Raw genomic sequence first — 69,773 nt, 5'->3', positions numbered from 1 at the left:
CCCCTGGGGCAATCTGTCTGTGGTCCCTGCAAAGATGATAAACCCACATCAAAGACACTTACTCTTGTGCATGTCAGTGGACTCTACTGCCATCTCTTCCTCCACAATGACGTCACTATCACCATCTTCAAGATTCATTTCTGTCTCATCTAGAACACTGTCTTCTTCCTCTTCCTCCTCCTCATCTTCCTTGGAGACATCCTTTAATGTGGCAAGTAGTCTGTTGTAACCAGAAACTTGTTCTGGTTCACTCTATGCTTCACTTTCAGAACTTGAAGTATCTATAAACTCTCTGACTAAAAGGAAAATGGGGATTTTAAAAACAAAACTTATACTGTTCTTGTTGCTACCCCACGACTATCATCAGGCCCACAGTGGAACCAAGTTCAGACTTTTCTAAATAAAAACTAGCTTTTCTGCAAATATGCAACCCTATCTATTCAACCAGACCTAGCACCAAATTTGTTTAAAACAGCTAATCTAGCTATGATTCTAGAAGCGCTTCCTCTTCTTTGAACTGCTCATGTTCCACATGGGAAGACAGCAAACTAAACACATGGAGCTTTAGGTTATAAGGCGATCTAACCTATGTCTCAGACATTTGGCACCTTTAAAGGAGCAACAGGAAAACTTACAACAAAAAAGTGTACTTTATTTCTGAGTCTGTGGTAATGAAATAAGACCTTTGATGATTTTGCACTCTATTTTATGTTAAGCAAACATGACATTCCCTCTGAGGATTCACCAAGAGCCCTCTGGTAAGCCTCCTTAACAGGTTCTAACAGGCTAATCTCTCAGGACAGTTTCATACTTTATACGATATTAGTTATCACAATGGCATTTTAACAGACATCTGCACTTAAAACTAAGCAATATTACTAAAATATAGCTTACATCTAAAATCAAAGAGAGTGGAAATGTAGCCAAACTTTAGTACCATATATAATCTTAAAAGTAACAGTCCAGAATCTACTATCATAAAGAAGGTATAAAGCATTACCAGTTGACAAGTCTGTGGTTTTGCTTCCTTTCTGGAAACCCTGAGAAGAAACAGGCAATGTTAAACTTTAACTACTAGTATGTAGCAATTAGGAAAAGTCTAACGATACAACTTTAAATGAACGTGGCAGACTATACCGTTATAAATACATTATATCTATTGTCAAGTAAAAACTCCATATGCATTTGGACAGGTTTTGGAAGGATATGCCAAATAGATAATAAGAGACGAATGAAAAAGTCTAACAAGACCACATGACAAATACTACAGTCACACAGTAACAGGCTCTCATCCAAAAGATGGGAAATTTTGGCAAATAAAAGCCCTCGGGGTTCACCTTTTCTAGCAAGTTTCTTAAGTAGACTATCCCTCTAACTGTTGATAAAGCAGCCCAAAGGGGTGGGTTGAGCACTAAGATCATAACTGAGAGTCTGGACACTTAGAGAGGAACCCACAACTACCCAAACATTAGTTTCCTCATGGTCATTGAATAGATAGGTGATGTCGAGGGTCCCAAGCAATTTTTTTTTCATTTTTTTTAACTTATTTAATTTATTTATTTTTGCCTGCTATGGGTCTTCGTTGCTGCGCCCGGGCTTTCTCTAGTTGCGGCGAGAGGTGGCTTCTCTTGTTGCGGAGCAGGGGCTCTAGGCTCGCGGGCATCAGTAGTTGCACCACCCTGGCTCAGTAGTTGTGGCTCGCGGGCTCTGGAGTGCAGGCTCAATAGTTGTGGCGCACGGGCTTACTTGCACCGCGGCATGTGGGATCTTCCCGGACCAGGGCTCGAACCCCTGTCCCCTCCGTTGGCAGGCGGATTCTTAACCACTGCGCCACCAGGGAAGCCCCCAAGCAATTCTTTAAAAACATATAAAACGGGGCTCCCCTGGTGGCGCAGTGGTTGAGAGTCTGCCTGCCAATGCAGGGCACACGGGTTCGAGCCCTGGTCTGGGAGGATCCCACATGCCGCGGAGCAACTGGCCCCGTGAGCCACAATTACTGAGCCTGTGCGTCTGGAGCCTGTGCTCCGCAACAAGAGAGGCCGCGATAGTGAGAGGCCCGCGCACCGCGATGAGGAGTGGCCCCCACTTGCCGCAACTAGAGAAAGCCCTCGCACAGAAACGAAGACCCAACATAGCCATGAATAAATAAATAAAAATTAAAAAAAAAACATATAAAACGAACACAAGCTTATAAAATCTCTGCCCAGTCGCCACACAGGAGGCGTGCCGTCTAGCATCAAACTACAGGCTCAACAAAGGGTAGGAAGACCGGCGAAGAACCCCATCTCAGGCGGGAAGCCGCCAGGATCCCCGGGCGAGCTAGGCCGGCGCCGGGGCAGCGTGGCACGCGGCGGGAACTGCCCTGTCACTACCCCCGGGGCACCGGCGGACCAAACGCGGGGACACGCGGACTCCCACCGGGAAAGGACGCCGGCAGGGCCGGTCCCAGCCTTGCCTCTCCATACCTGTCATAGAAGGGATGCTCCTCGCCGAAATCCCTTAGATGCTTCTTCTGCTTTTTAGTTAGGGAGTCGAGCAGCTGGCTCTGGCTCCGGCTCCGGCGCCGGCTCCCGCGTTTGCCCATGGGGAAGACGTCAAGTCAGCCAACCTCCAAGAATCGCGTTTTTCACCTGGAAGTCGTCTCCTCAACCCACTCACGCGGGATTGCCAACGGCGCTTTACGGCGGAAGCAGGGTGCCGTAAAGCAGACCCGCTTTACGCCGCGCTTGTACGACAGGCGTTAGAACTTCCTGTTTCCCATTCCGCCCCCGAGCGAGGCTCTTTGGAAGCACGCGCACACATGCGCAGCTTTTCTCTGAGCCCCGTAAGGCAGGCAGGCAGGGAGGCTTCGAGCTTCCCCAGGTGGGTAAATGGGTGGGTGTACTTTGTGCGTCTGTTTTGGCTGTGAGAATCAGCCTGCATAAACGTGTAGTAACTGAGATGGTTGAATGCAGTGCCTTTCTATTATGCCATAATACAAATACCAACTAACATTTAAGGCTGCCGGTGCATCTCAATTCATCCTCACAACAGTAAACAACTAGGCCTTGTTAATAAGCCTGATACTGGAGATGAGAAAGCTGATGCTTACAAAAGGTTACACACACACTAGCAAGAGAGGAGATGGAAACCTAATTCTCTCTGATGCGACCACAGGCTTTTCCCACTAGGATCTGCCACATGCGTGTGCTGTGTGAAGAATGAGGACGCAAGGCTGAGATTCCCGCCCTTACCCTACCCCCTCATTTTCTGAAAGTATTGCAAGGGCCCTTGGTAACACATCTGTTCTGGCATTTTTCATGTTATAAAAGCAAAAACACATCCAGAGAGGTAAAGTGACTTTCCTAAATCACCCGGAGAGTCGATGTTAGAGAAAGCAGTCAAACTCAATAAAGTGTCTCAAAACTGAATTGGGGCAAATTGGGATGGAAAACTTTTAAAGGGTAAGTAACTTTTCTATATCTGGGTCGTGGTGGTGGTTACACCTGGTATACAATTACCAAAATTAATCAGACTGTACCTTTGAAATTGGTACATTTTAATGCAAGTAAATAATAATCTCAATAAACAAAGAGGTCAAAACAGCGCAACTGGACTTAATACTCTAGAGACAGGCAGAGTGTGCAGGGATACTTAAAAACCACAGGATAGGGCTTCCCTGGTGGCGCAGTGGTTGAGAGTCCGCCTGCCGATGCAGGGGACGCGGGTTCGTGCCCCGGTCCGGGAAGATCCCACGTGCCGCGAAGCGGCTGGGCCCGTGAGCCATGGCCGCTGAGCCTGCGCGTCCGCAGCCTGTGCTCCGCAACGGGAGAGGCCACAACAGTGAGAGGCCCGCGTACCGAAAACAAACAAACAAAACAAAAACCACAGGATAAACACAGAGACACTTTTTTTCTAATAGTAACTTACAATGTCAATCATAAACCACAGAATTCACGTGAATATTTAAGGTAAAATAGGAGCCATCAAAGATAGTGTTCACTGCCTCTGCTCTTAGAGGAGCGTCTGTGAGAGAATTGGAGCTTTGTCCAATACCATGTCACACCTATAGAAGTCGCACTACAACTCTTAAAATCCTAGTTTTGTCGTTCTGGGGACCATCTACTCCTAATTAGATTCTGGGAGCTTAGGGTGGCGTACGGAGGGCAAGGGGAGGGAGTATCAAGAAAATATGCAAACAGCAGGTAGTGCCAGCAGATGGCCCAGCCAAGGAACCCAGAAACAAACAGACATGTGTCTTCTGTCTCATTTCAAGATAAAAAGTACAGTCACTTACGTAAACAAAAGCCTGTTTGCAAATGTCATCATACATTCTAAGGCACCATCCACAGTATAACCTGGCTATGACAATAAAGTCATACAATGTTTTTTCTCCTCCCACCCTATTCCAAGTGCCCCAGCTTCCCTCCCCAGAGGCAACCAGTTTCTTGGTGTTCTTCCAGAGATCTGCTATAAAAAGCTATACTCTTGAGCACTTGATGTGACTCTTTACTCTCTCCTGCTTTCCATGTCATTGTAGTCCTATGGACAGGTCTAGACTGTTCCCAGGTTCAGACACAACTGTGCCCTAGCTCCACCCAAGTGCTCTCATCATTGGCTCACTGAGCCCGCTTCTGAAAATATTTATATTAGCCTTTGACAACATAAAAGGGGATGCTTTGTGAAATTTTAACCTGAGAGTTCGGAATTGAAACATATTTTTCATGCCTCCAGTGAAAGTTCTCTTAGTAAAACTCACACAAAGAAGATGCATGTGCCAACTAGTGAAGGCCCTGGGAAAATTGTAATAAAGGCAAAATTTGTTCTTCCCTTTCTTCTTCTCACGCTCAGCCCTTCCCTTTCCCTCCTGCAGGGTTGTCTTTGCCCTTTGCCCTCAGGGACTCAGTATTTTCAGGGGTAAAAACAATCCAGGAAATAATATTTTATACTAGTTTGTAAAGAGAGGCTGATGAATTAATGTTACTTGGGTATTTTCAATTCGGGGAGACTCCCTAGGATAACGATCTCAAGGGGTGGGAGGGGGGTGGCTGTCCCTTAAGACAAGATGGTCAGAATATTCAAAAAAGTGTTAGTTTTTCTTTATTAAAAACTTTTTCTTTGGAAAATTTCAAGTATATACAAAAGTAGACAAAACAGTATAATACACTCCCATGTTCCCATCCCTCGGCTTCAATGCAAGGTATGCCCACCCACTACCCCTAACTCCCGCCCCTGTATTATTTTTGAAGCAAATCCCAGACATTGTATTATTTTATCTGTAAATATTTATTTCTAAATATCTAAAAGATAAGGGTTCTTTCTTTAACATAGCTACAATGGCACTATTTCACCTAAAAAAAAGATGATAACAATTATTTAATATCATCATGTAACCAGTCAGTATTCAGATTTCTGATTGTCTCATAAATGTCGTCTTTTATTTTTTTTTTTACACTGTTAGTTGAACATGTTCTGCTGTTCTCTGTGTCTCTCGCGAATACATTGTGGGATTTAGAACTTTGATCAGATTTCATTATAGCTGATATTTTAGACTTCCATCAGGAGGCGTATACCGTCTGGTTGTCTTTCATTTTGTGATGTTACCAGTCATTGGTAGTCAATGTCTAAATTCGTTAATTCATTAGAGGTCACATTCTAATTCTCTCATGAGGTGATATTCTAATTCTATCATTTCTTCTTCACTTACTTGCTGGACTATTTCTATGAAAGCAAGCTTTCCTTCCCCTAAATTTTGCTTACCCAGTGGTACTGTTTGTATAGGAAAAGCAGAAGAAATGCTTGATTCTCTCCCTTCATTTACTAATTTTCAACACAAGGAGTCAATTCACTGGATCTTCTCAGGTTGACCAATCAAGTTTTTTTTTTAATTTTTAGTATCATTATGAACTCATGGAATTATACAAATTGATGTGTTTTAATCCCTTGCAAGTATTATGGTGTACATGATTTGAAAGAGCTTATTTGACATATAGTGATGTATTTGAAAAGACAAACTATGTCCTAATACAAACCACAGGAAGTAAACAGGAGTCTATCTGAGATTCTCAACAGAGCAGGAATGGGAAGGTGGGGAAGGAGCACAATTTGAGGATACAGATCAGATGCTGGGGAAGTTTGAGTTTTGAAATTTATGTGATAATATAAGTGGTAACAAGGGCACATGTGTTCAAGATATGTTGACAGGGAGCCATAAATAATCCAAAGGTATGACTCTCTAATTATGAAAGCTCCGACACCTCAGCTACTGATTTGGGAAGATTCTGGGGAAGGTGTGTGTGCACCCACACATCTGTCTCCTCCTAGATGCCTCAAATCAGTCTCCTCCACCACATGTATGCATACATGTCTGTATACACCCCAAAGCCATCCAGCCTCTTCCTGAGAGTGCTGGCAGAAATCAGTCTCTCGCTACCTGTATAATGAAATGAGCTTGTTTATTCATTAAAAAAAAATGTACTAAACACCACGTGCCAGGTGCTGTGCTAGTAGCTGAGGCTGGGGGAAAGAATAAGATCCATTCCAGCCTCTTCAAGGAGCTCTCAGCCTCATCCAGGTATGGATAAGTACGCAGACTCTTACGATACACTGTGATAAATGCTAAACTGATAGATGCAGGGTGCTAAGGAAGCAGCTCAGTCAGAGTTTTGGTGCTGCTGGGGGTTGGGGGCCGGGGGGAGGGTCATCTGCTGCCTTTGAGCGTTTGTCAGCCTGTCACGCTCATTGAACATCGGTATTGAACTTGAGATTAATCTAGATTCTAGATTTTAGGCTGTATGAGTTGTTTCAGCTGACTTCATGAACAGCATATGTGTGTGTTCAAGACAGGGTATGAGGGATATAGGGCAACAGGAAATTAGAGAGCTGGGTAGTCATCGGATTCCACAGCGTTTATTGTGTAAGGAGCAATGAGCTTTCTAAGTGGAGCATGTTTTAGATAACAAGATTATGTCTGAAAAGAGAAAAGCTTTGTAATGCGTTTCAATGCACTCTACATAACTTGAAAATGTAAAACACTATTATATATAGTGCCTACACTTTCTATTCATCTGTACCCAGAAGAACTATCCATTGTCAAACCCAGAGCCTGGCATAGAGTGACCTGTAATAATTATGTTTCCTCAAGCTTATCAGAGGTTGTTTTATATTAGGCCTAGCCTAAAACTGAAATATTTTATCAGATTATATTCACCTGACTGAGAACAAGGCTAAAATGCTACACTAGAGGGGATAAAGTTTTACCTCCCTCTCTCTAGTGGAATGTTGGTGTAACTACATTCTGTTTTTCACATTTTTCTGGCAGAGGCTTAGCAGGCAAACCTTCATTCATTTATCAAACATTTTCTAAACAGTTACCATGTTCCTGTCATAATGTTAGGGATTAATGATTTAAAAACCTCACACCTCAGGCTTTCCCCTTGAAAGACCTCATAGTCTAGTTGGGGGAGACAAAGCAATTAACAAATAATTATGTTGTCATGGGCTAGATTAGAAGGGTGTCTACAAAGGGTTTTGGGAACCCAGAAGATAAAGAAGCTCCTCTTGCTGTGGAGGAGAGAGGAAAGGTCATGGGGAGTTGCAGAGAGGATGCACTGAGTCAGGGTTTCCTGGGAAAGAAGGTTCCAGGGAGAGGGAATAGCATGAGCAAGGTGGAAAGATGTGTTTGGAGAACTGTCTGTGGACCCTGTTGCTGAGGTGGGTGGGTGGGAGTAGAGAGGTTGGAGAGACGGACAGGTGAGGATTCAGCCCACTAAAGGCCTTGCATGCCTTGCTGGGGCATTGAGGCCCAATCCCATGTAAGGTGAGGAACCCTTAAAGGATTTCAAGCAAGGGGGTTATGTGAACCGATTTGGACTTCAGCGAAATCACGGTGATGTCTGTATGGGTGACAAGGACATTAAATCTTCCTTTCCGACGCCTTCCTGGAGCAGCCGATTCGCTACTGATGCTGCCCACCTCCAAAAGACTTTGGAGACATTTTCATGTTTTGTTTGTTTGTTTTCGGTACGCGGGCCTCTCACTGTTGTGGCCTCTCCCGTTGCGGAGCACAGGCTGCGGACGCGCAGGCTCAGCGGCCATGGCTCACGGGCCCAGCCGCTTCGCGGCACGTGGGATCTTCCCGGACCGGGGCACGAACCCGCGTCCCCTGCATCGGCAGGCGGACTCTCAACCACTGCGCCACCAGGGAAGCCCTATCCTGTGGTTTTTAAGTATCCCTGCACACTCTGCCTGTCTCTAGAGTATTAAGTCCAGTTGCGCTGTTTTGACCTCTTTGTTTATTGAGATTATTATTTACTTGCATTAAAATGTACCAATTTCAAAGGTACAGTCTGATTAATTTTGGTAATTGTATACCAGGTGTAACCACCACCACGACCCAGATATAGAAAAGTTACTTACCCTTTAAAAGTTTTCCATCCCAATTTGCCCCAATTCAGTTTTGAGACACTTTATTGAGTTTGACTGCTTTCTCTAACATCGACTCTCCGGGTGATTTAGGAAAGTCACTTTACCTCTCTGGATGTGTTTTTGCTTTTATAACATGAAAAATGCCAGAACAGATGTGTTACCAAGGGCCCTTGCAATACTTTCAGAAAATGAGGGGGTAGGGTAAGGGCGGGAATCTCAGCCTTGCGTCCTCATTCTTCACACAGCACACGCATGTGGCAGATCCTAGTGGGAAAAGCCTGTGGTCGCATCAGAGAGAATTAGGTTTCCATCTCCTCTCTTGCTAGTGTGTGTGTAACCTTTTGTAAGCATCAGCTTTCTCATCTCCAGTATCAGGCTTATTAACAAGGCCTAGTTGTTTACTGTTGTGAGGATGAATTGAGATGCACCGGCAGCCTTAAATGTTAGTTGGTATTTGTATTATGGCATAATAGAAAGGCACTGCATTCAACCATCTCAGTTACTACACGTTTATGCAGGCTGATTCTCACAGCCAAAACAGACGCACAAAGTACACCCACCCATTTACCCACCTGGGGAAGCTCGAAGCCTCCCTGCCTGCCTGCCTTACGGGGCTCAGAGAAAAGCTGCGCATGTGTGCGCGTGCTTCCAAAGAGCCTCGCTCGGGGGCGGAATGGGAAACAGGAAGTTCTAACGCCTGTCGTACAAGCGCGGCGTAAAGCGGGTCTGCTTTACGGCACCCTGCTTCCGCCGTAAAGCGCCGTTGGCAATCCCGCGTGAGTGGGTTGAGGAGACGACTTCCAGGTGAAAAACGCGATTCTTGGAGGTTGGCTGACTTGACGTCTTCCCCATGGGCAAACGCGGGAGCCGGCGCCGGAGCCGGAGCCAGAGCCAGCTGCTCGACTCCCTAACTAAAAAGCAGAAGAAGCATCTAAGGGATTTCGGCGAGGAGCATCCCTTCTATGACAGGTATGGAGAGGCAAGGCTGGGACCGGCCCTGCCGGCGTCCTTTCCCGGTGGGAGCCCGCGTGTCCCCGCGTTTGGTCCGCCGGTGCCCCGGGGGTAGTGACAGGGCAGTTCCCGCCGCGTGCCACGCTGCCCCGGCGCCGGCCTAGCTCGCCCGGGGATCCTGGCGGCTTCCCGCCTGAGATGGGGTTCTTCGCCGGTCTTCCTACCCTTTGTTGAGCCTGTAGTTTGATGCTAGACGGCACGCCTCCTGTGTGGCGACTGGGCAGAGATTTTATAAGCTTGTGTTCGTTTTATATGTTTTTTTTTTAATTTTTATTTATTTATTCATGGCTATGTTGGGTCTTCGTTTCTGTGCGAGGGCTTTCTCTAGTTGCGGCAAGTGGGGGCCACTCCTCATCGCGGTGCGCGGGCCTCTCACTATCGCGGCCTCTCTTGTTGCGGAGCACAGGCTCCAGACGCACAGGCTCAGTAATTGTGGCTCACGGGGCCAGTTGCTCCGCGGCATGTGGGATCCTCCCAGACCAGGGCTCGAACCCGTGTGCCCTGCATTGGCAGGCAGACTCTCAACCACTGCGCCACCAGGGGAGCCCCGTTTTATATGTTTTTAAAGAATTGCTTGGGGGCTTCCCTGGTGGCGCAGTGGTTAAGAATCCGCCTGCCAACGGAGGGGACAGGGGTTCGAGCCCTGGTCCGGGAAGATCCCACATGCCGCGGTGCAAGTAAGCCCGTGCGCCACAACTATTGAGCCTGCACTCCAGAGCCCGCGAGCCACAACTACTGAGCCAGGGTGGTGCAACTACTGATGCCCGCGAGCCTAGAGCCCCTGCTCCGCAACAAGAGAAGCCACCTCTCGCCGCAACTAGAGAAAGCCCGGGCGCAGCAACGAAGACCCATAGCAGGCAAAAATAAATAAATTAAATAAGTTAAAAAAAATGAAAAAAAAATTGCTTGGGACCCTCGACATCACCTATCTATTCAATGACCATGAGGAAACTAATGTTTGGGTAGTTGTGGGTTCCTCTCTAAGTGTCCAGACTCTCAGTTATGATCTTAGTGCTCAACCCACCCCTTTGGGCTGCTTTATCAACAGTTAGAGGGATAGTCTACTTAAGAAACTTGCTAGAAAAGGTGAACCCCGAGGGCTTTTATTTGCCAAAATTTCCCATCTTTTGGATGAGAGCCTGTTACTGTGTGACTGTAGTATTTGTCATGTGGTCTTGTTAGACTTTTTCATTCGTCTCTTATTATCTATTTGGCATATCCTTCCAAAACCTGTCCAAATGCATATGGAGTTTTTACTTGACAATAGATATAATGTATTTATAACGGTATAGTCTGCCACGTTCATTTAAAGTTGTATCGTTAGACTTTTCCTAATTGCTACATACTAGTAGTTAAAGTTTAACATTGCCTGTTTCTTCTCAGGGTTTCCAGAAAGGAAGCAAAACCACAGACTTGTCAACTGGTAATGCTTTATACCTTCTTTATGATAGTAGATTCTGGACTGTTACTTTTAAGATTATATATGGTACTAAAGTTTGGCTACATTTCCACTCTCTTTGATTTTAGATGTAAGCTATATTTTAGTAATATTGCTTAGTTTTAAGTGCAGATGTCTGTTAAAATGCCATTGTGATAACTAATATCGTATAAAGTATGAAACTGTCCTGAGAGATTAGCCTGTTAGAACCTGTTAAGGAGGCTTACCAGAGGGCTCTTGGTGAATCCTCAGAGGGAATGTCATGTTTGCTTAACATAAAATAGAGTGCAAAATCATCAAAGGTCTTATTTCATTACCACAGACTCAGAAATAAAGTACACTTTTTTGTTGTAAGTTTTCCTGTTGCTCCTTTAAAGGTGCCAAATGTCTGAGACATAGGTTAGATCGCCTTATAACCTAAAGCTCCATGTGTTTAGTTTGCTGTCTTCCCATGTGGAACATGAGCAGTTCAAAGAAGAGGAAGCGCTTCTAGAATCATAGCTAGATTAGCTGTTTTAAACAAATTTGGTGCTAGGTCTGGTTGAATAGATAGGGTTGCATATTTGCAGAAAAGCTAGTTTTTATTTAGAAAAGTCTGAACTTGGTTCCACTGTGGGCCTGATGATAGTCGTTGGGTAGCAACAAGAACAGTATAAGTTTTGTTTTTAAAATCCCCATTTTCCTTTTAGTCAGAGAGTTTATAGATACTTCAAGTTCTGAAAGTGAAGCATAGAGTGAACCAGAACAAGTTTCTGGTTACAACAGACTACTTGCCACATTAAAGGATGTCTCCAAGGAAGATGAGGAGGAGGAAGAGGAAGAAGACAGTGTTCTAGATGAGACAGAAATGAATCTTGAAGATGGCGATAGTGACGTCATTGTGGAGGAAGAGATGGCAGTAGAGTCCACTGACATGCACAAGAGTAAGTGTCTTTGATGTGGGTTTATCATCTTTGCAGGGACCACAGACAGATTGCCCCAGGGGCAGGGTGCCTTGTACCACAGAGCTGGGTGAAAGCACATGGATTCAAAGCAGAGGTTCTTAACATTGTTGGGCTCTGTGATATCTTCAAAAATCTGATGAAAACACAGGACCCTGTGGCCATAAAAATGCAGAAATGACATTTTTGCTTATGATTTCCAGGATTTCATCAATCCTACTTCAAATTCCCCTGATTGGGAGGAAAGGGAACATAATTCTGTTTTTGTAATGGTCTCAATTTATGAAAGAGATTATTGTTCCTGCCTTAGAGGAACCAAGTTGAATGGAAGATAGACATAAAATATACAAAACTTTTCAAGCATCAAATCTGAATGGAACCGATAAATATAAGGTGTTAAAGAGATGCACAGTGGTCACATGCTGCCAGGGTGAATGAGGGGAGGCTTCAGAGAAGAGCTGGGACTGAAAGCTTAAAGGAACTCTGTCTCACTCAGACGTCTAGGGGACTATTTTTTTAAAAATTATTATTAATTTATTTATTTTTGGCTGCATTGTGTCTTTGTTGCAGTGCGCCGGCTTCTCACTGTGGTGGCTTCTCTTGTTGTGGAGCATGGGCTCTAGGCACGTGGGCTTCGGTAGTTGTGGCACACGGGCTCAGTAGTTGTGGCTCACGGGCTGTAGAGCACAGGCTCTGTAGTTGTGGCGCACGGGCTTAGTTGCTCGGCGGCATGTGGGATCTCCCCAGACTAGGGCTTGAAACCACGTCCCCTGCATTAGCAGGCGAATTCTTAACCACTGTGACACCAGGGAAGTCCCCATAGGTGACTTTTAATTTAACTTTAAAATCAACTTTATTGAAGTATGAATTACATTCAACAAGGTGTACCCATTTTAAGCATGTAATTTGATAAGTTTTGACAAATGTGTATATCTATATTGTCATCGCCAAAGTCAAGATACAGAACACTTCCAATACCTGCAAAAAGTTCCTTCTTGTCCTTTTACAGTCAGTTTCCCAGGCCTGGCATCAGGCAACCACTGACATGCTTTCTTTCACTATGTATTAGTGTTTCCTATTCTAGAAATTCATATGAATGGAAGCATACAATAAGTACCCTGTTGCACGTGGCTTCTTTGGCTCCTCATGTTGTTGTGACTCATCCGTGTAGCTCATATTAGTAATTCATTTCTTTTTATTACTGGAATAGTAGTCCATTGTCTGAATATATCTGGGTAACTTTTTATATTCTATTATCTTAATGCCTACTTGCCTTACTGTATTTTTTTCTATACTTTAAGGTGTCACACACCATTCTTAGTATTTTCATTCATCACTTGTACTCGGATACAAAAATCATTGCCTCAGACTTAGGGATTGTTTTAATTTTGTTGGTTTTCCAGTTTTCTTTCATGTTTTAGGTTTTTAAAAATGAAAAGTTTGGCTTTTTAAATTATAAAAGTAATATATATTTACTGTAAAAATTTAAGAGGGTAATATAGTTAACGTATATCTCCTCCACCCTGGGATGAACACCTTTAACATTTTATAGAACCTTCCAGACTACTTTTTTATGGATATATGAGTGAATATATATTTGTGTGTACGTGCATAATGGCCTCATACATTTCTGTAAGTTACTTTTTTCTTTAATAATATAACGTGTGTAACTGTGGGTTACTGCCGCTAGAACCCTGGTGTCCAAACTCCCAGGCCAAATCTCCTTCTACTACATTACACTACCATGGGGAGGTTTAAAAAAGAAAGGGAAAGTATGAAGGGTGATTTTTCCATAAATTAAATCCACTTGAAAAGGCGCATTTGGAGAGTCAGAGAGTACTGATATTGTTAGAAAGAAGAAAGGTTTAAAAGCTGGTTAAATCTCATTTTTAAAAAATCCATATGTACCACATTGTAAAAAAGAGAAGGAAGACGGCATTCATGATTACTGGGCTGGCAGGGTAGGGGACAGTTGCATGCTGGGGGTGGCTCTCGTACTGGCTCTTCCACTCTTCACACTTGTGCTCGGCCAGGGCCAGGGACCGCTGAGGGAGATCAGAGGAGAGGGTGGTGCCTTGGGGGTTCCAGGGGGTTGTGCAGCTGGCTCCCTTGCCACCCAGACTGCCCCAGGGTTCCCAGCCCCAAGGATTATGGAGCATCCCCACACCTGTTTGCTCTGCAGTTGCTGTCCTGCACGCATTTTCTCCTCCAGCACTTTCTGCAGTGTCTCCTTGGCCTTCTGCTCATAGCTGTTTTTCTGGTCTTCCATCTGTAAAAGCAACTTATTCATTCCCCAAGAAGTGTATTTCTGTAAATTTGAGGCAATTCAACAAATACACATTGACCTACTGTGTGCTAAAGCCTGAGCAGGGATACAGAAATGAAAAGAAATTGGTCCTTGCCCACAGGGCAGAGATGTCAGTAATCTGGTGGACCTTCTTCCAGGCTGGAGGCAGGCAGGGAGAGTCCCTCAGGTGATGTGAGAGGTGAGTGGGGATAAAAAACTGCCCTGGGCATGCTGGGCATTCTCCCCTAGGCCTTCCACAGGCATTTGAAATCCGACATTTCCAAAGGGAAATCATCTTTCTAAACCTGCTCCTAGCTCAGTGGTCAGCATCACCCCCCACCCAGTCTCCCAAACCCTAAACCAGGGAATCATCCTTGATTTCTCTCTCACCTTCTTCAAGGAATCAGTTCCTCATCAAGCTTTGTCACGTCAGCGTCTTTAACGGCTCGTTCATTACCTGTATCCTCTATCCCTACCGCCACCTCCTTAGTTCAGACCCTAGTGACACTATTATATGGATTATATAGAGACTATGTGTTATCTTCATGCCTTGCCTCCCTTCAAACCCTTTTCAGTCCTGCAGCTAGAGGGTTCTTTCTAAAACTTACATCTGATCCCATCACAACCTGCTTACATCTCTCAGTGGTTCTCAGTGTTCTAAGAATCAGGTCCAAACTCCTTGGCATGGTTCCTACTTACAAGCCCAGACTTTCATCTCATGCTGCCTCCACGCAAGCTGAACTGCTTGTAGGTCCCCTAAGCACTGTGCTTTTCAGCCTCTGCCTTTGCCCATAAAGCTTCTTCTGCTTAGAGTATCGTGACCCACGCTTCTCACCTGGTTAACTTCTACCCATGTTCAAGATTCAGCCCTAGAATCATAAATTCTGATAAACTTGGCCAACCATACCTACCCCCCGACTCTTTATGGATTAGGCAGTTTTACTGGTGTTCACATAGTATCTGTATTTCTGATCTATTGACTCATCTGTCTCCTTTAAGGGATTGTAAACTCCTTTGAGGCAGGGAGCATTTTTATTTTTGTATTTTTTGTGTTTTATTTATTTATTTATTTATTTATTTATTTTTTATTAGCTTCTGCTTTATAACAAAGTGAATCAGTTATACATATACGTCTGTTCCCACATCCCTTCCCTCATGCATCTCCCTCCCTCCCACCCTCCCCATCCCACCCCTCCAGGCGGTCACAAAGCACCGAGCTGATCTCCCTGTGCTCTGCGGCTGCTTCCCACTATCTATCTACCTTACATTTGGTAGTGTATATATGTCCATGCCTCTCTTTCGCTTTGTCACAGCTTACCCTTCCCCCTCCCCACATCCTCAAGTCCATTCTCAAGTAGGTCTGTGTCTTTTTTTTTTTTAATTTTTTTTTTATTAGTTTCTGCTTTATAACAAAGTGAATCAGTCATACATATACATCCGTTCCCAAATCCCTTCCCTCATGCATCTCCCTCCCTCCCACCCTCCCCATCCCACCCCTCCAGGCAGTCACAAAGCACCGAGCTGATCTCCCCGTGCTCTGCGGCTGCTTCCCACTATCTTATCTACCTCACGTTTGGTAGTGTATACATGTCCATGCCTCTCTTTCGCTTTGTCACAGCTTACACTTCCCCCTCCCCATATCCTCAAGTCCATTCTCAAGTAGGTCTGTGTCTTTATTCCCGTTTTACCCCTAGGTTCTTCATGACATTTTTTTTTTTAATTCCATATATATGTGTTAGCATACGGTATTTGTCTTTCTCTTTCTGACTTACTTCACACCGTATGACAGACTCTAGGTCTCTCCACCTCATTACAAATAGCTCAGTTTCGTTTCTTTTTATGGCTGAGTAATATTCCATTGTATATATGTGCCACATCTTCTTTATCCATTCATCCGATGATGGACACTTAGGTTCTTTCCATCTCCGGGCTATTGTGAATAGAGCTGCAATGAACATTTTGGTACATGTCTCTTTTTGAATTATGGTTTTCTCAGGGTATATGCCTAGTAGTGGGATTGCTGGGTCATATGGTAGTTCTATTTGTAGTTTTTTAAGGAACCTCCATACTGTTCTCCATAGTGGCTGTACCAATTCACATTCCCACCAGCAGTGCAAGAGGGTTCCCTTTTCTCCACACCCTCTCCAGCATTTATTGTTTCTAGATTTCTTGATGATGGCCATTCTGATTGGTGTGAGATGATATCTCATTGTAGTTTTGATTTGCATTTCTCTAATGATTAATGATGTTGAGCATTCTTTCATGTGTTTGTTGGCAGTCTGTATATCTTCTGTGGAGAAATGCCTATTTAAGTCTTCTGCCCATTTTTGGATTGGGTTGTTTGTTTTTTTGCTATTGAGCTGCATGAGCTGTTTATAAATTTTGGAGATTAATCCTTTGTCAGTTGCTTCATTTGCAAATATTTTCTCCCATTCTGAGGGTTGCCTTTTGGTCTTGTTTATGGTTTCCTTTGCTGTGCAAAAGCTTTGAAGTTTCATTAGGTCCCATTTGTTTATCTTTGTTTTTATTTCCATTTCTCTAGGAGGTGGGTCCAAAAGGATCTTGCTGTGATTTATGTCATAGAGTGTTCTGCCTATGTTTTCCTCTAAGAGTTTGATAGTTTCTGGCCTTACATTTAGGTCTTTAATCCATTTTGAGCTTATTTTTGTGTATGGTGTTAGGGAATGATCTAATCTCATACTTCTACATGTCCTGGTCCAGTTTTCCCAGCACCACTTATTGAAGAGGCTTTCCTTTCTCCACTGTACATTCCTGCCTCCTTTATCAAAGATAAGTTGACCATATGTGCGTGGGTTTATCTCTGGGCTGTCTATCCTGTTCCATTGATCTATCTTTCTGTTTTTGTGCCAGTACCACACTGTCTTGATTACTGTAGCTTTGTAGTATAGTCTGAAGAGGGAGCATTTTTTAAAAAATAAAATTATTTTTGTAGGCTTGGGGATCTGAACAATATTCAGTAAAGTCAAGTTTTAAAAATTAATACATTTGTATTTTTAGAATTTCTCCTGGCTTCAAGGTCAAAAAGAAAAAGACACAAAAGCAGCTTTGCAAATTCACTGGGGGTCTTGCCTTTCCAGTGCTTTTCATTTTTATGCCCTGTGATTTTTGGGAAAGCAGGAGCCTTTTACTGTCGATTCTGGGTTACCCAACTGGGTAAGAGATAGTCTAGATAATGCAAATTTAGAGTTCAATATCAAATCATTTCCATTTAGCTTTGGAGTCATCTGAAAATTTGGATTTAAATGTTGAGTGGGTCTTATGTTCTTGGAATTGTCATTAGAAACCAGATACAGGAGTTACTGGTTGAGATCATACATGGTTATGTCCAGGTTATTGGACTTAACCATGCTGGTCACTGACCAGCTTTATCCCCCATTGAAAACGAGTAGACTGGCATTCTGGATTATATGTCAGTCTCTTATGAGGTTGGTTGGCATTACTGAAAAAATAAAAGTTGTGGATCCGCAAACCCATAGACTATATAGGCTATGTTCCCCTGCAGAATTCTAACTACATGGCCACCTTATCTTCCTAACATCAAGTGGGAGCAGTCTGGCCGGTCCATCTTGTTCTCTTGATCTTGAGTCCTCTGCCAAAGACCTCCCCCTTTTCTGCACCAGCACATACGTCACAGCCCTGAAGAAAGTGTAGACATCTGAGATACGTTAACAGTGGGGGAGGGCTGATATCCCGTGAACAGACACATAAATGCCTGTTAGACCTGGAAATTGAAAACCAGAGAGGCGGGGCCCCACTGGTTTTGGCCCAGGCCACCAGCCCCTGGTGTTCCCAGCAAAATGTTCCCAATGTGGGAGTTTGAGGAAGCAGGGAAAGGCAGGTGGTGTGAGTTTATTAGGACTTGAGGCCCTCAGCCTCACACTGAGGCCAGCTGAACCCCCAGAGCGTGCTTCCTGCCCTCCTGTGGGCTGCTACTCCTAAAGGTACTTGGTTTCAACAGTTATTTGTGCATCAGATTAAAGACTGAAGGGAGAGGGAACTGCAAGCCTAAATTCTTCATATCATACGCCACCTCCCTTTCTCTTCTTATTATATAAGCAATTCATGTGAAAAACAAATAAGGCAAACAAAACAAAACAAAATTACCTGAAATCTTGCTATCCAAAAGTTACCATTAGTATTTTGGTGTATACTTGTTCCAGATTTTTCTTTATTTTCAACCCTTCATTAAGGCCATTGTAGTGTTGACAGATGATGCTGGCACAAGCACTTGAGATGAGGCTCCTCTTTTTAAGATACTGTATTTGCATTTGGTTTAATTTCTCTTGGGCCCTGCCTTGCCTGGTCCCCAGCGTGGTGTTTTCTGCTGCAGTCTCTGTAAATTGGAGTTGGGGTGATGGGGCGGTCAGGCAGGGCTGTGTGTATCTGTGTCTGTACGAGGGAGGGCGGGCACACTTTCCAGTGTTTCTGGGCAACAAGCAGGCACTCACTGCAGTTTCCTATGCCTCAGGCCTGGGCTGTGGAGACAGGGGAAGTACCAGGAAGGGGTGGACGACCCCGACCCAGCTAAATGGAAGGCCCAGCTCCGCTGTGCGTCAACAAGAGCAGGGAATTCAACCTGATGTACGACGGCACCAAGGAGGTGCCCATGAACCCAGTGAAGATATATCAAGTGTGTGACATCCCCCAGCCCCAGGGCTCTATCATTAACCCAGGTGAGGCCCCAGCTGCTGGGGAGAAGGTGGACAGTGTGCCAGGTTCTGGGCTGGACCCTTAAAGCGATAGTCGAGTTGAAAGTCGCCTCGCTTACAAAGTTGAAGACTGGTAAATAAAGCAAGAAATGCTGTCCCTAGAAAGAACCCAGAGAACAAAAGATATAAACTCAGCACAGTCTTCCTGCCCACCCAGTGGAACAGTAAAGCATTAGAAAGAAGAGGGGGTATTGAGTTCTATAAAAAATAACTTCTCTTGGGACTCAACACTGAGAAGAGAGGCCAGGTAGTTTAGAAGAAGGAGGGCTTAAAACTTAGAAGGTCTGAGTTATAAACCTCGGTCTTTCCATTTCACTACTTGTGGGACATTGAAACAAGTCATTCAACGTTTTGAGCCTCAGCTTTTTCCACTATAAAATCTGGGTTCTCATCTTTCCTGCGTATTTCAAAGGCTGTTCTAAGAATCAATTGCCATGACATCATGAAGGCTATTAAGTTCTCTTTATAAATGATGGGTAAGTGATCATTTAATTTGTATGGTATTTTTTCCTAGGAGAATACCACCTGATCCCTATATTTACTCAATGTTTAGCCAGTTCCGACTAAGAGCCAGATAATTTAGACTTGACCTCCAGTGAATCTAGTGAGGCTCTGCCATGAGGGAAGGGTCTGTCTTCACAGTAAGCTTATAAAGGAGAGAAGCTGTGCTCCTTGGGTCCTTAGAAGGGATGCGAATGTGTAGAAAGGGGTTTAGAGTAGGAATTAAAAGATTTCTAGGAGAAGGGAGCAGGGTCTGCAGCTCCTGGATAGGGGAGGGGATGAGAGCTTGCACTGGGGCTCCGTAGGAGGAGCTGGGAGTGGGGTGAACACCCTTGGTTCCCACTCTTTGGCACTGAGGGTGCACACTGAACCCAAGGAACCTCTGTGCTGGCAGTGCCTAGCTTGAACAGTGGGTCAGCTGCAGGGATGACAGTGCAACGTGAGCACCTCACTTTTGACCTTTGTGTGTGCGTGTGTGTGTTTCTCGGGTAGGATCCACTGGATCTGCTCCTTGGGATGAGAAAGATAATGATGTGGATGAAGAAGATGAGGAAGATGAGCTGGACCAGTCACAGCACCACGTTCCCATCCAGGACACCTTCCCCTTCCTGAACATCAATGGTGAGTGGGGTGGGGGGTGGGACCGAGGCATGGAGAGGATGTAAGGGGCTTTGATTTTGCAACCGTTGACACCATATCCACCATTGCACTGGGAGCAGCGACCAGGCCCTGGGGCCAGGCTGCCAGTCTGTTAGCAAGTCGGAGTCATAGGCAAAGGAACTCCGTAGGCATAGTTATCCCAGTGGGGTGGCTTCTAGGCAGAGAGAGCATCTTCTGAATCTTATGTGATAATTCAGAGAAATTAAAAAATGAAATTCATTCTCAATCCCGCATACAGATACACAAGCTGTTACAAATTTTGCTGATTTCCTTCAGGCCAAGTGCAGGGATCCTTTTCGTGAATTGTAGGCAAACTCTTCTGCTATTTCCCTCGGTACAAATTTTCTGTCACTGCCTTAACAGCCTCTGCTAAGGCTGTATCGTGGGAAACTTGTGGCTCTACAGCTGTTAATACTAGGCTCTGATAAAATTTCTCTATTAGAGACTTTTATCTTTTTTAAATTAATTAATTAATTAATTAATTTTTTGTGGTACGCGGGCCTCTCACTGTTGTGGCCTCTCCCATTGCGGAGCACAGGCTCCGGACACGCAGGCTCGGCGGCCGTGGCTCACGGGCCCAGCCGCTCCGCGGCATGTGGGATCTTCCCGGACCGGGGCACGAACCCGTGTCCCCTGCATCGGCAGGTGGACTCTCAACCACTGCGCCACCAGGGAAGCCCTATCTTCTTTTTAAATTGACTCTATGAATTCGGCTTCCCAGGAAAGATGCGTTTAGAGGTTGGAGGGTCCCTGTGAGACAGAGCAGGTGCTGCACCTCCCATTGCACGTTCTGAGGACACTCAACCACAAGGTGAACTACTCTTCCACAGCATCTTCCCTTGAACTTTTCACTGACATGCTCCTAGTCATATGACTTGCATTCAATTGAGTAGCTTTTCACTACTTTTCTAAGTTCCATCTGGCTGCTAGGGTCAAATGAGATACTTTTTGCCACCTAGAAAATTTAGTATATCCAGAGGATTCCTGTAGGATTTTGGAGTCCCCTTCCCTAGGTGATGCCCCTTCTTTTGAGAATCAGGAAATGAGTCTTATCTGTCTACTTGCCCTCCTTCACTTACCCTGTCATTTATAACCTTGCTAGCAAGTGATGAGTAAAGACAACGATCATAGAGCTCTCTCAGGTTAATACTGCCACAGCTACATTCCCACTTGGTGCAATTTTAAGATTTGGACATTTGGAAATGTGAGATCCTTTCCCAAATCTTTGGCTCACTCATTCTGTTATTCTCACCCCTTAAAAGGATGCAACCCATTTCCAGGATCATGATTTACCTTTTTTTTTTTTTTTCATGTTTTTTTAAAGCTAATATTGTGTGTCCTTACATTATGGGCCACCTTGGATCCTTTATGGAAACATGTGAACTATATATTAAAAATAAAAAGTAAAATGTGGCCCTACAGCCACACCGGGATTTCATTGCCCTGAGAGAGGAGTTGGGGCGCATCAGTGACTTCCACGAAGCCTATACTTTCAAACAGGCTCCGGGCCAGCCAGTTTCCGGCTTAAGCAAGGAGAATGTTCCAGCGGTAACCAACAAGGAGAACCTGGCGACGCCGGTCTCGACTCCATTCCTGGAGCCGACCCTGGGGAGCGACGGCTCTGCGGTCACTTTCGGGAAAACCCAAGAGGATCCCAAACCATTTTGCGTGGGCAGTGCCCCACCGAGTGTGGACGTCACCCCCACCTACACCAAAGACGGAGCTGACGAGGCAGGATCAACCGATGGCAAAGTTCTGAAACCAAAGCCATCTAAGCTGGCAAAGAGAATCGCAAACTCCGCTGGTTACGTGGGTGCCCGGTTCAAGTGTGTCGCTACCGGACTGTACGCAGACTCCAGTCAGCTCGGCCGGGAGCAGCGGGCATTGCAGGTGAGCCCCCCTCACCCGAATTTCAGGAGCCTGACCAGTTGTCAGGTTTTTGTAATGTGTGAAGAGGAGGGGGCCGGGGGTATGATAGGGCAGGACACCGGGCTGATTTGGTTAATGAAGCTTAGGATAATTTAAATGTTTGAAATGTGTCCAGTAAGGGGACGTAAGTGGATACTTGAAGTTATTCTGTAGATTTTAAGCGAACTCCACTCGAATGCTGATAACGGAAGTTTTAATTATTGCGAAGGATGTCTAAAAGACTGCGTGACGTTTACCTATCAGTCGCTTTGATTTCTCTGCCGTTACTGTACGTTAACAAATATACCTAAAAGCGCTGCTCAGAATGCCTCACGTGATACTTGGTGGAGGTGTGTAGCGGCCGCATGTCTGTGAGATTCGTGCAATTTTGTTTTTCCACCAAAAAAACAAACAAACAAAAAAAAACAAAAACACAAACCTTGCTTAAAGGGATAGAGTATGTATTTAACTTGTTAGTGAATGATAGATGTTGTATAGGAATTTCCTTAAGGTATTTTACTTTTAATTAAAAGACAAATAAAGCCAAATTGTTTTGTAATGTTAAGAAAAAAATTGGTTCATGCTTATAAAAATGGATGAAGTTATCTAAATGATCCATTGAGTGCCCATTTTAATTACATAGATGGAAGGATTACAAGAGGACAGTATTTTATGTCTACCCGCTGCTTACTGTGAGGTCAGTTCTTCAAATTTTTATTACTAGAATCTTCCATAAACCTTTTGAGTTAAATTTCATTTCCAAATATACAAAGGGAAGTTTGTGGGCCATGGTCGTCTTTATTCATTGTGCATTTGTTTTCTTTTCTGTTGTGTTTTTGTTTCGCTTTCTTTGCGTTGTATTTTTGTTTTGTTTTATTTACCTTCGAAAGAGAATGTCTGTCTGTATGCCACAGTGTATGTATGGCTATACATACACACCACATATATCTCTACATACATACGGCTTTACGAATAAAGAGTGTGTGACTAGTTACACATAGACACTCTTACGTTTTTATCGTTCAATTTTAAAATATCTCAGTTGTATCATAAATTGTGGTTGGTTTTGGGCAAACTTTTCTTTGCAGATACTTTCCTTTAAGGTAAGGGCAGTGAAATAGCTTTGGTGGTAAGGTGTGTCTTTTTTCCATCTCCGTTCTCTTTGTAGCGTGCAGTGATGCGCTTCTCAGAGTTGGAGATGAAAGAGCGAGAAGGTGGCCACCCGACGACCAAAGACTCCGAGGTGCGCAAATTCAGCCCCGCTGACTGGGAAAGGCTGAAAGGAAGTCAGGACAAAAAGCCAAAGTCGGTCGCCCTGGAGGAGGCCATTGCCGACCAGAACGACAGTGAGAGATGTAAGTGAACCCAGGCGGCTCGCGTGTGGTACCACGTCGGTGGGAACGGGGCGGTTCCTCCCCCAGTGCCGAGGGAGGTGAGAGGAAACAATACGCTTCCGACGGCCCAGCGTCTGGGTGCTGGCTGTTCGGAGAACGGGCTGCTCTGGCCACCCTTCCCAGCTGTGGATTGCAAGGCTGGTTGTCCTTTTGAGCGTTGCGGCATCCAGGAGTGAAGCACCTATGAAATGTTGTTTCCTGGCACGCATCTCCTTTTTCCGGAGCAATGCTAGTCCTGTAGTTAGTAATAGTCTGATACAGTAGAGCAGAGGAATGGCGGTGCAAGACCTCCAGCATAGCAGGTATGTGTTCTGTTTTGTAGCAGGTACGGATACGGGTTTTTGGTAGCAGTGGAATGACACTTGCAGCCAGAGCCAGACCCTCCAGAGTGACAGTCTCCTATGGGAGGGAGTGGAGAGTACTCGGATTCTCCCTCCAAAGGCAGAGGTTTCGTTCAAATGAGATGAGGGCTGATGAAGGCACCAGAAAGATGAGCATAATTATTTTCTGTGGCAGGCTTGTTTGCAGTCATTAGGAGTTGACAGCACGCTCCAAGGGCGTGGGATCAACGAGGGCGTTCTTCCTACCAGACGGGGTGTATTCTGTTTTGGAGGCCAAATTGGAGAGAAAGCTAGTGTTTGCCTCGAGTCACACTCTGCGGTCCCATCAGCTGCTCCCCCACTGGGGTTGACTTCGGGCTTTGCCCTCGAGACTTCCTGGGCTAATGAGATGTGTTGGCAGCAAGTGGAGGTCTTTCTCCCGCTTTCTTCAGTGTGCATGCTTGTGGCCTGTGGCCTGTGGCCTGCAGCCTGCTCCGGACCCCAGAAACCTCACCGGTGATGGTGAGTGAGGGCACCTAGGTGAACGTCGAGGACAGGGTGGGCGTGAAATCCTCCTGAGACGGGACAGTTGGGGGTGGTGGGCACGTTTGGGAGGCCCAGGCCCTTGGACCCAGTCGTAGGGTCGGCGTTCGCCCGCATGCTTAGGTCGTGGGTGCCTGATGCAGTTCGGGAAAATTGTGGTCAGCAGCAGCGTGTGCTTCTCTGTGCTGCTTGGAGCACTGCCCTGCCCCAGCTCATCTTTGGGGTCAGACAAAGGCCTGTGGCCAGGGTTCTGGGTAAGCCACACCGGGACCGGTTTGTCCTACGTGGCTCCCGTAGAAGGGGATTTCTGGGGCTAGTCAGTGGCGGCCTTACCCGAGGGATGGGGCTCTTGATGTGCCTGGAGTAGACGATTCCGAGCTCCTCCCCCTCGGGATTGGAATGAAAAACGGAGGGTCCAGGCCACCCTGGAGTGAAGCAGCAAGAAGGCCTCCCTCCTTGCCTGTGCTCACAGCTGACACGCAGCCCTTACTCTCCTGAGTGGCCTCATAACTCAGCTCTTGGGGAAGTTTCTCAGAGAGACGTGGTAAAAGTGGGCAAGGCCAAGTTCACGGGGATGCACTTTTCTGAGGAGGGGACCTGCCTGTTCTGGGTGGACGGTGAGGGAGGCTGGAGGAAGGGAGCGGGCAGTTAACCGGCCTCGAGTCTTCTCGCCCTTTTCTCCAGCAACGTGGCCAAACCCAGGGTGGCCGCTGCCCTTCATGTCTCAGTGGCCTCACCCGCCCTTCTTCCCAGAGACGTTTGTGTGCGTCCTTCCCAGTCTTTCCTGCTGAGCTTGGAGACGAGAACTCGGTGTGGCTGATGGGGAGCAGGGCCTGAGCCCCAGATGATTCCGAAAGCCCCCTCCCCCCACCGCCTGCCTCCAATCTCAGACCGACCGACGGGTCTCTTCCTGGAGCACCCGGGACATGGCCCAGTGAGCCATGAATCGCCACCATGGGAGGGCAGGAGAAGGGTTGGGGAAGGTGAGGGGCTCCGTTTGAAAGATTGGGGCAATGGAGGTGGGTTCCCCACCCACCCTCTGTCTTGTAGAGACGTGGGGTTTGTAACTAGCTGGTCAGGAAAGGTCACCTGAAGGGGCCACTGTTCTTACCACGGCCTCCACATCCAAGGCACAGCAGGTGTTCATTCCATTCAGCTGGATATGAACGGGCCTTCTTGTTCTTGGGCCATCATGTCTTGAGCTGATACGGGCTCAGGTCCTTCTCATGGGTGTCGGTGTGGCCGAGAGCCGAGCTGTGAGCACATGGGAGCTGGGGCGGGGATTTGGGGCGGGCAGGGGTCCCAGAGAGGGTCCAGGATGCCTTCAAGATGCCTTCCCCCTTCTGAGGCAGCCCCTACCCATGGAGGGACCAGGAGCTTCCAAGGTGGTGGGTGCTGTTTGCGTGGCCCTGGTTGTCCTGGTGCGGGTGCATCTTGTTGCTAGGGGCTTGTTTAAAAAAGAAATTAACTTGAAAACACAGTGGCCGAGACACTCATTTATTCTTTATGATCACATGGGTGGCTGAGTGAAATTTTTATTTTGGAAGTTCACCAAATGAGTTTGGAGGTTCCTCAGACTTGGAAGTTCATCACTAGGAACCCTCAGTGGCATTTGAAGATGGGGCGGGGCAAGGAGGCATTGGTCCCTTCCTTCTCAAACTTGGAGTAACCATCTCCCTTGCCAACCACTTGGCTGGGACAGGCCTAGGACCTGCTCAGTGGCAGTGCCTGGCCAGGAGCTGGAGGAAGCCTCAGTCGAGGGGCTTCATGAAACTTCTTTGCTCAGGGAACTTCTCTTCCAGCTGAGCACCTGCACGTGTGTAAACTACTTTGGAACAGAGGTCCCTGCACCCCTTGTGTAGCGGGTGTAACTTTGATCAAGGTTAGCCCTGACTGGAGGTGCTACTATAGTTAAGCTACAGAGAAGGGGATTTTAATCCTGGGGAGCCTTCCAGCGACTCAGAACCCTCTCACCTTGTTTAGGCCTCACTGGGCATGGCTCAACCGTGGTGAGGGTGCTTTGCTGCCACAGTGACTTGTAAATGTTGCTGTGGTGATGCTTCTGTGAGGTGATGCTGTGGTACAACCATAATGCATTTGGGATATATGTGCTGTGAGTCATAGGACCATGCTGCAGGGACCACGTTCACATCTTGCTTAGACTGGGTGACCAAGGGCACATGGCTTCCCACTTTTAGAAGGGCCAAAAGTAGCAATGATGGCAAAGCCTGATGGTTAGGATCCCCGTGTATCTATTTATCTCCCCATCTCCTTTGCCCTCAAGGGTCATCCTCCTGTGGGTCGTGGTTAGAACAGTCTTTGAGAAGCTCCAAGTGACACGGAGCCTCTACCCCATAGCTGGTGGCCATGGGCATCTTGGGCAGTCGGGGTGGGTGTCCTTCAGGGTTATTAGTGGCCTGGGTAAGGTCACACTAGCGTAAGGTCTTGGGGGGCCTTAGCTGAGGGGAATTGAGATCTTTGCCCTAAAAGGCTCCGGGGTTGGGGGAAGGGTGGATGGACCTAGTTTGGAAAAAGAAACTTTCAAATTGGACATGGGGGTTCTTAAGGTAGCCCTTCCATTCCTCCATGGATGCCCTCCCACGGAGCTTTTAGGGAAGGCTGATTGGACCAGATTGGACCCGAGAAGTCCAATGGTGTAACCAGCAGGGCTCACCTCTTAAAATTTCCTACATTTCAGGCCTGAGATTCAGGCTGGTCTGAAAGTCTTGGCATCTTTTGGTTAAAGGGATTTTTCCAGCCTTTCTCTGTGCTGAGCCCGGCCCGTGATTATGAAGCCCACCCCTGGAGGGAGGCTAGCAGTAACATTCCCACTTTACAAGTGAAGGGGGCCGAGTTGTAAAGCGGCGCCATTCCTGCCCGAGTGTTTAAGAGGGTCACAGAGCAGCCGGAGTGAGAGTTGCAGCACGCCGTCTTCACCGGGCCTGCGGTAGCCTGGGCTGCATCACCCGTAAGCACAGGCCAGGAGTTTGGGGCAGGAGACCCTCGCGGTTGGGGTGATTCCACCATTCCGGCAAGAGTAGATGGGGATCTGCCCCACCTTGGGATACCCTTGGAGAAAAGCTAAGTGTGTTCCACCATTGAGAACACAGGTCAGGCTAGCCCAGGCCAGGGTGAGGTTCATCCCCACAACTGGCTGCCATTAAATGCTGGGAATGCCCCCAAGAGAGGCTGATCAGGGGACCAGCCGGCTGGGCAGAAGTGGGAGTGATACTTGAAGTGGTCTAGGGAGAGGAGGAGAAATGCGAGCAGCATGTGAGGGGTGTGTCCATGATTTCATCTAGAAAAACGGGCTGTGGGAGCTTAGCTCAGGTGTTAACGAAATACCAAACTCATACACCCACCCCCACCCCCGGCCGGTGATGGACACAGGGTCATCTTCGGGGAACTCTTTAACAGCACAGTGATCATTATGGAATTCTTTGTGTGTTAGAAACAATGTGACTAGCAAAGCAGTTGAACTGTTTCTTTGGCTAGAGCAAAAGTGAGGAGTGATGTTAGGCTGGGCTGATTGGAGGAAAAGCCCCAAGTGGATGCTAGATTGAGCAGAGGGGGCAGGAGCAAGCAGTTCAGCCCTGCCCGCCGCACCCCCCCCCCCATGAAGGGGGTTGGAGTCTTGTCTTTGAAATGTCCTTAGATGCTTGTTGCCTGGGAAGGAAGGCGTGGAGACGTGCCAGGTGGGTGACTGGTGTCACTGAGGGCCTTCTTCCTAGACAGGAAATAGGAGCAGCCCCTCGATGGCAGTGAAATGCTTTTCCCCCCACGGGTGTGGAAAGAGGACAGACGGACTTGTAGCAATCTGGTTGAGTTCTTTGAAATTGCCCTTGACCCTTGTGTGTGCACCAGGAAGCCTTTCCTTTCCCTTTGCCAGGCTCTTCTTGCCTTGGTCTCCCCAGCTTCCCAGCCTCCCACCATTCTTTCCCTACCCTTTTTCTTCACCCTCGCCCCTGCTGACCCAAGTGAACATTGGTGCTATGTCTGTGTAGATGGCAGTTGGGGGCTATTTGGTCTCTTGATGACATCAGCCTTTTTTGTTGACTAGCAGCTGTTTCCATAGTCATTTGTAGCTCTGCCCTGATTGGTTGGATCTTACTGTGAGGTCACTCACCCCCCTTTAAAAGTAAGCCACCTTGGAGAGTTAAGCAGTTAGGGAGTGATCTCACATGCCTATAGACGTATGGTGTAGATGCCTCACATTGACCCTTGAAGGATGGATTGTGAGTGGACTACGCGCCTCATTTTCTGCTTTCTTTGCTGGTTGTGTTCAGCTGTCCTTCCTTCGGGACGTCTTTCTGAGGGTTTTGTGCTTCCGGCGTGTGAGGCCCCTGGTCTCCAAAGGGGGGCGGTCTGTTGGTAGCAGATTGCCTTGGGCATGGGGGTCCTGCCTGCTCCTGGTGACCTTTGTTCCCTCCTTTCCGGGTTGTCTCCCCTCCCCTAGGGGAGTGTTATGATGGAAGCAAACCTGACCGCTTTGAAGCCCCAGAAGACAGTGATCTTCCTGAGGACATGGACACGGGGCCCCCCAGAGAGTCCCCCGCCGACCAGGCGGCCCCGGACGCGTCACGCAGCCCCACCCTCCGGCTGAACAGAAAGCGCAAGGTGTCTGGCGATAGGAACCACACTGAGACCACTGGGCTCCCAGAGGACTCTCTGCTGAAAGCCAAGCGGAGACGGGTCTCCAAAGGTGAGCTTGGTTTGGCTTCGGGCCCGCAGGGCACCCTACGGAAGTCCTGGAGCGGAGCAGTGGAAAGTTCCAGTCCCACCCTGGAGCCCTGGGGGGAGCCACTCACACCTTCCCCACCCCCCACCCCCCCAAAGCCAGGTGCAGGGGCTGGAGCCCAAAGGTGGCCAAAGGCAAATAGGCCCCCTCCCGAGACTTGGTGACAAGTTCCAGCCAACACAGTGACCACACCCGTCCCCTCCCCCACCCCTGTTAGTGATGTGTAAGACAGTTTGTTCCCCACCCCCACCCCTGCCCCGGGGGGCTTCTTCATTAATTTGTAGTTACTTCTCCATTAGCTGACTGGCCTGAGAGGGAAATGACAAACAGTTCCTCTAACCACTTAGAAGAGCCACATTATAGTGAGCTGACCAACCTGAGGTGTGCATTGAATTAACAGGGCTCCATCCCAGAAAGCAGCGCCGCTTGCTGCACCTTAGAGAACGGGGGGAGCAGAGAGCAAACCTGGCCGGCAGGGCAGGAAGGAAGTGACCCAGGCGGTTCAGCCTGCGGTCACCCCCCAGGGCAATAGCATCTCCGAAGAGAAACCTGGCAGGAAAAGGGCAGAGGCCAAAAGCAACAGCAGCTGGTTGGAGGAGTCCCTTAAATGCAGTGACAATGAACAAGGTACGCACGGGGCGGGGGGCGCTCCTGGAGGGTGGATCACTCGCCCTCTGTGGGAAACGGCCCTGGAGGGGACCTGAGCGCCATCCAAGTTGACAAGAGTAGCGTGTGGCGAGCGGGGAGTTTTCTTCATGAGGTCCTTTCAGCCTGCACACTTCCTTATGGAATGGACAGTGAGGCGGGAGCTCGACTTCCTGGGCTGCTCCTCATCACCCAGCCCGCGGCTGGGCAGGAAGGGAAGTCTTGGGTGACCCCGGGCGCTTGTCAGTGCCCTCATTCCAGCCTCAGGCTGTCCCCAGTCGCCCTGTCCCGAGCACCCAGGCCCCCCACGGGTGGGGACGGGAGCGCAAGAAGGGCTGGCTTCTGCCCTCTCTTGCGGCCCTTTGAAGCGACTTGCCATTTGGCGTTTCGTGGGCTAGCCTATTTGCCGGTTGAATGTGGGATGATTAAAATATTAGTGCTTTGAAAACATAATTGGTATATCTTTAAAAACTGAAGCTGCTCCAACGATCAGTGCTAACAATGGGCTTTTCTTTCCTCACCGGCTACAACTGTGTAACGCCCGCTGCTTCTCCCCCTGACAGATGTGCTGTGCACGGACGGAGAAATGGATTGGCAGCCTTCGCCCCTGCCGCAGAAATACACCGACAACAGCGAGAAACCATCCGGGAAGCGACCGTGCAAAACCAAGCATTTGATCCCTCAGGAGCCCAGGCGGGGCTTGCCGCTGCCAGGGGACTCCTACGTGGACAATGCGGATGGCAAGGTACCTCTTGCCCCTGGCTCTCCCCCGCTCCCCGGGCCTGTGCAGGCACATCCCGCCTGCTTACTTCTCTGCTTCTGGGGACAAAGCTTTCCTTTTCCTGAAGCCCTCCCCACAAAACGTCCCTGCCCCTTCCTAGGGGACCTGTCTCCTGGGTGGTGGTGAAGTTTCCAGCTAGTAAAAATGCAACCCCTTCCTCGCGCCCCGCCTCCCCCAGACAGAGAGGAGGAAAAGTGCTTTCCTCCACTCAGGTTTGTAACTCAGGGAGGAGGCGAACCAGGCGGGTGTTGGAAGGACAGCCTGAAATGTGTGCGCTGCCTGGTTTCGTGATAGGTGACCGTCCGGAGATTTTGAAAGCGGCCTGAGCCCAGTTCCGACTATGATCTTTCGCCAGCCAAGCAGGACCAGAAGCCCTTGGACCGTTTGCAGCAATTGTTACCAGCTTCCCAGGCCTCGCAGCTGACATGCTCAAGCTCCCCTCCAGAGACCACCCAGTCCCGCCCGATGCCACCGGAAGCGCGGAGACTTATTGTCAATAAGAACGCGGGCGAGACCCTCCTACAGCAGGCCTCCCGGCTTGGCTACGAGGTGAGCATCCTTGTGGGTGCCCCGGATCAGGATCCGCCGGCTGCTGCTCCTTGGGTGGGGGACACACTGGCTGGGGATGGGGGGCGGGTCTCAGAGCCCAGCCCCCTCCACGTGGCGGGCTGGGCTGGGTGTTCCAGCAGGGTGTTTGCGTTGGCCCCGCTCACACTGCGGGCTCTTTGGTGGCTTGTTCAGTCGTGGTGTGAAAAGAAAGGCAGGCCTCTCTGATGTTCCGTTCCCGTTCAGGCAGGTAGGCTGCTTCGGCCAGTCTGGCTCACTTATCTCTGATATAAAATCTGACCTAACCCAGGGCTTGGCGACCAGGGGAATTTTAATGAGCCTTTTGGATTCTGAATAGCAAGAAGGAGAGTAGTTATTAGCTCTACTAACTTGTGCTGTTTGGGGCAGAGTGATGCCCCTGTGGGGTAGCGGGTGGGACGTGTCTGTGCAGAGTAGGGGTGGGAGTGGGGCAGACCTGAGCAGTCTCTTTCTGAGAGGGCACGGGAGCCGAGGGCTGATGGGCGGGGAGCAGGGGTTGAGCCTTGCACAGAACTCCCTGTCCACACTGCTGTATCCCAACCCAGCACGGCTGATGACAGTGACAGCCTCTATTGCTAGAGCAACATAGAAAGAGAGCTGATATCTGCCTAAGCCCGTGTGATCTGTAGTAACTCCTTTCACCCTTTTAACATCTTCACTTGGGAGTAACGAGTACTAGCCCACTCTCGGATGAGGAAACTGAGCCTCAGAGGGGTTAGCTGATCCCCGTACAGGTAGCAATCCAGCAGTGCTCCACAGCCCACCACGCTCCTCAGCAAGACTGGCTCACACTGGAATTGCCCTTTTTACAGTTCAAAACCTCTGTGAGACAGATGCCTCTCCATGCCCTGTGCAGTTCCCCCACCATACTTGTCAGTAGCAATTGTGATGTGATAGCCCACAGGGCAAAGGCATTTTTCTGTGCTGGCATCAGCCCTCTGGGAGTTGAATGGTGACAGTAAAACGCGGTTCAGCAGGCTGAGCGTGGAGGTGTGGCTGAGCACTGGGGTGGCAGGACCCAGGCTGGCCCGGAGCCCTGGCGCCCACACCCTCAGCCAGCTCTGTGCCCCTGTCCCCCGTCTCCCGTCGTGTCCCCCCACGCCGGTCCATAGTGCCGTGAGCCCTTGGAAGTGTGCCTGCCTTGGCCCTAAGGCCTGACTGTGGGTGGGAAGTTGGAAGCACTAGGGCTATGCTTAGTTTGGGGGTGTTTTGTTGTTGTTGTGGGTTGAATGTGCTCTTGTGTATATCTACACGTCTCTTGGAGACCTCTCCATTAGCTAGAGAGCACTTTGTGGTAGTTAGCGCAGTTACTTGCAGGTGAAGTCCAAGGAGCACCCAGTTGGTTTCCCAAGAGCTGAGAGCGGGCGCCTAGGAGGACAGAGCAGATGTTGCACATAGTGTTGAGCTAGACCCCCCGTGGTTGAGAAAATAGTCTCCTTGCTTCCAGCAAACGCTGGAGGTGGGGGGGAGACCCCTAACCCCAACTTTTGGGCTAGGGTTGAGAAAGTAGACTCCCGCTTCCAGCAAATGCTGGAGATGGGGGTGGCGGGGTGCTGCTGCACCCGCCGTGGAGGGCGGGGCTCCGAGCCCCACCTGTGAACTTGGCATCATTTCCAGCAGCCTCCCTTTGGGACCAGAGACGTCAAAAGACCCTCGTTGGTCCTCTAAGACAGTTTCCATTTTGGTTTGGTGGCTCTGAGGCCTGGACCAAGGGGCACTTGATCCATACTTTTTTAGGCTACCTGGCCTTTGATTGCACAGGAAGCCTTGGGAATGTTTACGGTGGGATTTGTTTTTTTCTTCAAATGTAAATTTCAATATGTAGATTCCACAGATCACCAGTGTTGATGCTGAACATTGTGACAAGTAGATGAACGCTTTCAACTTTGAATCCAACTTTCTGGGATTTCTCTGGGCAGAATTTTAAATGTTGGGCTGATGGCCCAGTTGGGAGATGTGGCAGCTTCAACCTTTTAAAATTGAAGGACAGTTTGCTTAAGCAGATAAGGGTGTGGTTTGGGAGGGTTTTCCTGAAGTTTTGTCTTTAGCATTCTTGGTTATTTTCTTCTGCTTAGCCAAAGATACCATGTGCAGTACAAAGGCTGTCTGAGCTTTATGTCATTATAATGTGGTTCTGGAAGTTTAGAAACACACTCTGGCTTCAGATCCGCGTTAAATAGATCACTTGCGTGGCCAAAGACCTCAAACCTTTCCCTCCTGGGAAAAAGGCTTCTATTTCTTAGGCTAAAACGCCAGTGTGCAACCACATGCTTGTGCCTTTAGCGGTGATGGTTAAATTTTCTATGAATTGAATAAGTCATGCTTTTTAAAAAGTTAATGAGGCATTTAATTAACTAACAACGTCGGGCTTATGGCCTTTATGGTTACATTTTGTGGGTAATGGCATTCGGCTTATAGCCGCTGAACAGAGAGCTGTCCGACAAAAGCAGTTTGACTTTGCTCGGGAATGGCTGGGCTGCCCTTCAGACAGTCCCGTTTATTTCTAGCGGAGAAAATAAACCAAGGAATGTGTTGCGTGGACAGACTCGCCCCGCCTCTTCACCTTTCAGTTAGAGAAAGTGTCGGTGGCGATGGTTGCCATCCATTTAGAGGCCATCACCCTCCTAGCTAGGAGAGTGTAGTTAGCCCACTTGACCCCCAACAGAGAAGGCCTGTGGGATGCTCGTCACAGCTGGATTGCATCCCTCTAACTGGGGCCCTCTTGGGCCTTTTGAATCTTCCCAGCTGACCAGGTACCAAAGACCTGAGTTATAGGTCTAGTACTTCATGTTAATTGAACTTGGGGTTTAATATCTCTGGGCCTCAGTTTCCAAGTGTTGAATGAGGATAGTACTACCTTCCTTTCCTGCTATCTCCTGGGTTCCTGTGGGTGACAGAAGACGTCCTCATCTGGGGGAATGGGAACCACTGTGTAAACAGTGGGATCAACGTGGTTGAGTTAGGACAGCCCGTGGCAAAAAGTCTGACCTGGCCGTGGGGCTACTGCTGCCTTTGCTGCCATCTTCCAGGAGAAGAGAGTTGACTTACCCACCAGCTTGGACGGCCTTTCATTTCTAGGTACCCTTGAATCTGCCCTAGTAGTGATGAAGGTTTCCAGGTGAAGGCCATGATTGTCACAGCAAATAAACCCTGGGTTGAGTAAATTGATGTGTGCACAGCAGTTGGTGGCCTTCAGACATGATCCCAGAGCCACGTGACAGGGCCTCTCCCTGGCTGGGGCACACAACTCATTAGCTTGCAGCCGTCCACTCAAGTCTGGCTAGTGAGGGCCTGCTAAAAGCGCAGCAGCTTCATGCGGTATCCTGGATACCAGGGCTCGGGGCAGGTGGCCTGGGAGCCCAGAGGATTGTGGGCTTTCTGGCAGGTTGGGATGTAAACGGAGAAACGCATTCGTGGGCGTGCCTTTTGTCTTCCTCCTCTTGTTTTGGAAGGGAGCTGCTGCAGTGACCTGAAGTAACAGGGCACTGATGGCCAGGTTTACCAGCATGCCCCATTGGGTTCACGTGGTAAGCAAATGGAACATTCTAGTTCTCTCCCAAGTGAGTGGTCACCTTTGATTGGCGTGTCCTCCAAAGGGCATAAAAGGTTTTACAGAACCCATCTCGCACTTATGGGCGGCTAGAATGACCCCCGTTTTAGGTTTAACAGATGAGTTACCTGAGAGATGTCACAAGGAGGCCTGTTCTGACCCCATCCCATCCCCCCTTACCAGCAGACCATGTGTTGGGCCACATGCATGTTCTGCCTACTCCCAGCTCTCAGAACCTGACAGCTCTCTGCTGGGCACAACTTACCCAGTATAAACAGTATAACGTGTTTTCTGGTGGCAAACGCTTTCGATGTGTCTGAAAACGTTCTTAAGGTAATAAAACATTGAATAAATTCCTGCTCTGCTTACTGGGAGTGGTTCATATTAATATTTTAACAAGCCAAAGAAATAAGGTTAATAACAGTGATTCTAATGCACAGTGTTGACACAGAACATCTCTGGGAGGGGTGGGTTGTGAACGTTTTATTTGATTCTTGAAATGTGGAGGTTGCAGCCTGTGGTGTATCAGGTTCCTGTCATTAACTTGAGTAAATATGAGAATATTAAGACTGATTCTGCCCCGAGAGGGTGGAGTGAGGCAAAATAGAGGGTGGGGTTATTGGAGGCATTTTGGGTCATTCCTCGAGAATGGAGGGAGAGAGCTTCTCTTTAACTCTACTTAACGTACAGACAAGAGCATCTGAGGCCCAGGTTCTGATTTGGGGTCTTAACAAGGGGCGCGAGGATGTAGCTGACCTGCATGTCCCTGCTTCTCTAAGCTGGGGAATGTTCTCTGGCTGATTTAAGCTCTCTTTAAGTGTTGGTCATCCATACTTTGATCTAAACTTGTGTTATCGTCCACTGCCACTGACCGAACAGACCCATCAAGTGAGAATGGTCTGTGCTTGGCAATGTGTCATCTAAGATGTTAGCAGCCGTGACACCTCTGTACTGGTCACGTCGGCCCCTGGGCTGAGGGCTCTCATCGTTATCCGAATGCGTCCTCTCAGCAGCCCTGTGGAAGCTTGGAGAAGTTCAAGGGTAACTTGTCCGTGGCCAGGCCACTGGTGCAGCAGAGCCTTAGACAACACTGTCTGCATCTCCAAGCCCTTGTCACGCACTCTCGCCCCCCAGCAGGATGCCTGCCGCCTGCCCGCGCCATGGTGGGCTTTTGGCCCCAAGGATGTATGCCTTTGAAAGTGGGCACCGCCAAGCTATGGGGAGGTCACCCTTACAAGGTTCACTGTATGGTGGTCTGATGGTATCTCCTCTCCTCTCCTCTCCTCTCCCCGTAGGAAGTGGTCTTGTACTGCCTGGAGAACAAGATTTGTGATGTGAACCACCGCGACAACGCGGGTTACTGTGCCCTGCACGAGGCTTGTGCAAGAGGTTGGCTCAACATCGTACGACACCTCCTTGAATATGGCGCCGATGTCAACTGCAGTGCCCAGGATGGAACCGGGTCAGTGGCGGTCTTGCGCTCTTGGCCTGGCCCTGCTGGGGCATAGGCAGTGGTTCTCAGGGTGTGCGGGGAACCCCAGAAGGAAAGATGGAGAGTGAGTGCCATGTAAGCACACTGGTGGCGGAGTCCTCTAGAATGGAATCGGACAGATCTTTCTGGCAAATTTACATAGAACTTTAAAAGTCTGTGACGCTCTTATGGACAGAAGTCCCTGAAAATGTTGAGCCTGCATGAATAATCAGGGGTGTTCTCTTTTAAGACCCTGGACTCTTCACCAGCGTCTGTTGAATCTCAATCTTGAACATATATGTGAGTTGAAAGTTGCAGGAGTACAGACAGGTCCAGTGGCAACTGGCTTGATAGGACCTGCCGTGTCCACCCACATCCCCGGGCCTGGCCCCCACTCTGTCCTTGACCTCGGTTTATTGGCCAGAGGCCCAGGTCTGAGTCAGCCCAAGCATCTTCCCGGTTGTACCTGGGATGCCACCACGAGGCAGGGCACTGGGGCTTTCCTGACAGTCATAAAATGAGCAAAACCGTAAGGTATTTGGTGGTTCGTGGTTTCCAAATAGCATCCTTTCTGGATGGGACTGCGGACAGTGTTCCTGACCCCAGCGGACACGGGCAGGAGGACTCTGTATCCTCCTGAGAACTCGCCCTGCCTGTCGACTGCTTCTGGGCGAGAGGGTTGATCACTCATCTCCAAGTTGGTTTCAGGAGAGGTTCCACTTTGCCCCTAGTTTCTTTTACAAACTGCACTTTTTGTAATGGTGTAACAATGGCTTCTCGTATCTGCTTCCTTGATGCTGGGGTTCTTCCCCCCACCCCGCCGTATGTTACCTTCTTACAGTCTGTCACTATTTAAGTTCATTGGAAACGTTTTCATCGTTGTCTGAGTTCCTCCTTGGGCCATGCATTAAGAGAGATTTGCATTGAAGAATTAGGCCTGAGATGGTCCCTTCACCTGTCCTGTAAAGGGTTATGTGTTGAAATAACAGAGTAATTTGTCGCAGCGACCGTAAACTCACCTCCTCAGTGAAATAGCGCGCCTACGAGCCTTGGCCACACACGCTCGATTTTGCCCCGTGTCCTTAGAAGCAAGCGTCTCGTGCACAGGTGTAATCCCCCGCACCTCTCCTAGGCCTCTCCACGATGCTGTCAAGAATGATCATCTCGAAATTGTCCGCTTGCTCCTCTCCTACGGTGCTGATCCTACCCTGGCTACGTACTCAGGTAGAACCATCAAGAAAGTGAGCCACAGCGAACTTCTGGAGAAGTTCTTAACAGGTATGGCAGAGGTCAAGACACGGTCTTGTTCAAGCATCTAGACGGTGACTTCACAGCCTTTCACCTGGGTTCCCCCTACCCCCACCCCCCGTTTACTCTAAGTGACCCTTTACTGGGAAAAGCGGCCCAACGTTAGTCTGTCAAAGGAGAGATACATACTTTGAGTTTTGCAAGGTGGGGGGCTGGAAAACTCTTAGCTAGCCAGGCTAGCTTTTGTTTGGCAGGCTGGGGCGGTGAGGCGGGCAGTCCCTCAGGAAGGCGGGTGGACGCGTGGGGAGGTTTCAGTCAGATACCTGGAGGCATGTGCAGTGGGACTTATCAGGAGGTGACACCAGCCCCAGCGTGAGATGTTCCTGAACTCCAGCAGCATTTGCCTCTTACCAGCAGGCGTTATCTTGTTTCTCTCTCTCTCTCTCTCTCCCCCTCTCTCTGCAGACTGTTTAAATAACCTGCAGGCTCCTGACGACGGTAACCCCGGTTGCTCTTCGGAGTTCTCTGGCAGCTGTGTGTGTGGTGAGCAGCCTTGTTCGTTTCAGTTGGGCTTGTGGGGGTGGGGGTGGGGGTGGTGCTGTGAGCAGGACTTGCTTGGGAAAGAATTTTTCCAGGGTCCTTTTTGGCGAACAGCTGGAATCTTGCTCCAGCTTACTGACCTCTCTCTTGTTTGCCCCCCCGGTTAGAACCAGATGATGAAAGTGGTTACGATGTTTTAGCAAATCCCCCAGGACCGGAGGACCAGGATGACAGCAACGAGGCCTATGGTGACCTATTGGAATCTGAATTTTCCGAAGACCCCCTTTTGCCGTGTTATAACGTCCAGGTGTCCGTCGCTCAGGGGTGAGCGTGGCCAGTGTGTGGTCGAGAGCCAGCCCAGCTGCTCTGTGGGGTGGCAGGAGTTAGAAATCCCCTTCAGCAGATGAGGGTGGCTGGGTTGGGGGGTGAGTGAATTCCTCACCAAGTGTCCACCGACCTCACATAATGCAGTGGAACTTTTCCAGAAAAGTTTGGGGTGTGGGAGGGTTCCCCAGCCAACTGCCCTCATTGGAACACACCCCTAGAGCCCAAAGGACACGGGAGTCAGCGACTGCAATTGCACAGTTTCAGTAAACTCTTGGGGAAGGGATCCTCCCCAAACGGCTACCATAGGGGCCTTCCAAGGCGCGTGAGGTCCACGGGACGATACTGATGTGTACCCTCTTCTCGTATAAGATTAGAGAAAGCCGTATGTGGCACCTGGGATCTTATGTGTCTTCAGATTTGCTTAGATCGAGTCTTGTCCCCACGGTCGGGCCACTGTGCCCCATGACCAACCCTTCGGAGTGAACACATCAGGAGACCTTTCTCTGCTGTGTGTTGACCCTGGTGCTTAAGGAGTAGCATCCCCCTTGGACTCTGAGGCTGGGAACGTGTCTGCCTTTGTGGTGACATTCTATTTGGGATAGAGATCATAAAGCATGGCAGGGTATCAGGAAGGATTTTACCACCTCCCTTCTCGAAAAAGCCTCACTCCCGGCAGCAGTGAGGGGCGGCTTGGAGGTGTGGGAAAGGAAAGGAAAGCCAGGTGACCTCGAGTGTTTCTCATGCTCTCTCCGTGAGGGCCGGAGGAGAGGAGAGGTCAAAGAGGTGTTTGCCATCTCCATTGGGTTGGCATACAGACTGGTTTTCCCCAGTGACTAGAACGGGGTACACTTACTTGGAGAGGGGTGACCTGAGTTGTGGCCAGAGCCAAGGCAGCACTGGGGTGGCCTGCAACGAGGCTCGTTCAGGGGCGCTGCTCCTGCTTTTGTCTAAGTTGGCTGATCCGCCCTAGGTGGTCTCTTAACACATGCACATGAGTCCAGAGTTCCCCCGCTAGAAGTAGATCTTCCGGGCTTCCCTGGTGGCACAGTGGTTAAGAATCCGCCTGCCAGTGCAGGGGACACAGGTTCGAGCCCTGGTCGGGGAAGATCCCACATGCCACGGAGCAACTAAGCCCGTGCGCAGCAACAGGCCCAACGCAGCCAAAAATAAATAAATAAATAAAATTAAAAAAAACAAAAGAAGAAGTAGATCTTCTAAGGACAGTGAGAAGTGGGGTGGGGGTGGGGTAATCAAAGTGGAAGTAGCAGGCCCTTTCACCGCCAGGAGACGGGTAGTTCATAGTTGGGAGCGCCTCTAATTTTGCCGGAAACTCAAACCACTGTCCTTTCTCTGGTGTAGGCCTCATAACTGGCTGTTGCTCTCAGACCTGCTCAAGAAACTGCAAATGTCCTCCTGCATATTCCGCTGCAATTTCCCAAATGTGGAAATTGTCACCATCGCGGAGGCCGAGATCTACCGGCAAGTGTCAGCAAGTCTCTTATTCTCTTGCCCCAAGGACCTAGAGTCCTTTAATCCAGAAAGTAAGGAGCTCTTAGATCTGGTGGAGTTCATGAACGAGCTTCAGACTCTGCTGGGCTCATCCGTGGAGTGGATCCTCCCCAGAGACCTGGACTCAGACGACGACTGGTGAGCTCGCCGGGGCCCGCCGTGTACAGTGTGTCATGGTGTTAATCCTTGTGCATATGTGTCCTAATACGACTATTTCTGTAAAGAAAGGACACTATGAGACACGACTCCAGTTGGAAGGACTTCAAAACATGTTTTTTTCTTTTTAAAATTTGAAGTCAGTTTTTATGAAGTTGTTAATAAAGTTTCTTTACTTTTCAATGTACACATGCTTTGGAATATGTTTGATTTTACTCGGAACAATTGTTTCTTTTCTTTTTTAAGGAGAAAAAAAAAAGGCAAAGGAGCTCCACACTTTGACTTAATTTCATACAAAGCTCCGACGACAGAGGCCATAACTGTTGAGAGTTGCTTTTGGGGCAAATTAAACCAGTAAAATTTTAAACTCTTCCTCCATATTAAAGGGATTGAATAAATTGGCCACTTTGGTGCACCTGTGTCCTGCGAATTGTCCAGTTGGAGATGGAGGTTTAGAAAGTGAGTTTCAGTCTTGTTTAAGTCTCTTCCCATCAGACTGGTCTCGTGATTTCCTACACACCATGTTACTTCCTGTCTACCTTTCCTTGGTGTTGTTCATGCCTGGATTGTCTCCTGTACCTGCTCAAACCTTGGTCCATTCTCATTTGTACCATGGAAGTTTGTCATGCTGGATACTGTCAGAACTAATTTTACTTAAGTTTGCGTTAAAGTGCAAAGCACACGTTTTGTATATTTTCTGTTTTTTGTGTTTGTCTATATTTTATGGTTTCGCTTCAAGAAGTATTATGGGAAGGGAAATAGCAAGATGTAAAGAGCAAAAAAGTCATCATTCTCTTTCAATTGTTAGAACATCTATCTGCAATCATAATTATGATGCACTGTGGTATGTGTTAAAATAGGAAATACATGTAACGTCCTGTAGGAGCAGCAAACTCAGTGGTGTTGGTGAGGGTGTGTCATGGAAGTAATCACAAAGCAGGTGACTGTTGGTTGGGGTCCTGAAACATTAGTGTGCCTTCCCTGTGTCCAGTAGTGGTCTGGAGGGGTCAGGAAGCCTGCCTTTGAATTTCAGGGAACAGAGGGTTTGAGGTCCTCTCTCTTCCATTGCTCTAGTACACTGCACAGCAGCAGTATACTGGGTTTATAGTTGACGTTGAAATCGCTGATTGATCATTAAGATTGGGACGTATCTTTGGAAATGAAAATAGGAAGAATCGTATGCTTTTTCTTTTTTTTCTTTTTTTTCCTATATCTGAAAAGGTATGTAGTACTTTGCTGAGTGGTTGGGAATAACGTTTGCAGTATTCAGTGTATTCAGTTTTAGTATCTAAATAGAATTAAACTCTTGCTGTAAACTGGAATAGCGCTTTGTTACTGACAAGTTTTAGAATGCATCTGTTCGTCAATTACCTGTTTGGGAAGATTGTAGTTAATGATTTTGAGAATGTGGCTATAAACCTCCAACTGACTCAAGAAAAGCAAATAAGTCAAGATTGACAAATGTATAGGCTCTTCATCTTATTGTGTGTGGGGGTTTTTTTTTTTTTTTCCTTTTAGTTATTTGTCAAGGTATAAAGAATTCTATCACACTTAAGACAAGTTAAGTAAACTTCACGGGGTGTGTTCTGACATGGCATGGAGCAGATCCCATGGCCTAGATCTTAAAGGTGATTTTATGTTTAAACTTTCATGAAAACATATGTGATTGAAACACATTAATATATTGATACAGAGGGCAGTTAATTTTTGTCTTTTGTGTGTGTGTGTGTGGTACTGTTGTGGCCTCTCCCGTTGCGGAGCACAGGCTCTGGACGCGCAGGCTCAGCGGCCATGGCTCACGGGCCTAGCCGCTCTGCGGCATGTGGGATCTTCCCAGCCCGGGGCACAAACCCACGTCCCCTGCATTGGCAGGTGGACTCTCAACCACTGCGCCACCAGGAAGGCCCTAATTTTTGTCTTTTAATACATGTGAGCGCAGCTTTCATTTTGCTGAAAGAATATGACCAGTTTTCAGTTTGGGATTCTACCATTTAGTAAAGATAGTCCACTTAATTTTAGAAATAAGAGACTTAATATATAATACCTAATAATACTTTTATGTATGTTTTTTTACTGAAAACATTTATTGTAATACTGTGAAGAAACTATGCCATTCTAGTCTTCAAGACTTAAATGAATCAAGTGTTTATTAGCTGTTGTAGTTTTTAAACTAATAAAAGTCAGTACATCAGCAATTTGTAAATACAGTTTTTAAAATAATGCCTTAACAACTTTACAGTGGTTATAATGACTGTATTTAGGCCTAAAGTTAGTTAATAATTTGACATGAAGGCTTTTTAATAGTTTGATGGTGCAGATCAGGGATAGGTAAACTCTGGCTGGTGGGCCAGATCCAGCCCGTCGCCTGGCTTTGTAAAGGAAGTGTTTCTGGAACATAGTCGCACCCATTGTTTACATGGTAGTTGTGGCTCCTTTCACCCCACACCAGTGGGGCAGAGTAGTTGCAACAGAAACTGTATAGCCCACAAATCTGGAAATGTTTAAATTTAGATTTTAAAAATTGAAAAATTCTTTGAGCCTGTACAGGGCAAGTCCATTGACCCCTGAGGTAGAAAACAGTCAGGAACTTGGGTGCGGAAGCCAAATGGCCTAGGTTCAAATCTCCTTTCTCCCATTTCTTTTTTTTTTTTTTTTTTTGAAATTTACAATCAACCATTTTTAAGTATGCAGTTCAGGGACATTAAGTACATGCATAGTGTTGTGCTACCATCACCACCAGCCATCCACAGACTCTTTTAATCATGCAAAACTCTGTACCAATTAAACAGTAATTCTCCATTTCTCCCCCTTTCCCAGCACCTGACAACTACCATTCTTTTTGTCTCTATGAATTTAACTACTCTAGATACCTCATATAATTGGAATCATACAATATTTGTTCTTTTGTGACTGGCTTATTTCTCTTTACATAATGTCCTCAAGGTTCATCCATGTTGTATCATGTGACACAATATCTTTACTTTTTAAGGCTGAATAATGTTCCATTGTATGTGTATACCACATTTTGTTTATCCATTCATCTGTTGATGGACACTTGGGTTGCTTTTGCATTTTGGCTATTGTGAATAATGCTGCCATGAGCATGACTGTGCAAATATCTCTTCGAGAGCCTGCTTCCAGTTCTGGTAGAAGTGATCTGTCAGCCACTTTTGGTAGAAGGATGGCCCACTGTAGACACCAGGAAAATTTTTTCGACCACAGCCATATCCGTAACTGGTAATTCCCATTACAAAATATCGTTTACGTTCTGGTAAGTAGCACATGAATGGTCCACCACTATCACCCCTGCAAGTATCAAAAACTCCATCTTCATCACCTGCACAAAATGAAGTGTAAGGAATAATATCCCCATAGCTCTTGTCAGAATTACAAAAACTTCGAGAAATATAATGCACTTCTGCTTCGTGTAATTTTTTTGTAATATTACCTTCTTCTTTTGTTCTTCCCCATCCACTTATAAAACACTTCGTGTTTCGGTTCAGTCTTTGGAAAACACCAAAAGGTAGACAGATAGGCTGAATATAATCATTATATCTCACTGCTTTCTTTAAATGAAAAAGCGCAATATCATTTTCATAAGATTCCACATCGAAGTCTGGATGGATAATGATCGCTTTAACTTTCATCATCTTGGAGTGTGGCTGACGCCCATCTATGTTATTAGTTCCAATCACAGCTCTCCACATTACAGGATCTCTATTTTTCATCAACCTTATTTCTCTTTTCAGTTGGGGGTCATCTGTCTTAGTTGTCTGAGATGTAAGGGTTACGGGAGATGTCATCACCACGGTTTGTGGTAGCGAAGTAGCTGAAGGTGTGGTACGGATCTGATATGTCTGCATATCTCCTGATGCAGTTTGTACAACCACCTGGTTGCTGGGCACAAGTATTTGCTGTCCATCAGAGGTCTGTGCATACTGGAGAATTGTTGTACCTTGTTGAGTACTGCCTGAATTTGTCATGGTTAATGTCTGAAGCCCCTGTACTCCATCTGTGCCTGGACTGGCCAGCTGTAAGGCTCCATTTGGGGCAATGGCAATGTACTGTCCGGTGCTAGTCTGATAGATGGGAGTTGGAACAGACATAGAAGTGACAGCAGAAACTCCAGGATTTTCTCCGTCTCCTTTGCTGCCCCGTGTATCTTCAGAAGATAGGTCTTTCAAAATTTTTCTGTAAGATGGGCGCCGTGCTAGGATCCCGTGGGTTTTCTGTGAGGAGCCTATGCTGTCAGATGAGTCCTGAGACTCTTCACTTTCTGATAAAGATGATACCGTTTGCACGTGTGGTGGGTGAATTACAGAAGACTGAGCTGTCTGGATGACCCCCTGAACCTGTACTTGCTCTCCAGGAAGAGGTACAATTGTCACTGGCGCAGATCCTCTTAATGACATCTGTTGAGGAATATGAGAAATATGAGCTCCCTGAACTGTTGAACCAGACTGAGGTGCTGTCTCTGAAGCGTTATTCTTGTGAGAATCTTCCATAATCAACTGCGGTTCCTTTTTGCTTCAGGAGCTCTGTCCCCACTGCTCCCACACGTGTTTTCGGAGGCCAGCACCTGCTCGGGGTGTCAGGAGACCGCTCGGTGTGGGGCAGTTTTCTTCGGTTGGGGCATCGCACTCAGCCCTTACTTGCTGTGGCCTAGAGGTGTCGTCCTCTCCGGCCTTGATCCACGCCTGACCTGCCCGCCTCTTGTAGACAGAGTGAATTCCTTTCTCCCATTTCATAGCTAGTGACCATGGGCAAATCACTTAACCTCTATGCCTCATTATGAGGTTTAAATGCACTTATTTGTATAAATAGTGCCTGGCACATACTAAGCACTGTGTAAGTGATTGCTGTTGTTTCTGCTTGGAGCTTTAATAAGTTATTGTTAATAGAAAAATGACACTAATGATTTTCCTTTTAGAGTAACAAAGGCACTTTGAGTCTTTTACTTTTTCAGGAATGTAATAAGACTTTTTTCATTGACAGTCAGTGTTCCCTGTTACCAAAATTTACTTTATGAACATAAAGAATTGAATGTCTTCAAGACAGTACTTTTGCTTAAATGTCAAACCATTATTTTCCCAAGGCACATCAAACTGGCTCTGCATAGTCCAGGCCTCTAAAGCTTGTGTGCACACCCAAGGTAGCATGTGAGATACATTTTGTAAATATAGTTTTTTAAATAATGCTTGAGACTTCCCTGGCGGTCCAGCAGTTAACACTATGTGCTCCCAATGTAGGGGGCTTGGGTTCGATCCCTGCTCAAGGAACTAGATCCCACGTGCCTGCCATAACTAAGAGCCCACATGCCACAACTAAAAGATCCGGCATGCTGCAACTAAAGACCCGGCACAGCCAAACAAACAAACAAATAAATAAATACATAAATCTTTATAAAAAAATAAATAAAATAAAATAATGCCTTAGGAGTTAGGAAAAGAAAATATGAGAACATTTTTACCTTTGTATTATTTTTAAAAATCTGTGTAGTTTATCATGTACATAAATTCTATGTATGGAACTTTGTGTATATAATTTGTTAATAAATAAGATGCATATTAAAAAGTTTTCTTATGGTTTGCCCAGTGAGGTGTTTGGAGGCCATTGGAGGACAGGATGATGAAATATAGGGCCTCAGCAAAGATAGGATTTAGAACCAATTCCCTGACTTAGAAGATAAGGAAAATAATTCATAGACTGTAATTGAGTTGTCCAACTTTACATAAGTGTTCAGAAGCAGGAAATGCAGTGGCTAGAATCTAATCACTGACCGAGCAGAATCTGGGTCACTGGACTCGTAAACCAGAAGTGACTGTTGAATTTCTCAGGTTGATGCTCCTGGCATATATGCTTGATCTGTGTGTGTGTGTAAATCTCTGACAGAATAAGCCATACTCAGGCACACCCTGTTTCCTTATTCAAGCATCTTAATTTCATCCCATTAAATCTTTGAAGTATCAGACTACCAGAAGGCATGAAGAAACCTGGGCTGAGAGTCTTCATTCCAGGAGACGTGATCTTGACTGCATGACTGGTTTGAGGCGCATCACTCTGAACTGCAACATGCTCATTGGTGACCTGGGTGCAAGTGCTTTGGCAGAATCTCTTAGTGAGGATTTATGGCTTAGAGGGAAATTCTAAAATTGAAAATATTGAATTTTTAATATGAAATATGCTTAGCTTTTGGCATGATACTATTGTGATAGGATTTTTTAAAGCCTCATTGTACTGATAGCTTTTATTTTGCTTTTAAACTTTCTCTAAGAGTTGCATATATCCTTTATAGAAAATACAGAGTAACAAGAGAACAATTACCTATAATTTTAATACCCAGATATAATCACTGTTCATTTTGACGTATATACTTTCAGTCTTTTTTTTTCTACAAATATATATGTACACTTAGGGATTACAAAAATAGAATTGTAGTATACCTGCTATTTCATATTCCTGCTTTTTTCACTTAATGATGTATCATGTAGTATTGTGTCGTATTGATGTCCCATAGTTTAATCGATTCTTTGCAATTCTATTTAGACAGTTTGCTTTTCCCTGTCAGAAACAATGTGAATACGTTGTATATACATCTCTGTGTCCATCGGGATTACTTCTGTAAAATAAGGTACTACAAGTGGAATGACTAAGTGTGACCTATTTTTAAGACATTTGATACACATGGCCAAATTACCACCCAGAAAGGCTATGCCAATTTGTAGTCCACCCCAACAGTAGATGCGAAGCCTGCCTCTCACAAACACTGGCCTGTAGCACTTGTAAAAAAATGTAAAACTACAAAAATGAGTACCTCTCCATTTTCTATGCAAGTGGGATTACTCCAAATTTTATAACTTTTTTCAATTAATTTAGTATGAGCATTTTAGCAAGTCAGTAAATTTGCATCTCCTGCATCATTTTTTGTGATTGTTCAGTATTCCATTATATGAATATGCCACAGTGCACATAGCTTATCCATTCTTGTATATAAGCTTTGCCCAGTTTTTCAGTTACAAATAGTACTCTGATATATATCCTTACCTATATCTCTGACTATTTCTTTTGGTTAAATTCTTAGAAAGAGAGTTGTTGGATCCAAAGGGTATAGACATTATTTAAAGGCTTTTCTTACAGAATCTTGGCTTCATCTGATAGGAGAATAACCACATTGTGTTTTATTTTGTATTCATTTGATTGACTGGTGAGGTTTACTGGCTGTTTGTATTAATTTGGCTATTTGGTTAATTATACCCTGTGTCCATTCTTCTGTAGTGAGAGCTTGTAAGGGTTGTATCATATCCTGTCAGATCCGTATGTCTGACTTGCTATTTCTGTGTGTCATGGGGGTGTTGAAAGACTCCAGTTATTTTAATGTGATGGTCCACACAACACTTAAACAAAAGACTCATGATAGTTTCCTTTCATGTAATATTTTTTAATACCTGTGCTTTAGTGATGATCCCTTTGGTTTAAATGAGTAGGTTGTTCAGCCCCAGAACTACTAGAATTCATGATCCGTTTTTCTGGTTTTTGTCTGACCTTTTACTGCGAGGGTTCTTGACCATCATACTTTCATGATAGGTTTTTAGTATGTATTCTGTATTCACACATTGTTGAAAGTTTTTATTATTTGTATCCTCTTAGACTTGTCTTTTTTTCCTCTAAAACTAACAGTTATTACATTTCTTCTATTTTGTTTTCCCCTTTGAACTAGTTTCAAGTGTGATTTGGAGCTGAAGATCATGATCAGAAGAATGCAGTGCATTTCTGAGCTCCACCAGGTTTTGCTTGTGAGGTTTACACGCCCCTGCCGCCCTTGCTAATTATGAACTGAGATTCATTTTGTGATGCTTTTTGCTCATAGGTTATATACAGTTATTCTTCAGTTCTGTAATTGTAAAATATGTTGTCTGATTTATTGTTACTAAAGCCAGGGTTATCATTGCACATCCAAGAAGAGGTTTTTAAATTGGATTATGCATTATGTGTGTGCGTATATGTTTCTGTTTTTTTCCATAGCCAAAATTACAAACCTGCCATGACTTGTCTTGTGCAGGACTCTTCCACACGTGAGAAAATGAGAGTTTTCTATATGTTAAATCTGTAGAGTTAGCAAGTGACCTTTTGTCTTTCATCGAAAAGCACTTGACCTGCAGCAGTGCGGCCTCACCAGTGAAGGAGCAAAGGCTTTCCTAAAGGCCCTTGAAACCAACAGAACTCTGCTCGTTCTGGATATAAGAAAAAATCTGCTTGTTGGTATGTGGTCACTTTTTTTAAATTGATAAACACATAGCAAAACAAAAAATTTGTTCAGGTATTGACAGTTTTTTAAAACTTAATGTGTTTAACTTTCCTCATCATATACAGTGGGCCCTTGAACAACGTGGGCTTAGGGGTGTCGACCCCTACGCAGTTGAAGATCTGGGTATAAGTTTATAGTCAGTGGTTCCACATGTGTGGATTCAACCAACCTTGGATCATGTAGGACGATAGTACATATGTATTGAAAACTATGCGTGTGTCAGTGGACCCGTGAGGTTCAAACCCATGTTGTTCAAGCTTCAACTGTACTTTTCTAGTGTTGCACTTCCCTTATGTTTTTAGCAGCTAAGGTACTAATTAAAGTGAATTATACTTGTCAATTTTTCTTATCTCTACTCTGAATAGAGGTGAACCTAGATACTAAGCCTGCTTCCACCAAGAGCATTCTTTCTTTCCTGTGCAACCTCTGAATTCTTGCCAGGAGTACTTTATTCATTTGTCAGATTCACAAGTAATTTTGTAATCATCTTCTGTGTGCCAGAGACGGGTTTAGGGACTAGGGATAAAGCAGTGAACCAGACAGACAAAAGTCTTGCCCTCATGGAGCTTACATTCTAGTGAAGGAGATCAGATAGAAATGAGTAAATAGATAAGTCATATAATTTTAGAGAGTAGGAAGTGCAAAACTATCTTAATGTAAGGAGAGTGAGGGAGAGCAGGTAGGACTCCATTGGATAGGTTTGTTAGGGGACAGCTTCACTGGAGAAGTGGCATTTGAACGGAGACCTGAATGAAGAGAGGAGCAAGCCATGGAAGATGTGGAGTAAGCACATTCCAGGACAAGGAGGCAATGAGTATGTAGGCATGTAGGTGGGTGGAGTATTTAAGGAAAAGCAAGGAGACCAATCTGGGCAGAGTACCGAGTGAAGAAGAGTGTGGTATGACATGAGGTCAAGGAGCTAGCCAGGGGTCTGCTCTTGTAAAGTCTTGAAGGCCAGAGTAAAGATGTGGATTATTCTAAATGAGTAGAGGGGTTTGAACTGGAAAAAGGCATGATGCAAATCGTATCTGAATAAGGTGACCTGGTATAGAGAAGGGACTTGGGAGGATAAAGAAGAGGAACAGGGGGCTTTCCTGGTGGCGCAGTGGTTGAGAATCCGCCTGCCGATGCATGGGACGCGGGTTCGTGCCCCGGTCCGGGAAGATCCCACGTGCCGCGGAACGGCTAGGCCCGTGAGCCATGGCCGCTGAGCCTGCGCGTCCTGAGCCTGTGCTCCGCAACGGGAGAGGCCACAACAGTGAGAGGCCCGTGTACCTCAAAAAAAAAAAAAAAAAAAAAAAAAAAAAGAGGAACAGGGTGACCAGTTAGGAGACTATCCCAGTGCTCCAAATAAGAGATGTTTATGGCCTAGGTTAGGTTGGAAGTTTGCAGCAAGTGAAAAGTGGTTGAATTCAGGTTGTGTTTTGAGGGTGTAGCTATCAAGACCTGCAGATAGATGTGAGGTATGAAAGAAATAGTAACAAGGAGACAAGTCGTTGATGATTATGTGTGCAACTGGGTAGTATCCCTTAGAAGAAGGGGGCTGATGGGAGGAGCAGCTTTTGAGGGAATATCAGGACTTGGTTTGTTACCTTGGATGCCCTGGTTTGATATCTTAGATGCTCTTTAGGTATCTAAGCGTCTGGACGGTGCTCAGACTGTACTTTGTATCCAAAGGTAGCCAAAGCCACTTTAGATGCAAAATGTTTCAAGTTGACCTTTGCTGCTGCCCAAATAGTAGCCACTGTGGGCAGTCTGCAAGATGGCATCTTAGGTTTCTGAGGAAGAAATTAGAATACACAAGGGGAAATAAGTGTATAATTATATAATGTAGATTTCATATTTAAATGTATGGGAAAAGCAATAATTAGTTGGCTTTTGGTTTTAAATGGAAATAGCCACTCACTGGAAAATAATTACTCTAATTTCAATTCATTTTACTTTAGATCACTCTGTGATGAAAACAGTTACCAAAAAAGTTCTCCAGATGGAAGGAGTGCCAAGTCAGAGGTATATAACATGTTTCAGTTCTCTCGGAAGAATTTCTCTTTAATGGCTTGGTTTTCTTTCTTTCTTAAAAGAAAATTATCAAGGTACTTTCTGCCATCTTAAAACTAAGATTTGAGTCAAATCAAATGGCTTTTCTGTTTTTGAAAATGTTGTGTGATGCTTTAATTTAGGTTCCCAGATATGCAGATTGAAAACCTTTTAACTTTTTATTTTCTGTAACATATTATCGTTAGTCACAAATAGTCTTTTTTTTTTGGTGATAAGAATGAATAGCAGGAGCAGCATTTGTGAAACCAAATCTAATATGAAACTGACTCTTTCTTGTGAGTAAATTTGAATTTTGAAACAGCAAAACAATAAGGTTTAATAAAAGGCAAAATAAATTTTTTATGTTTATGATCTGCCAATTTCCCAGAAAGAGTTTTGTGGTGACTTTAGTTATATACCAGATACATTAAAATCACCAGTGGACAACACATCTTTTATTCAGGTGCCCTCTGAAAGTTTTAAAACTTTGTTGACTTCATATCACTGAACGGTCCACTTTAAAATGGTTAAAATTATAAATTTTCTGTTTTGTGTAGTTTACCACAATTTTTAAAAAATGTGTTGTTTGAAGATTTTTGGGTTTTATAACGGTATTGTATTAGCATAATACACCTCTAATCCCATTATCCTATCAAGCAATATTTACATTTTTATTTTCTCTTCCTGCTGTCTATAAACATAATTCCACATAGCTTCAATATAATTTGCCATTCTTTTCATACTAAATTTAAATTCTGTGATTCATAGTTATACTTTTTAACATTGCATTGACAAGGTTTCATTGAGTAGGTCAATTTCTTAAATTGGTGAAAAATTGGAAATAACCTCAAATAAACTATTGTAAACATCTTCATAAATACAGCTTTTTTTTTTTTATACTTCAAGTTGTATGTTTTTGATTCTCTATTAACTTGCTTGGACAATAGTGTATTAAATAAGTTGTTAAGAGTGTTTATGAAGTCAAAAAACTTATGATCGTCTGCCAATTGTTATTTCAAGAGAGTGATATTTTAATAATCAAATAGTACATTCAAAGAAGTTAAGATTTGTGATATCACACTAATTAGATATTATTATTAAAAATTTATATCCTATGTAAAGCATTCTTAAAATAGCTACACTGACTTTTGCTATGATATTAGAAATGGAAAGATATATAAATAAAACATGTATATGTAAAACATATTAGGAATTCTGTAAAATTAGTACAGAATAATAGGGCATCATGGAATGAGAACAGTTAAACATTTTTTTTTAGTTAGCATGATTAAACAAAGTGGAAATGTAACTGAAGTATACAAGCTCATTGAGCTCTTTTAAGAGTAATTTTATTTCTTGGGCTTTTTTTTGTATTTGCCTCAGTTATTTGGAGACATAGAGGTAAGCCAAATCAGTATCTGGGTATATACCTAGATCCAGGTGAGTATAGGAGTGAAATAATGGTGTGAATTGTGTCACATTTGTATTGTACTTATGTATGCCTAATAAAAGATGGGAACTTTTATTAGAAATTTTTTAATCTCCTAACAAGAAGAGTGTAATTTAAAAAAATTTTAATACAAATGTATTTGCATTAGTTTCTGAAAGTAAAGGAAGGGTATACACATACAAACCGTATGCATACAAACATTTTTTTTGATGGCAATGAAGTTAAAAAACACAATAAAATAGCACAAAATGAACTGAGCTCCTATATATTTTTAAGAGGCATGTAAATCACACAGGATCGTGTGGTGATTATCAATAAGCTACACTCTATGAAATATTTGTCCTATATTACCACATACACTCCATTTTACCCTGCATCCTAATGCTGCTAAAATATAGTAGAAAGCAGCAGCATAGCACAGGGAGATCAGCTTGGTGCTTTGCGATGACCTAGAGGGGTGGGATAGGGAGGGTGGGAGGGAGGCTCAAGAGGGTGGGATATGGGGACATGGGTATGCATATATGGCTGATTCGCTTTGTTGTGTAACAGAAACTAACACAGAATTGTGAAGCAATTATACTCCAATCAAGATCTATTAAAATAAATAAATAAAATAAAATATAGTAGCTGTGAAGGATAAATATAACCATTTTAACCTATGATGTTTGTTTTCAGTAAATTCAAATTAAATATTTAAATGTGAATTTTAATATATGGCTTGTTCTAAGTAAAATATTAACACGTAGGTCTAGTTTCTGCAACCAAATGTTTCATATAAAGATACTTGCCTCTTTACTACTGAAATATAGGGTAAGTCTCCACATTTCACTCTTTCATCCAGTGGGTTTCATTTGGTTTTTTTGTGTTTTCTATATGAAATCAAAGGAGCAGTGAAGGTTGACAGGCTTATAGGAAGGTAAAATTGACTCACCTACCCCCCAGCAACTTGCAGCCTTATAACTTGTATTGTTTTTACATAGAAAAATTCATCTTAAATTTAACTTTTGGTCTACTTCTGAAGATTCTGTTTGGCAGAAGTCATGGGTATATCTGTGTTTCTGTGTCCTTGAGATTCAGAAATGCCAAAGGTGTTCTACGATTCAGGAAACTTGAGTGTTTCTGCATGATACATAAAATGTATCATACTTTGGGATCTTTTTTTAAACTTTATTTTTGCATTTCTGCACATGTCAATACTTCTGTTTTAGTTAAAATAACTTGTTACTGTAGAGAACTTATATTTTTTAAAAATGCTGGCTTAGGGCTTCCCTGGTGGCGCAGTGGTTGAGAGTCCGCCTGCTGATGCAGGGGACACGGGTTCGTGCCCTGGTCTGGGAAGATCCCACATGCCGCGGAGCGGCTGGGCCCGTGAGCCATGGCCGCTGAGCCTGCGCGTCCGGAGCCTGTGCTCCGCAACGGGAGAGGCCACAACAGTGAGAAGCCCGCGTACCGCAAAAAAAAAAAAAAAAAAAAAATGCTGGCTTATGTAAAACCTTTGTACAAAACCGATCCTCTTTTTAAATGGGCTTGGCATCATTGTCAAGTGCCTTTTTGATTCCTTTCGACGTGTGCACGTGTGACAGTTGCTCTGTAGACCTTTGGTGCATCTTGATTCCTTGTTTTCATGCTTTGTCAAACGTAGTCTTGGCCGCAAAGAAGCCTGTAAGTAATGGAAGGAAACACTCTGCTGGTAAAGAATGCTACCCTCCTGAAGCGCTACCACCTGGAGTGTCTGGTTTCCGGCCATTGTGTCCTGCAGAAAGTGCAAAAAGCAACAGGTAAGCTGTTTGCATTCCCTGTCTTTTTCAGTCATTTAGAGTTCTTTATTTTGGAACTTGTATTATGTGGGTGGTCTCTGGTGCTTTGTGTAGAGGAAAAAAGGTAACTCACACATGGCTTGGCTTCTGCCTAATGAGCCCTCTAAGGAAGAAAAATTAAAAGTAATTGGGAGTTTCAAGTTGTTTCTCAAGTGTCACAACAGAGGTAACTCCGTGGGAGTCTTGAGGAGACTAAAATGATCACCAATTGTGCATGTGAGAAAAGTTTGATTAAAGGCAGGTGTAGTTGAGCGAAGCCCTACAGCACAGAAGTAGGAATTTGGATACGTACGAATGGGAAAAAAGACATTTTAGGCATGGGAAATAGTTTAATGCAGAATGGATGAAAAATATGCATTAGAGCTATTCTAAATGAACTGGCTTATTAACTCAGTAAATCAGATTTAGTGAGTCAAACTAGCATTACCTGATTTCTTATCCAGGGGATAGCTGTTCATAGTAATTTTTGTCACAGAACAGTAAATAAAATGGTTGAATTATAGCTTTAGGCTTGCTAAGTGAAATAGATGGCTCTAGATGATCATCAGGTGACTTACTTGGTAGTAATCAGGAAATTGGGGATTAACAATTGCTTAAGAAAACAAAGAGAATTGATTTTAAATAGTACTTGAAGTAGTTCCTGTGTAAAATATCTGTTCAGTTGCTCATGTTAAATGGATGTTTCTACTCCCCACTGGACAACCGACTACTTTTTTGCAAATGGTAATGTGAATTGCTGTTGCATAAACTATAGTGTTGAATCCCCAGTGTTTGCACTTGAGTTTCACAGCTCTGTGGTTTCCTGTCTTCTTCCTGAGACACTTAATCGCAGGTCCATCCTCGTCACACAGGGGGGTAAATTAGAGAACGATTAATATCACCATTTAAAGAAGAGAGACTGAAATCTCAACCATCCTGAACATAGGAGCTGAAGGGGCCTCTCAGCAGTTCAGAGAGTTATTAGCAAGCCAGTAGGCTGAATTCTGTTGTGTTTTCTCCGTAGCAGAGCCCTCCAGGTCCTTGTTTTGAGCTTATTTATTTTTATACACAATTCTGTATGGATACTGTTCATACTACTAAATAGTTGTATTAACTGGGTTTAACTGGTGATGTATTTACATGAAGATCTAACTTCGTCTTGTTGCTATCTTTTTAGGGGCTTTCCATTCATCAAAGCTTGTGATGTATGTAATCAGTTGCTGGTGTGTAGCTATCACATTTATGATATATAGGGCTTGAATTGGGAAAGGTGGATGGTCATTCTTCTTGCTTTTTAAACTGACAGAGCCTTACAAGAAGCATTTCCCTCTCTGAAATAAATCCATGTAAAACATGTTTGATCGCTCTCCCAATGCAACTGTGTAGTTGTGTGGATTTGGCACACAACGGGCAGCCTTGTGGCTATGTCTGTAAACAAGGAAGCCTGTTTTCCAGTCCGTAAATCAGCTGTTACCCAGTGAAACGAACTTGACTGCCATTTCTGACCCCTCACATGGAGCTGTCATACTCAAGAATATTCGCATGTTTTCAAGAAACGTTGTTTGAGGGCTATATGTACAAATTCCTGATCTGAAAGCCAATATAAAGCAACACCTCCCAAACCTCTGCTCTCTCACCAAGGCCACACACGTTCCCTCGCTTATGGCCTCGTTGCAAGCGAATAGTGTCAGTATCAGATTCTCCTTCCCAGTGGTCTTGGGAGACTGCCTAGTTGCTCTGTGAAAGGCACCACTGCTGAGGTTGAGAGAAGAGCATCTTGGGTGTCAGTCCTGGCCTTGCGTTCCCGGAGAGAGGGGTGTGCACCTCGTTCTCCTGTTAGGGTTTTCCTAGGCTGCAGGGTTTGCTGCTTGTTGTCAACATGATGTCCTAGTGACTTGTCCTCTGCGTGGTTATATAATCCCAGCACAGTTCTTTATGATGTGTAGACTTTTATGGGGTTGTGGCCAGGTCAGTTTTAAATGTTTGGAAATGTCCTCTTGAACAACACTGCAGTGGCAGTGAAGCTTGCTGGGAGAATCGTTGCCCTAGTTTTGGCTTAAGGGTGGTGAGAAGATGAAGTTTTTGATGGGTCAGTTTTAGTTGTGTGTGTGTATGTGATTTATTTTTTAAAATTCTAATGTCTATTATTCACAGCTTAGATATGTTGACTTCCTGATTATTCATCAGTCCCTTTACTGATGTATTTTCCTCTGAAAAACTACATTTTCTTCCAGACTGTTTTTGTCTGATGGTGAAGAATAAATTTTTCATTTGCAGTATAAAGTTGATCTGAGAAGAAATGTTTACCTTGGATCTTCACTTGGCTTCTGTGAAAGAAACTTAATAAAATAATATGTGCAATTCCCATTACTAATCCTAAGCACGTACAACAGAGGTCTGTACAGTAACATAGCAAAAATAAGTTACTGTACTTTTACTTAGTCATTGCCTGTTTTACACTAAGGAGCAGTGAGAGACATTTATAAATAATGATACCGCAGATCACTTTTGTTAAATGTCCTCTAATATTTGGATATTTGGTATCTGGCTTGTGTTGTCTTTTATACAATCTTGTCTTCTTTCTTTGCACTTTAGTTTAACAACTCTGTGGTTTCCTATCTTCTTCCTCAGACACTCAGGTCCATCAGAATTTCCTGTGACTGTGACAGTAGAAAGTCCTTCCTCCTCAGAAATCGAAGAGGTCGATGATTCCTCAGAACGTGTTCAGGAGGAGCCAGAGAAAATCCGTTTGAAACAAGAAGCATTGCAGGTACAAAGTTATCACTTTAAAGCTATAGAGAAGATTATTTTTCAAACGGAAGGCTGATTGCAACACAGCACAGCTTGTGTGAGGGTTCTGTTTTCTCCTCCCACCTGCATTGTATCCCCTTGAATGGTTCCTTAAACTTAGACCAAGGTGAATGGTGGACATTTGAACTCTAAGAAATAAAAATCAAAACTTGTCGTTAGTAATATATTTTCCTTTCCTTAGAGCCTTATTATATTAGATTTAGGGAGAAGCTTAGTGATCATAAGATAAGGAAATTGAGTTCTGAATGAATACAGTCAGCTGATTCAGTGATCTTGTTGAAAGATGAGAAAATTGACAGTTCTAGTTGAACTCTCTTTTTATAAGAGGAAAATATGGCCTCATTTTATTTTTTATTTTTTTATTTATTTATTTTTTCTCTCTTGGCCTCATTTTAAATAAAAGTAAAGTTGAAAAACGTTTCGATGTTGATATTCTCCTTTCCTAAAATCAAAAATATCAAGAAGCTACATTCTATTACCAAATAAACCTGACCTCTAATGTCATTCCATACTTTGGTTTGTATGGACAGAAAAGAAAAATTGATTTTCATAAGAAATTTTTGCACCTCAAAAATCATATATTTATTTTATTTCAACTTCAATGCAGAGCTGAACACTTCTAGTAAATAAAGCAACACCATTGGGGGGGACCTTGTCTTTGTGCTATGAAGTCCATGTGTAATTTTTAAAAATTATTTAAATTTAATTATTTAAATTTAAAAATTATTTAATGTGATTTTCTTTTCATATGAAACATGAAACTTGACAGGTTTCAGAACTAATTATCCCTTTATTGTAGGACTATGGGAATTACTCTTTGATTTTCAAAAGAGAAAGTTAGATTTTTATTTTTTTATTTTATTTTATTTTTTTTTGCAGTACGCGGGCCTCTTATTGTCGTGGCCTCTCCCGTCGCGGAGCACAGGCTCCGGACGCGCAGGCTCAGCAGCCATGGCTCATGGGCCCAGCCGCTCGACCACATGTGGGATCCTCCTGGACCGGGGCACGAACCCATGTCCCCTGCATCGGCAGGCAGACTCTCAACCACTGTGCCACCAGGGAAGCCCGATTTTTATTTTTTTAATGAAAATTAATGATAATATAGAGAAATTTTAAGAAAAGAACTTAGAAAATTATGATTTAGAGCAGGAGAAATCTTTAGTTCATGTAGAGTTACCCCCTTTCGTTTTATAAATGAGCACCTACAATTTGTAGCACGTAAGTGGTTTATTAGTAAATGGCAGAGTATGACAGGACCCTAGAGCATGTAACCCGCATTCCTTGTCATTTTAGATGTGGTGTATTCATTTCCTTCACGAGTAGACCAGGAGATTGTATTTCTAAAAGCAATGATAGACACTGGGGAAGACCAAGAAGTTTAAACACTGGGACCACAGAATAGCAGATTCAGAATGCATGAGAACCCTTTTATCTCTTCTCCATTTTGACAAGACACAAAAATGATGGTATCAAAGTGTTTAAGTATATAAGCCCACGACAATCAAGAGATTTCAACATAGTTTGGAAAGACGGAAGACAGGTGGAAGAGTGTGAAACCGAAGCAGTAGAACAGAGGAAAAGCATCACCTAGAATATGCACAGGGACCACGTGCAACTGAGGAGGATTCTGACCCCACCTGCAGAAGTAGCTCCGTGCTTTGATGCGCATGTATGAGAGAGGGTGGAGTTAGTTAAAAGTGTGACTGAAATAGGGGAGCTCATTGAAGGGTTGTGTTTGGATGAGTGGACACCCAGCCCCGCCCTCACCCTCCTGAAATGAGATGATTTCATTTTGAAAACAGTGAAACTGGCGAGATCTAGGGCAGCTAGTGTGAGTTTTTACACCCGAGAAAATTGTGTTTGGGGGGGATCCTGTTACAGTTACTCCCCGCTTCTTCCTGCATAAGAAGCCAATCAATCGTTGACTTCAGGGAGCTTTCTGCATTCATTCTTTTTTTTTTTTATTTCGGTACGCGGGCTTCTCATGGCTGTGGCCTCTCCCATCGCGGAGCACAGGCTCCGGATGCACAGGCTCAGCAGCATGGCGCACGGACCCAGCCGCTCCGCGGCATGTGGGATCCTCCCAGACCAGGGAATGAACCCGTGTCCCTGCATCGACAGGCGGACTCTCAACCACTGCGCCACCAGGGAAGCCCTCTGCACTCATTCTTAAATAGAAAATAACTGTCATTTGCCTGATAGCTGAGTAAAGCTTACAACATCAGAGAGGGGGAGAAAGAGTGAAAACATCCTAGTAGGACCAGGGACAATTTAGGGAACAAAATAATTTAAGGAAAAACCTTAATTAATATCCTGAGAGAGGTTTAAAAACAGCTAGAAACTATAAAATAAGACTAGGGAGTTAATTAAAAAGAGAATGTTCAGAAATCAAGAGAGGTCTCCTGGAAATGAAAATATGGTTGCTGAAATAAATTCAGTAGGAATTTAAAAAATTTCTCAGTGTATAAAAAAGAAAGACACAATGGAAAATGTGATAGAAATATGTTAGAGAGGCTGCATCTGGGAGATCCCACATGTTACTATTAGAAACTCCAGACCCAGAAAAAAACTGGAGGGAAGCTATCAAAGGGCAACAAAATTCCCCACAGCTGAAAGTAGACATCAGGCCTCAGACTGAAAATAGTTATACAAGACGAGCAAGAATAGCCTCATACCTAGGCACCCTTCCTTGTGAAACTTTAAAATACTGAAAAAATAAATTAAAATAGAATAAAATACTGAGAGGATACATCCATTCCAGAGAGAAAAATACTGGCTACCTAAAAAGAAAATTTAAAATCTGACTTTATCATACTTGTCATGAGCACCATGGATCCTGGAAGGCATTAGAAAGATACCTCCAAAGTTTTTCAGGCACATACTTTTCACCCTAGGGGTTTGTATCCAGCCAAACTATGAGTCATAAGTGGAGGCTGAAGAAGATATTTTGTACAGAAAGAAATTTGAAAAATTGACCTCCTGTGCTACACCTTAAGCTTAAGCTATTTATAGAAATAATCCAGCAAAATGAGGCAATAAACCAAGAAGGAAGGTAATAGGGGATTCAGTGCAGATTGCAGCTAGTCTAGAGTGGAGAGGCTTCTATTGATTGTGTGATTGAGAGCATAGAAACACCTTGAGGCATATTGTACTTACTAGGTATTAGGCACTGTTGGAAGGGAGGAGGGAGAGGAAGAGGAGAAGGAACTTGAACTCCAGAGGAGAAAAGGCTATACGGACATAAACATAAAGCCAACTAAACTATGGTTGATTTTTAACCTAGTATTGGTGAGGAAAGGAAGAATCCACTTCAACTTGACACTAGAGATGTCCCCCTTTTCAGTGACACACAGGGGTAATGACCACGTATCTAATTTGTTGTCCAAACCAGAACTTGTCCAAACTCCTTACACTTCAATAGTGTAAGGAGGCACTCTAATGCTGTAACATCAGGACAACAGGTATAAACTGGAACAGCCCAAGGCGGCTTGGGGTATATGGTCACCCTGCACAAGGGCAGTGACACTGGCACAGTACGGAACGAGGTGTAGTCTATACACAGAGACACAGTACATCTGCAGTGGGCAATATTAATTTCATTGTAATAATGGCAATACTGTCTTGGTTTGCAGCTTTTATTGTCAACTTGCATGTAATCACAAATAACTAAAGTAAACTATACTTAGTATGTATGAGTATTAACTTGGTATGTACTGAAATGTATTGTATACTGGTATGTACTTAGTATATATTAGGCTCTAAGTGTTTTTGCATATATTAACTCATTTAATTCTCTGAATAGCCTTATGAGGTTGGTGCTAATATCATTCCCACTTTTGAGAACAGGAAGCTAAGTCAGGGAAGGAATTTGCCCAGGCTGTACCTAATTTAAGGTTGGATCGAGCCTTTGAGTTCAGGCTCTCCACCTGTTCTCTTAAACCTTACTCTGTAGTGACTCTCAAATAACAGAAGACTTAACTGCACATAGAACAGAATATAAATTTCAACTTTGACAACGTAACAGCTAGGTTTGGAAGGTAGACAGGAGGTCGAAAAAAGGGAAGATGGTATGAATGTCCTCATTTTACAAAGCGTGACGTTGAGAGAGTTTCTAGTTGATCAACAATGTAGGTTTTTAAGTATATGACTACAAGTCAAAGAGATCATGAGCAGTGGAATAACTCATGATGACATAACTTTACTGAGCAGTGTGGACATAGGAAAGAGTGTAGAGGAACTAAACCCTTACTTATTAGTAAGTTAGAAAGTGAACAGATAATGCCTCCAATTTAGTGAGAAAATAGTCATGTAAGAGTATTACTTGGAAATGGAGAAGAATTCAAAATAACAATAGTTGGACTTCCCTGGTGGCACAGTGGTTAAGAAACTGCCTGCCAAGGCAGAGGACATGGGTTCGAGCCCTGGTCCGGAAACATCCCACATGCCGCGGAGCAGCGAAGCCCGTCATCCAGAACTACTGACCCGGCGCTCTAGAGCCTGCGAACCACAACTACTGAGCACATGTGCCAGAAGTACTGAAGCCCGTGCGCCTAGATCTTGTGCACCCTAACAAGAGAAGCAACCTCAATGAAGAGTAGCCCCTCCTCGCCGCAACTAGAGAAAGCCTGCACGCAACAACGAAGACTCAACACAACCACAAATAAATAAATAATAAAATAATAAAAATAATAATAAAAAATAACAATAGTTGATGTAAACCTCATAAAAAAAGGAAATCGAAACAGCCAGTAAACAGAGAAAAGCATACGACTTCATTAAGTAATAAGCGACAAGTGAGTCAAAACCAAGGAAACTACATGCCAATGAGATGGACAAATATATACAATCTGGTAGTATCAGGTATTGTAGACCTCGAGTACTATGGGAATCTTCTACCCTACTTATACCGGAGTATAAATCGACACAACTAATTTGGAAAGCATTTAGCCCTCTCCATCAACTGAAGGTATATAAATAGCCTGTGAGCCAGCAGCCCTCACCCACGCCCTGTGTAAATGCACCAGAATAAGTGGTACAGCAGGATTCCTGTCCATGATTTGCATTAGCACAAACTGAAAACAAACGAAATGTCCATTAAGAGTCAAAAATTAAAGATGATACAAATAGATGGAGAGATATACCATGTTCTTGGATTGGAAGTATCAACACTGTGAAAATGACTCTACTACCCAAAGCTATCTACAGATTCAGTGCAATCCCTATCAAACTACCACTGGCATTTTTCACAGAACTAGAACAAAAAATTTCACAATTTGTATGGAAACACAAAAGACCCCGAATAGCCGAATCAATCTTGAGAACGAAAAATGGAGCTGGAGGAATCAGGCTCCCTGACTTCAGACTATACCACAAAGCTACAGTAATCAAGACAGTATTGTACTGGCACAAAAACAGAAAGATAGGTCAATGGAACAGAATATGAAGCCCAGAGATAAACCAAGACACATATGGTCACCTTATCTTTGATAAAGGGGGCAGGAATGTACAGTGGAGAAAGGACAGTCTCTTCAATAAGTGGTGCTGGGAAAACTGGACAGGTACATGCATATAAAAGTATGAGATTAGATCACTCCCTAACACCATACACAAAAATAAGCTCAAAATGGATTGAAGACCTAAATGTAAGGCCAGAAACTATCAAACTCTTAGAGGAAAACATAGGCAGAACACTATGACATAAATCACAGCAAGATCCTTTTGGACCCACCTCCTACAGAAATGGAAATCAAAACGAAAATAAACAAATGGGACCTAATGAAACTTCAGAGCTTTTGCACAGCAAAGGAAACCATAAATAAGACCAAAAGACAACCCTCAGAATGGGAGAAAATATTTGCAAATGAAGCAACTGACAGAGGATTAATCTACAAAATTTACAAGCAGCTGAATACCAAAAAAACAAACAACCCAATCCAAAAATGGGCAGAAGACCTAAATAGACATTTCTCCACAGAAGATATACAGACTGCCAACAAACACATGAAAGAATGCTCAACACCTTTAATGATTAGAGAAATGCAAATCAAAACTACAATGAGATATCATCTGACACCAGTCAGAATGGCCATCATGAAAAAATCTAGAAACAATAAATGCTGGAGAGGGTGTGGAGAAAAGGGAACACTCTTGCACTGCTGGTGGGAATGTGAATTGGTACAGCCACTATGGAGAACAGTATGGAGGTTCCTTAAAAAACTACAAATAGAACTACCATATGACCCAGCAACCCCACTATTGGGCATATACCATAAACCATAATTCAAAAACCATAAATTCAAAAAGAGTCATGTACCTAAATGTTCATTGCAGCTCTATTTACAATAGCCAGGAGATGGAAACAACCTAAGTTTCCATCATCGGATGAATGGATAAAGAAGATGTGACACATATATACAATGGAATATTACTCAGCCATAAAGAGAAACGAAATTGAATTGTTTGTAGTGAGGCGGATGGACCTAGAGTCTGTCATGCAGAGTGAAGTAAGTCAGAAAGACAAATACCGTATGCTAACAGATATATATGGAATCTAAGAAAAAAAATGTCATGAAGAACCTAGGGGTAAGACAGGAATAAAGACACAGACCTACTAGAGAATGGACTTGAGGATATGGGGAGGGGGAAGGGTAAGCTGTGACAAGGTGAGAGAGTGGCATGGACATATATACATTACCAAACGTAAAATAGATAGCTAGTGGGAAGCAGCCGCATAGCACAGGGAGATCAGCTCGGTGCTTTGGGACCACCTAGAGGGGTGGGATAGGGAGGGTGGGAGGGAGGGAGACACAAGAGGGAAGAGATATTGGAACATATGTATATGTATAACTGATTCACTTTGTTATAAAGCAGAAACTAACACCAAATTATAAAGCAATTATACTCCAATAAAGATGTAAAAATAAAAAGTGTAAGCTGTTTTTATTATTGGGTGCAAGCTAGTGATGCTGTAAAAGCTTTCAGCAAGTATGTGTTTCTTTCTTATATAAAGAACTGCCATTAAGGCTGCCCTAATATTTTTTAGATTACATTTACCTATAGATTACTTACAGGTTCAAATCTACAGTGGAAATAACTTTTTTTTTTTTTTTTACTAGTTTTGGAATGATGTTTTTAAACCAGTTCCTTAGAAGACTCCTATGTGACCCACACTAGTAAAATATACCTTCAGGTGCCTCCTCTGTCTGTAGGGAACAGCAGTGTAAAATATGTAAACAAATGAGTGTCCTTGTTTTCTAAAATTTAATCTGTTGATCATGTTGTATTATTGCTCTTCCCCAAATTCTCTCTCTCCATCAGGTAACATTCCTTATTATTAGGAAGAGGAAGTTCCTTAACATGTTATTTCGACAGCATAATTTACCCAGATGATGGTCATTATGATGATGCTTCATTTGTTTTTGATTTATTTTACTTTTTTTGATGATGCTTTAGATTCATTTAGAGTCCACCATTCAGAGAGGAAGAATAGCTGGCCTACATTATTTATCATACTTATTAAAAATTGCTGCATTCCCATTTGTGAGTTTGTTGAACGACTGGGTAGCATACCTCTTTATAAAGCTAAAATGGAGAGTAATAAATGAAAACACTCCCTAGCTATACTATTGATTTAATTGTTTATTAAAATAACCTCATATTGGACTTGTATTTTCCTCTTAGAAAATTGGCAAAGTGCTAATCTATTTAGTTTAACTGGACCAAGTACATGTCTTATTTAACTTTGATTCCCCAGCACAAACTCATTTATTAAGAATAACTGCTTGGGACTTCCCTGGTGGTGCTGTGGTTAAGAATCCACCTGCCAGTGCAGGGACACGGGTTTGAGCCCTGGTCTGGAAAGATCCCACATGCCGCGAAGCTGCTAAGCCTGGGCGCCACACTACTGAGCCTGCGCTCTAGAGCCCGTGAGTCACAATTGCTGAAGCTCACACACCTTAGAGCCCGTGCACCGCAACTACTGAGCCCACATGCTGCAACTAATGAAGCCCGTTCCCTCTAGGGCCCATGTGCTGCAACTACTGAAGCCCACATGCATAGAGCCCCTGCTCTGCAACGAGAAGCCACCACAATGAGAAGCCTGCACAGTGCAACGAAGAGGAGCCCCCGCTCGCCACCACTAGAGAAAGCCCATGCGCAACAATGAAGACCCAACGCAGCCAATAAATAAATAAAATAAAATAAAATAAAATAAACAGTCGAGAATATTGGACTTTATTTTAAAAAAAAGAGTGAATGCCTGTTGAATCGAATTAATCAGCCAAACAGTAGACAAATGAAAGTTGTGGTTAATAAGATGGGCCAGACTGAAATAGTATTCTTGTTGAGAAGCTTGCTTTAATCACCTTCTTATTTTCCAGCCTTATATAATCATGTATTAATGTGATAGAATATTTCTCATATTGAGAAAATAATAGTTTTGTATTACGCTGAATCTGCCTGGGAATAAAATAGACACCTTATCAAATTCAGTGGAGGTGTCATGAGAATTGATACCTAAGGGTTGTTGTGGGAACACATTTAAATTTTAAAAATATACAAGATTTTTGATATTGTCTCATGCCCACTATATTGTTTGGGAATCATGCAGTTTCAATTTATAGACTTGCATCATGTATTTTAGGGCTGGAGAGAAACTTGATAAGTCCTGCATTGAACCTAAAGAGGAATGCATTGCCATAAGGTGCTCATTCAAAAATCAAATAATGATGTGAATAATGTTGATCATCTCTGCTGGAGGAAAAACATGCTACACATTAAAGACATTACTTGTTATATATTTATTTAACAATCTTGGACTTTATTACTACAGTGTTTTGTAGTATGTATGCCTTATTTCTTTTCTTATAGTTAAATGTCTGAATTCTGAGAAATTTCAGCATGCTTTGGTGAGAGGAACAGTCATCTTATTTTCAAAAAGATGCAGGCACAGACTGTTTTTGACCAAAAGGTGTATTACTGACCAAAATTCAGCCATCTAGTCTGGAAAATAAATGAAGAATTCTGCTGCTGGTGAGATGAATACATAGGTAGAGGGAGGTGAAGAATATAAACTACTTAGCAGCCTTAAAGTTTCTCTTGACTTTGATATAAGTGCTGGAGAAACATCAATGTTATCATTCCCAGAGACCATTCATTTAGAAATGGAAATTAGAACAGATGGAAAAATACAGTGTTGGGAGTTACCTATCAGGAAACAAAATGGATGTGTGTGATATCTACCCACTGTCATGGTGAGGGCCCTGCATTACACTTACTGTCTAAAGCTTACTGTGCTGAAACCTTCACAGCAAAGGTTCCCGTTCCTCATAATGACCTCTAAGTGAAAGTGAATGAGGTTTAGCTACCAGGTGTGTGCTTCTGGAACAACACACGAAGGGCCCTATTTTTTTATTTTATTTTATTTTTATATTATTTTATTTTCTGGCTGCGTTGGGACTTTGTTGCTGCATGCGGGCTTTCTCCAGTTGCGGCAAGTGGGGGCTATTCTTCATTGTGGTGCATGGGCTTTTCATTTCGCTGGCTTCTCTTGTTGCGGATCATGGGCTCTAGGTGCACAGGCTTCAGTAGTTGTGGCTTGCGGGCTCTAGAGCACAGGCTCAGTAGTGTGGCACATGGGCTTAGTTGCTCCGCGGCATGTGGGATCTTCCCAGATCAAGGATCAAACCCATGTCCCCTGCATTGGCAGATGGATTCTTAACCGCTGCGCCACCAGAGAAGCCCACAGTGGGACCTTTTAACGTTGTTTCCAAAGCTATTTTCTTTGGAATACTGTTCTGTGAGATTTGGTAGAAAAAGAATCCCATGATCAGAATGTTTGGGAAACACTGAATATTTTATCCCCACGTTATACATTCAAAATGTATATTTTTTACATCAGACCTAAAATTCCTAGAATAAACAAAAACTGAAAAAACAAACCAAAAAATCCTGCTAATTCGATTAATACAAGTTTTCCACTGAACACTTGTGAATGTTTTTGAGGCACTGGCTGATACTGAACACAGTCTTGGGAAGGTTGATCTAAGGAATTAAAATTCTGTAAATTATGAGGAAAACACTTTTAGGTGAGAAGAGATGCATATGGTAGCAGGCTTCAGTATTCTGTATTTCCATTCGGGAAATTGTTCTTATTTGATCCCTTCCACCCTTGATCCTTTTTCCTTTCAGTGGACTCTGTAGTAGGGATAAAGGGGAGAATGTCATTTACTACCCTAGAAGAGCTATTTACTCTAGTGTAAATACAGTGGAGGCTGGTAAAAGTGTGTTGATAATAAGACATATTAGCTTAGGTTCTCTTGGTAGCAAATAACAAAAACTAAATCAAAGTTGGATATGTGAAACCCAAGGGCAGAAATACAGCCAGGCTCAGGAAAGGTCTAGGAAGCAGCTATATCATTTCCAGTAATGTGATCGCCGAACTGCTTTTCAACAAAGGGCGTCTTCCTAATGAACTTCAAAATGAGCTCTGCTGCTTGTTGGAGTTAAAATATATATATATATATATCTATATATATATGTTTATACATATATATACGTATACACACACACACACAAGCATGCATATATACATATGATACAAAGAAAGAAAACATATATAAGTGGATGTTTTGTTATTACAACATGCATGCCAGGCATTGGTGACCATGGGAGGTCACCTCCGTGTTTCTGAGCAAGACAGGCTAACACTCATTTTTCCATTATCACTGTTGCCCAGAGTGAAGTTGTCAAAGAGATACTCCACCATTCAGACTTCCAAACCCCTCCACCCCCCATCTTGCTACTCATACTTAACCATTAGTATTTGCATAATTAATGCACATAAACATTTCAGGTGAAACTGCAGACACCCTTTATTTTAATCCCTGCCCAATCCCATTCCCTTCACTTGTTCCCCGGAGGCAACTGCAATCATGATTTTCAGGCTATGGTTCTATACTTTCACTATGCACATGCACCCACGTTCACCAGGTACCCCTACCTCACCCCACCCCACCCCAGTCTACCCCCATATACCTACATTATTTATAAGGGGAAGACTGATTTTGTGTTTTCCAGGGCCCCATGGAACACCTTCTCCCTCCCACTGTGGAGATCCTGAGCTGCATCTGGTTGGGGTATGGCTGTGTTCAGAAACTCCTGGATACCTGTTTTAAAACTTAAAAAATGAGAGATTTGCCCACATGAATCAACCAGAGACCTTTATTTATTTATGAACCAATAACTTTATTGGAAGAAACGGAAAAACTGGAAGAAAAAAACTTAAGTGATAAAATAAAGTCCAGGAAAAGAGAGTCCTGCCCTTGTTGCCAAAAAAAAAACAAAACCAAAACTTAAGTGAACTTCTTCTGCAAGGGCACTCTTGCCGTCTGCATGGCAGGCATGGTGACCAGGGCTCTGGTCACCCCGTGGCTCTGGGGGAGTCCAGTCCAGGCTCATTTCTTCTTGTCGCTGTCGCCCAGGGTGAGCTTGTCAAAGAGTTACCCTGCCAGCTCGACGTCTGGGGCCCCCATCATGCTCAGGGTGGTGACATGACCCTCCAGCTGTCTGATGAGCGCCACCTACTGGCTGAGGTAGTGAGTTGCCAGGAAGTGGAGCAGGTGGGGGTCGCACTTGTCGGTGGCCAGCTGGTGCAGTGGAGCAGGCTCCGGGTCGCTAGCTTCTCCAGGAACAAGGCGCACTTCATGGCCTTGAGGCCGCTCTTGCACTCGTCACTGACTGGCTTCCTGATGTCTTGGAAGTTGAGGCGGCCCCCCGCGCTGGTTCTGCAGGCGCTTCAGGCCCTGGGCCCACAGTGGCGCAGGAAGAACCGGCTGAAGTGCTTCAAGGCCACGTCGTCGCGGTGGAGGTAAAAGGCCACGGCCAGGCACACGAAAGAGGCGTGGAGCTGCAGGGTGAAATGGCTGTTGACGGCGGCCTCGCAGTCGGCGTGGTAGCTCTGGCGCACCTGCGAGGGCGGCGCGGGCAGCGTGGTGGGTGTGAAGGCCAAGGTGAAGGCGAAGCCGCGGGGCCTGCGGTACCTGTCTCGGAGTCCCTTTCACGTGATTTAGCAATTTCCTTCGTCTTGGGTAAGTGCAGACTTCTCTTTTGTTTGTCAGAAAACAAAAGGCTTAGGTGTATTCTTAGAGAAAGAGCTTAACTGTGTGGATGTATTTATCCCCTCCAGCCTCATTTGTCCTTTCACTGCCACTCAGCAAGCATTTTTTTAACCCCTCAATGATGTTGTATGGAATGAGCCACAGTGGTAGGAAATACCATTGATCTCAAATTATCTTTCATTCATTCATTCAGTAAATATTTATTGATTACTTAGTATGGCCCAGGCACTGGTATGGGATTTGGGCATATATTAGTAACAAAGAAAGACAAAGTCTGTTCCCATGAGGTTTGTATTCTAGTGGAGAAGCAGACCAAAACAAAACAAAACAAAAAACTACTGTTTTTCTCCCTTTCTTGTCTCCAGTAAATACGTATAAGATATTACACATGTATAAGTCAATATTTTCTTAGAAGTTAAGGATGTTATAGTGGAAGACATAAGACCAATCTAGGTATTTATAATTAATTAATTCAACAGCCATTTATAGACAGTATTCCAAATATGTGTCAGTGTTTGACTTGGAGATACACGGAAGAATCAGACATGGTCTCTGTTCTCAAGGTACAGGAAAGAGTGATGGACTGTTTTAAGTGCTCTCAATGGTTTTAAAGTTTTTGGATAAAATAGCTGTTTTCACTTACAGTTTTATTACCATGACTTTGACTAATGAACTTTTTTTGGGGGGTCCCTTTATTTCTCTTTGAAAGCTCATGCTGTGCTATAATCATTGTTTATGAAGGAAGCAAAGGATCAAATATCAACTGTCACTTTGTACACTTATCTGAGCAATTTTAGAGGCATTTAATTGTTGAGTCTGTAAAGAAATAGAATAATAACAATGTCTATTTGATAAGTTGATGTTAATGATAGGATCATACATTAGAGATGGAAAAGAACTACATGATCAGTTTCTCAGTGAGATAAAATTGTATTCTATGTTTGCTTAACACCAGTGTTTAGTCTTAATATAATTGCAATCTTTCAAAAATTTCCTTGGAAGAGTCCATTGTAGACTTCACTGGAAGAATCTATTTAAATAGAAGAAATCTTGATTTTGTAGAACATTTTCTCCTTATGTCCCAAGATCATTTAATAATTAATTTATCTGGACAACTTTACTCTTCAAATATTAAAATAATACTATTGAATGGTTCTATGTCTACTAAGGGGTGATAATGGTGTTTCTCAGATTTTTAATCCCTCATCATTACTCCCTAGGTTAGAAGATAATGTTAAAATACATGTTATAACTAAGAGAAACCTAAGGTTTAAAATCTAACTTTTTAAAGGGAAATCAATAAACTAGCATGAACTGGAACCTCAAATTTCCATGAAGGAAATATACATATATCTAAACAAAAACATTGCATCCAGTTTTTCTTTAATGAGGAATGTAAAGCTAAATACAAACACAGAATGAAAAAACTTCAGAGCAGATGATGTTTTTAGAAAAATTTTAAATTTTATTTTTTAAATGTATTTATTTTATTTTTAAATTTTTGGCTGCATTGGGTCTTTGTTGGATGTGGGCTTTCTCTAGTTGCAACGAGTGGGGGCTACTCTTTGT

The 69,773-nt window shown here is 44.3% G+C and overlaps 2 protein-coding genes across 2 annotated transcripts; one reads left to right on the top strand and one right to left on the bottom strand.

Moving 5' to 3' along the window:
* Positions 1–9,076: 9,076 nt before the first annotated feature.
* LOC309808260 (BCL-6 corepressor-like) lies at positions 9,077–39,876 on the top strand. Its single transcript, XM_082628362.1, has 14 exons — positions 9,077–9,375; positions 18,573–18,777; positions 19,807–19,935; positions 21,475–21,864; positions 22,526–22,579; positions 23,051–23,237; positions 28,596–28,841; positions 30,086–30,267; positions 30,667–30,852; positions 35,734–35,900; positions 37,042–37,187; positions 37,623–37,700; positions 37,865–38,021; positions 39,384–39,876. Exons 3-14 carry the CDS (start codon positions 19,933–19,935, stop codon positions 39,673–39,675), a joined length of 2,088 nt encoding a protein of 695 aa, XP_082484488.1. The 5' UTR covers positions 9,077–9,375; positions 18,573–18,777; positions 19,807–19,932; the 3' UTR covers positions 39,676–39,876.
* A 2,890-nt stretch (positions 39,877–42,766) lies between these two features.
* LOC309808932 (uncharacterized protein) lies at positions 42,767–45,239 on the bottom strand (the record flags this gene model as incomplete). Its single annotated transcript, XM_082629498.1, has 1 exon — positions 42,767–45,239. Exon 1 carries the CDS (start codon positions 44,192–44,194, stop codon positions 42,767–42,769), a length of 1,428 nt encoding a protein of 475 aa, XP_082485624.1. The 5' UTR covers positions 44,195–45,239.
* Between the last annotated feature and the right edge of the window lie 24,534 nt (positions 45,240–69,773).

Source organism: Mesoplodon mirus, assembly GCF_964341445.2.
Source record: "Mesoplodon mirus genome assembly, chromosome: 7".
Lineage (NCBI taxonomy): Eukaryota > Metazoa > Chordata > Mammalia > Artiodactyla > Ziphiidae > Mesoplodon > Mesoplodon mirus.
This window is presented reverse-complemented; position numbering and strand designations above follow the sequence as displayed.

What these genes read in the sequence shown, in the direction of transcription:
- LOC309808260 (XM_082628362.1), top strand. An exon ending in TACCCGCTGCTTACTGTGAG is followed by an intron (nt 22,580 to 23,050) that starts GTCAGTTCTTCA and finishes TTCTCTTTGTAG; the next exon opens with CGTGCAGTGATGCGCTTCTC. An exon ending in AGTGCCCAGGATGGAACCGG is followed by an intron (nt 35,901 to 37,041) that starts GTCAGTGGCGGT and finishes CACCTCTCCTAG; the next exon opens with GCCTCTCCACGATGCTGTCA.